The sequence below is a fragment of the Xenopus laevis genome, chromosome 4S (genome assembly GCF_017654675.1).
Source record: "Xenopus laevis strain J_2021 chromosome 4S, Xenopus_laevis_v10.1, whole genome shotgun sequence".
Lineage (NCBI taxonomy): Eukaryota > Metazoa > Chordata > Amphibia > Anura > Pipidae > Xenopus > Xenopus laevis.
In genome coordinates this window covers 92,071,213-92,143,301 of record NC_054378.1, presented here as the reverse complement: position 1 = coordinate 92,143,301, position 72,089 = coordinate 92,071,213, and positions in this window count along the sequence as shown.

Below are 72,089 nucleotides of genomic sequence, written 5' to 3'. Positions count from 1 at the left end.
CCTCCAGTTCCAGAACTTAAACAAATATTGCTATGATTAGGTTGCTAAGGATTAACCATCACATAACATAAAAGAAGTAAAGAAAGCAGGAAAGGAGAAAAAAATAGTTACATGAGGAAAGTTAGTAAGCAATAAGTAGAAGCAGATTAATCAGCAAATAACATAAGGTAATAAAAAGAATAAGGTAAAGAAAACAGCAAAGAAGAAAATTAAGAACTGAAGAAGGAAAGTTAGTAAGCAACAACTAAAAGCAAATTGATCAGCAAATGTTAACATGAATAAAAACATTGCTCATAATTTGTTTATTCTTGAGGACCTTTTTATATATTGGGATCTTTTCTTACAATGCTGCACAGTTCTGGGAAATACACCAGTATTGTTGGCATGGTCAGCTATTTCCTTCTTTTTCCTTATATTTACTTTTCAGGGCAGTAGCAGTTTTTTCTGAATATTTCAAATGTGTCAAAGAATGGCACTCATTTTTCAATAAGGGCTTCATTTTCAAATTCTGTAAATTTTTTCTTTAAACTTTGCTTTTTGGGTGAGGAGGTCCTATCAATTTCTTCACTTTCAATTTCACTTTCTTCCTCAGGAAGATATTCTTTGTCTAGTTCAATGTCTGAGGACTCTATTGGGCTTGCATCAGAAACGTAGTGAGGCCCCTTTTCATCAGTGTAAAGTAGAAGGAACAAATGCACACCCTTCACCAGATCAGCCCGATGCACAATCCCAAAGGATCCGGCAGCCTCATCCTCTTCTGTTCTATACCCTCTTCATCAGTGTCATTGTTAGACAATTGTAACTGGGAATTTGCAGGAGTTGTTTCACCTTTTTTTTTTCTCATGAACTTCTCTTCTGCCATATCTACTTTCCCCTGCACTCTTACTGATGTTCATAGGTTTAACTTTTTTTCTTTCAGAGTCAGCAATCCTTCTTCCATATTTGCGGCTTTGGAAGTTTTCCTTCCTGCTGCTTTCAAGTCTGCCTTTATTGTGTTCTGGCCTCCTACTTCTTTCCTTTTTTGCATTCTGTTCTCATGCTCATGCCTCCTACTTCTGTCACCTTTAACATGCCCAATCATTCCAAGCCTACCTTGCTGGCATTTTGATAATTTCTTTACCACCACTTCCATCAGAATCAGTACTGCCTCTCCTCTTACTTTGTGCAGCAAGGGGAGGCTGTGATTGTGCACTCGGTATCTCTGCTTCCTCCATCTTGCGATTGAGAGTGGAAATGGCGGAAGTCTTGTGACCTGCAAAATGTATCGGTTATCTGGGTAATACTGCATGATCATATAGTGTGAAATAAAATAATGCTTTTCAAAATCACATGGATAAAATTACCTCCACAAAAATCACATGCATAAAATACCACACACCGATTACTGAAAATTAATGAAAAATAAATCGCTTCTTAAGTCAGACAAGAGAACTTTTAGTGAATTGGCCATTAATTCTAAAAATATAAGAAGTGATGCCATTTTTACAGCATGCTATAAATAACACTCATTTTATTGACCTTTTGTGAATCGGCCCCTTAATCTATAACATTTAATTGTTTTTCTAAAATGCAATTGTGGAAATAAAAACAGCTCAAAGGAAAAAATCCATTGATGCAATGAGAGTTAATCTCTCATGCCTTTTTACATTGTATCACAGGATAATAAATCAACAGCCAGATACTACTGGACCCACACCATTACAGGCTCACCAAAATTCCAGCTGTACAGAGTTCCCAATACAGGTATGGGACCTGTTATACAGAATGCTCTGGACCAGGGGTTTTTCGCACAATGGATCTTTCCGTAATTTGGAAGTACATACCTTAACTCTACTAGAAAATCATGTTAACAATAAATAAACCCAATAGGCTGGTTTTGCTTCCAATAATGACTAATTCTATCTTTATTTGGATATACTGTAGTACAAGTTACTGTTTAATTATAACAGTCAAAAAGGGAATAATCATTTTTCAAAATTAAGATTATTTTATTATAATACACAAAAGACATGAATATCCTGTAAATTATATCCTTATAAACGGTGAGTTCTGATGTCATCAGTTATAAACGGTGAGTTCTGATGTCATTTCTGTCACATGACTCACCGAAACTTGTGTATTATAATAAATAAAGTACCCCCAGTTGTAAAATATGAGGATATTAGAAGTTACCTCGGAGTTTCCTGACCTGTATAAAAACACTCGGCCTTCGGCCTCGTGTTTTTATATGGTCATGAAACTCCTCGGTAACTTATAATATCCTTATATTTTACAAAAGGGGGTACTTTATTCACTATATAATAATGGGAGACAGCCTTTCCGTAATTTGGAGCATTCTGGATAATGGGTTTCCGGATAATGGATCCCATACCTATATATATATATATATATATATATATATATATATATATATATTGAAGCTGCTCCTTATTAGGGCCACTTAGCCTTTCTACATCCATAAGGCCTACTCCCTTTATATGCATGCCCTTTGTGCTGTTCTTTTTGTACTAAAACACCATAATATAATGCAGAAAAAAATTAGAAAAACCTTTCATTTTGAATTTACAATTGAACAATACATGACTAGTAATATAGTTCAGAGTACATCAAGGATCAAAGGAAATTTCGAGGATGAATAACCTTTGAGACAAATGTATCTTTTGAGAAACATATTTTTTAATTGTAAATTCTATTACAACTGACAGAAAATATAACAGTGAGAAACACCAAAAGGAAGGTAAGATGAATTCTCAAATGGCAAATTTAAAATCCATTGAACAGAACCAGTTTAATAACTGTTTATTTGCAGGAGTTAGCTTTCCTTCCCAGTAATTTGAAGAGCTGAAAACATACACAAAGTTAATTATTAATCAGTGTATAGTCAATGCGGGAGTATATCCAACAAATGGTTATTAATGACTCAATTACAGAAAGAACATTGTTTATATTATACCTCATGCAAAGACTGCATTCATTTTATTAAAGTTACAATCTAACATCAAAACACAAACAATCAGAGCAGGACCTGGATGATTTATACAATATCAATATGAATCCATAGCATTTTTGGTTTGTTGAAGTCTAAACATATACAAATATAGGTTAATGGAGGGCACTCCCAGTATTGGAAAGGGAAAAAAACTCTCTTTATTAAGAAATATGAGGTGTAAATGACCCCGGGATAACCCCACAATCAGTTACCCAAAACCATATATAAGAATAGAGAGGGGATGCACACTCAATGAAGGAAATAATACTTGGTAAACAAAGGTGGTATTCAAAAAAATTTTCTTTTATATAGTGTATAGCAAACAAATATACATCAGACAAACTGGTATATTATGTACAACAGTATTAGCATAAATATATACATACCACCAAGTTACAAAATCAAGGCAAAAAGGGACAAACCACTGGGAGCAGATACACTTGCCAATAATAAGAACACCCCAATGTTTTGGCACTATAGCCTTTGTCAAGGGGAATTCTGATCAGCTAGTAAGTTGCAGGTAAAACTTAGTCCCTTTGTAAAATGTATAATGAAGTAATATAATTCTTAATGAATCAGATGAAAATTGAGCGTAGGACTGGCCAGATATGGCATGACTGACGTAGTTGGCCAGCTTAAATATATTGCAATATATGGACAAACAATCCCTGTGTTGTTTAAAGGGTAAGGCATTTTTTAGTAGCAGTATGCACAAAATGTCTCTGTCTTAAATATATTGATAATGGGTTGAGTGCAGAGGACTCTTGTATTTGTCTATATGTATTTTGTGGTTACAGCCTCATTGCCTAATGGTTTTAAAAATTAGTGGTGAGCACAACTTTCCCTTGTTCCTTATTCTACTGTACCCATCTGGGCTTACTGGTAGCAAAGAAGTTCAGAATGACATATAAAATACGTATTTAAACTGTCTCCCAAAGATTATATTCATTCTTAATCCACAAAGGAGCTTATATCAGTTTTGAAGAACAGCACTTCAAATGGTTATTGTATTTGACCTCTAAGGATCACTCTCCTCCTTGACACATTCATTCAGTTTCAGTGTGGTTTAGTGGGTTTTGCAATTGAAGTTTCCTTTTCATTTTGTCATCTAATCTCCCTACTATGAGAATCTGTCACTAAGGGTCTTTGGAAAGTTTACCCTCATGTGGGATTTGCGTGATCCACAATATTTATCATTGTGATGGTAATAAGTTGTCAAAATTCCAAAACTGAGAACTGAAAACAAGTGAAACTAAACAAAGGAATATCAAAATAGCCTAGTACTTGCATTTCTGCAGTAAAAAAAACATTAATTTTATTCCCAAAATATTTAATTCTGTAATAATCATTATGTATTACAATACTTTGTATATGGCTATTAAAATGTCAAGCTAAATACAGCATATATTTTTATTTATATTCATACTGATGTTAATACGTGATTACTTTTCAAAAAAAATATTAAAAACAAAATTTAGTAATAGGGATTTGTGACACTCAAACTGGATTCCAGGTGGGACCACAGGTCTATTATTGGCAGAAAATACTTGTTAGGGGCTTGATGCAACCAGAACCAAAGTCACTGAACAAAATGGAATGATATCATGAATAGTGATGGGCGAATTTGTTCGGCAGGCGCAAATACACAGCGAATTCCTGCAATTCATGGCTGGCGAATAAATTTATGAAACTGCCACGAAAATTCGCCAGTGTCCAAAAAAAAATGGACGCCGGCACTGTTTTGCGAATTTTACTGGAAATTCGCAAATTTTTCAGCAAATCGAAACGGTGCTGGCATCCATTGTTTTTTGGATGCTGGCGAATTTTCGTGGCAGTTTCACAAATTTATTCACCGGCCGTGAATTGCAGGAATTCGCTGCGAATTCACGTCTGGCGAATAAATTCACCCATCCCTAATCATTAATGATGGTAAAAGTGACAGATTAAGAGGTAAGTCCATATAAATTGACCAGTGATTAAAGCAAGCAACAGGCAATAACAAGTCCATAAAACAAGCAAAAATTCAGGGCACGTAGCAGGCAATGCAAGTCTGTAATACAAGCAAGAGTTCAGGAATTGTGGCAGGCAATACATGCCTGTAAGACATTGTGGCTAGAGATGGGCGAATTTGCGGCGAAACGGCCAAAAATTTGCGAAATGGTGCCGGCGTCTAGTTTTTGACGCCGGCACCCGTTTTTGTCAGTTTTTTTCGGAAAAATGTTTTTTTGACGCCTGCGAATTTTTGCCGCATATTTTCGCGCGCGTTTTGCGAATTTATTCGCTGGCGGCGAAACGCGCAAATTCGCGCCTGGCGAATAAATTCGCCCATCACTAATTGTGGCAGGCAATTCATGTCTGTAAGACAGGCAAGCGTTTAAGGCGGTTAGTGGGATTCGAACGATCGTACATCTTACGATTTTTCGGCCGACATCTGTCAGGAAATTGATCGGCAAGGTCAAAAAATCTTTGTCGGTCCCAGTGCAATCTATCTATGTTTGCAGGGCCAAGGAGGCAGCTCCCCTTTGTTTTCTTGGCAAATTGGTCTTTTTAGTTGATGGTAAATTCGTATGATCGTACGATCGTTCTGAGAAGATCATGGTCTTACGATCAGGATCTGATCTTTTAAAAATCTTAACATCTATGGCCAGCTTAAAGACAGACTATAGGTTCAAATTGTTTCTCTTTAAAAGTCTTTAGTTGTCCCTCTGAATACTAATTTCCGTATCCCTGCAAAGTTACAAATCTGAAATGATGTGAAATACATTTCATTTTGCTCATATTGCCCCATAGGGACTCATAACACATTTGACGTACGTGATTTACTTATAATTTATTCTTCTTTTCTTTTCAGCATTGAGAAACACACTTTTTAATCCACAGGCTACAGGTGATGTGATCTCTATTGCTTTATTTACTGTTCTGGTAAATTAGGTGTACATAATAACCAGCTGTCAACCTCCAGATGTACTACTATTAAACTGAGCACCCTCTCATGATCATCAGCACTAGTTCTTCTATTCCTTTGTCTAATAATAAACATCTGTACTTGGTGCAACTAATTTCACACAGTGTTACCCAATTTCATGCAAGCTTTCCTTTTATTTATTTATTTAATTGAATAAAAAATGGTGTTTTCCCATTACATTTCAAATCTGTCACAGCTTTGTACTGTAAAAATATTTATTTTACTAAAAAGCTACTATGAAGATTTTGTTTGGATGCAAGTAATGCATTGAGTCAATATGTGCTCTCTTCTTAGGTAAGCATGGGTGGTAGGGTGATATTCTCTCAATACTGAACATGCTGTAAGTATTACTCAGACAGACATACTCATTTTGGCCACCTTTCAAATAATTGTTGGTCAAACTCCCTTGTTACCTGAGCTTTTCTACACTAAAAACTGTAAATACCATATTTGCTTTTTATGCCGCATGCAATTTGTACCTTCCATCATACTGAAATAAGGAATGTTCTAATTCTAATAAATTAAAAATTCTGACCTGTTTCTGAAATAATCAAGTTAATATTTATTATGCCCCTCTCAGCATCTGCCTCTCTTCCTTCGCTCCTCATGCAAGAGTTCAAAGTCTGATTTTAATTGACAGTTAGGTCTAATCTAGCCTTTGGGGTGTGCTTTCTTTGGCTAGAAGATGTATTAGAACTCACTCTTTTAAAATCTCCAAAAATAATCTCTCTCTAGGTGCAGGATTTGTGCCAAAGCCTGTTATATAAGTGTCAATCAAAATCTGACACCTGCCTTCAGCATGTAAAGAGATGGAAAAGAGACAAATGCTAAGAGGGGGAGAGTGAAGAGTAACTTGATCATTTCAGAAATGGTACATAAATTGCTGATGATATTTAGAAATTTTTAAATTTCTTATGAATGCAATTTAAAATATAAAAAAGAGAATGTTAACATATTAGAAAATCTGAAAAGTACGCAACAAAAAACTGTAAAAAAATAAGAATACCCCAAAATTATATTTGTAATCATTTTTAATGGGTTGACAAGCTCAAAAAAAGAAAAATCTTGATAATTTTGAATTGAATAAATAGTTCACACTTTGCCTGGGATATCACCCATTGACTTCTACATGGCCTTGGAATCTTTCAGATGCAGAAATTTAGAGTTTTTCATTTTTGTTTGCATAATAAATATTTGTACTTTTGAAATATTATTTAAATTCATTATTTTAATGAAAAAAAATACAAATATTGACAAATATCTAGTGATGGGAGAATTTGAGCCGTTTCGCCGAAAAATTTGCAAATTTCACCATAAATTTGTGAAACTGCGAATTTTCACGGCGTTTCGCAAATTTTTTTGCCGACCGTGAATTTCGCAAATTCGCGCCTGGTGAATAAATTCGCCCATCACTACAAATAACCCCTTTAATGAGAGTGTATAAGTGTATTATGTAAGAGATGCAAAGGAAAATCTGGATAGTGGGCCCCTGGAGTGAATGGAAGAGAGCAGGGTGGGCTTCCATTTCTTGCTCCATTAAGGGTTTTCAGCTGCCAAGCTAGTGGTAGATAGGTAATTACGCTGCAGGTGAGCTTTAGTTAAGAAGAGGAGTGGTAATACATCTCAGTGCTTCCCCCTTGAGACCTTCTTGTGTGAAGAAGATGAGTGGCCCATGGACACCTCCATGTGTAAGAGGGAAGTGTGTGTAGCTGGGAAAGAGACTGTAATTTCCCACTGTGTTAAAATGTTTGAGAGAGCAAGATAGAAAAACTTCCCAGGAGACAAGAGTGTCAAGAGTAAGTCTAAAAGAGGATTTTGGACCTTGTGTACCTCCATGTTTGTGAGTGCTGGAAATTTGTGTCTGTGTAAACACCAGTGAGGGTGTTAAAGCGGGACTGCTTTGTGTAAGACTCCTTTTCTGTGCTAAATGTCATGGCCTTAGCTACCTGAATGTCACAGTTATTTGGTACTAATTGTGTATGGGTAACAACCCCTTCATCCCTCAACCCACAACTGATGGTTGTGGTCTATCAACTGGGGTTGTAAATGACTCTTTCAATATCAGATTTGTTTCCGGTGAAGCATTGCACAAAGCACAATTCTGTTAAATCAACTGACCTCTCTGTTAGTGTCACATATACAGTAGCTACCAGATTATCTTATATCATATATTGTCATATCATCATTATGCCTTTTCCCTTAAACACCTTTTTGGAAAATAAGCAGTTTAGGGCTCATTTAGGACCCTAACTGCAGTTGTGCATACAATTGTCAGAGTTGTTGCATACACTAATAAAATGTATTAAAGGTACTTGCAGCCAAAGACACTCATTGTATTTTCTTATATGTGTGCTTGCTGCCAAAACATTCTGCCTCCTTCAAATCATGCCCTAATGTGCATACTGATGCAGGGGAAACCTAAAGCTAATGTCAACCTTTTTTTCTGGCAGTACATCCTGGGTTCCTTCTGAAGGCTGTGCCAATACTTGCAGCAGACTTGTTTCTAATTGACATTGACATTGCATTCGGACAAAAAAGTCACCAAGACAATATTGTTACTGAGACAAAAAAGTCGCCATGAGAAAAAATGGCCATTGACTTTTATGATTTGGAGTGAAAAAAAATTGTCACTCATACATAAAAAAAAATTTGACGCCCATTGACTTCAATTAGTTTCACAAATTTTTTCGCGAAGCAAAATGGAATAGGTTCACTCATCACTAGCCTAAAGCAATTTGCCGTGTACCTGGTCCTGATTAGACATTTCACTTGGTTTTCCAGTCATCCATAGGCTATCACAGGGGATTGCTTCCCACAACCTATAAATACATGCCTATCCTCAATCATGAACTATATCTAAAACAAACAAAAAAATCTAAATCCCTTCTATGATCGCATACACGAGTCAGAAGGGTATACTTTCCTTATGTTTTCCAAATTTAAACATCTTGCCTATAGGGGTTTGATCATACACTATTGCAGGGATATCCAGGTTACTATATATTTACAAAGGTAGAACAAGTAATGCATGGAAAATGAGGAAAGCATATACTGTACCTACTTGTTGTGAAATATTTTTTGTGTTTATTTCATGTAGTTCAGATTGACACCATACACACCGTGTATCACTTAACCTCTTGTTATACCGTTATACGTATTATATATATAGTATACCCTATCTCGGATTATCTTTCTTAACCAAAAGAAAATCACTCCTGCCTTTACCTTGATTTAGCATTTGTGGTAATCATAATAACAAAAGTATTTTTTGATATGCAACCATACTTCCAGGCAAAGCTTGCAACTCAAGATTAACCTGATATATTGGGAATAATTGAAGGTTACTGAACTGAAGTTATTGTTAAAAAACAACATTTTGTACTATGTTTCATCATTAGAACTAGTCAAACAACATTTCATTGGTACACTGCTTGAAATGTGAATCATGTATTTTTATTTGCAAGTTTTATTTTTATTTTATTTTTCAAGTTTGAAGGCAAATATGGTTGAGCCTCAATGAGCATAGGAGTAATATTAAGAATGCAGAAAGATGTAATACGAGTACCTGCAGGCATTTCTCTAGATTCAAATATAACGTGAGCCAACTAAATTGGTAGATTCTGGAACAAGTATCTATATCCAAAGGGGATAATACATGTAAGCTATTGCAGAGAATTGTTTTGGATTATGAAATTAAATACTGCTAAGGGTTAAATGAAGATGCCCATTTTAAATGCTTTCTGTGAATGTGTACTATATTACTAGCAGTTGTCATTTCCTTTCAGATAAAAAAAAGAAAGATAGAAAATCCTGTTTTATTTAAACGGAAAAAGCTTTAAGGTAATATTTTGATTTGTAACAGTTTGATTTGTACTATTTTGTTTATGGAATTTGAAATTCTAGGAATGCTCTACACTATAAGGAGTCACTTTGGACTATGTTGTAATGTACTTATTAATGGATTATATGCACTGGCTTTTTCAAAAGGAAAGGACACTATGGGGCATATTTATCAAGGGTCGAATTTCGAATTGAAAAAACTTCGAAATTCTAATTCAAAAAGAAATGAAGTCAAAGATTTTTTTTGGTCGAATAGGTCCGTATTCGGCCAAATTGGAATCATACGAATCGAAGGAATATCGCATTCGAGCAAATTCGATTCAAACTTTTTCCTCCAAAAAAACTTTGATTTTTCAAAGTTCATCAATTGACTCCAGATAGGTTCTAGGTGGTCTACCACAGGCTAAAACAGCAATTCGGCAGGTTTTAGATGGCGAATGGTTGAAGTCGAATTTTTTAAGAGACAGCACAGGATAAATTTTCGATATTCAAATTCTTTTCAAATTCAAATCGAATTTGGACAATTCCCTAGTCGAAGTACACAAAAAATAGCTTGAAATTCGATTTTTTTTCAAATCTCACCTCGACCTTTGATTATTATGCCCCTACAAGTGTGTATATGCTTTCTTCTTTTTCTATAATATACTGGTTGGAAGATGCCAGAAGTACCCATTTGTGCCCCAAGTCTGCCTTCTTGATAAGAACAAGTAATGCATAATTTAGGTATCCTGTTGTAGGGATGTGTATAATAGCCACCCCTAGTATTTTGTGCAGGCAGTCCCTCCATGTTATGGACACCTAAATGGGTCCTAAAATACAGTTGGGAGGGGTACTGTTGACTCTTTGTGTTGCCCCTAGTGACCAGCAGAGGGCTGGGCTAGAGTATAAAAAGGCTCTGAAGGCAGACTTCAGGGTCCATCTTGTGCTGGCTCTAGCCTGTGCAGGAGGCAGAGCTCGAGTTGGAACCTAGACAGGTCAGGTCTAGTAAGAATAGGTTATTCACACTTATAGATCACTCTAGGAGTGATAGTCAGTCAGTTTATGTAGCTGAGCAGTCTGAGGCTCCTACGAGGATTGTAGTGGGATTAAGATCCCAGGTTACTCATTGCCCAGAAGTAGGGACTAAGTGTACAGACCTAGGGTAGATAGATTCCCCTCAGGTTCCACTTAGGGAAAAGGCTGAAAACTGGGTGTACCTCCTCAAAGCTGCATGTATTGTTCCTATCTCTGAGGAGAATCATACTGACCAAAGGTGTTGTGAGTACTGCCTATTCAATGTACTGTATGAACCTGCATTGCTCTGATTTATGTACACTCCACTGAGGATTGTATACTGTGCTCAATAAATCTGTTATTTGGTTAAGTTATAAGAACCACTGGCGCCCAATTCTTTGCACCTTGATTACAGTTACAGTTGCACTACACCCTGCTTCCACCTCGATGCGAAGGCTCACTCCCTAAGATTTAAGGTCTCATCCGGAGCATATGTAATAGGAGTGAAGCCCATAGTAGAGTTAGGTGCACTCAATTTACTATAGCGCTACATTTTGGCGCCCAGCACGTGGGGCTCGAGAAGGGTTAAACTGTAACACCGCACTGCAGCCTAGTGTGACAGGCGCTGCAGGTGCGGACTCAATAGGAAAAAGGCCAGGAAAGAGGCGGGAGACTTCTGTGGTTCTTCTCTCCCGCTCAAATATTCTGGCCCAGTCACAGTATAATATTGAGCATAAAGAGAAAATGTCTATGATACGGCCCCATGAGATATTTGCCTGGGCTGCTGCCAAAGGCATTGACCCGAGGCCGGTTTTTGCTGTGGAATATGTGCCCAAGGATTGTAATGTGCAGGTGGTTTACGAGGAGTTGAACCGTTACCCCAAGCTGAAGGGTTTTCAGTTGATTGCCAAGGAACCTTCTGGAAAACCAGGGCATTCCACATTATTCTATCGGGTTCCAGTGAAGGTAAATTATGGCATGGCCCCCTATGCTATTTGTCCAGTGAGAGTTCACTATCATGGATGCCCAGTCATTTACTCTGATCCTTCGCTATGGTCAGGGGCCCAGGGTACCTGTAGTCATCCCGGAGCAAAGAGAGCCCGAAGTTGGGGGAAGGTGCAGACCAATTGCCCTGTAGTACCGACTGAACCTGAGAGGCCCAGCCATTTCAAATCAGTTACGACAGCCACACTAACCCCCAAGGAGGCATTCGAGTGGGCTACGAGGGAGAATGTTAACCCTCAAGATGCTGTTGTCGTTGATTGGGTACCCATAGAGTACAGTGCTGGGGGCATTAACTGCAAGTGGTTGGAGTTAGGACTTAAAGATTTTCTGCTGGTCGCTAGGAGACCCTCCAGAGAGAATGGGTATTCCAGTCTACTTTATAAGGTGTCCAAGAAACTACGGGACAATTCAGGACTTTGTAGAATTTATCCTGTGGGTCTGTCCTCAGGGGGCTGTCCTCTCATTTACCCGGGTGACCCCTGTGTTAATGCAAGCCTGCCAACTCAGTTTCCCTTAAAGGAAGAGAGTGCTGAAGTTGTGATTGCCTGTACTCCAGGATTGGAGAGTACAGGGTTAACCGAATCCACTGACCGCAAGAACTGCTTGGAAGAATACGGGGTCTCTGTTGCTGAGCTACCGTGTGAGCCTGAGAGTTCGGTAGTGTTATTAAAAGAGAGCACTCCTACAATCATAGTTCCCCTCTCCTTAGCTGACAATGGAGACCAGGGTTGTGTAGCGAACTTGCCCCAGGAAGAGTCTGGGCACAGTGCTAATGTGTCTCCATGTTTGAAAGTGGATTCAACTACTACTTTATTAACGACGGAGTTGTCTGCAGTGAATCTGGACAACTCTCCTGCCAGAGAAGTGGCCCGTGTTAATGTGATGCCCGAATGTGCCCCTGCTGAGAGTGATCCACCAGGGGGAGTTTCCGAAGAAGTTACTGATGTGGAAATTCGTACTGCGTCACATTCCCCCTCAATACCCTGCTCAGTGAGGGTTAAGTTGGAGAGCGCGCAAAAGAGACAAAGGAGGCATGTCAGACCAAACAGAGGAGGTGCCTCTAGGGTTATGGCGTGGCGTCTCAGTGCAGAAGACAGTACCGCAGCCATTTTGTATCTTGCTTCAACCATGCGAGAGTTAGCGGATGTGAAAGGGCAGATGGCGGAGCCTGTTGCTGAACCAGAGGTTCGAGTGCTTGAAGAAAAGCCAGTGCCGTGCGCTCCTACTCTTGCGGAGCATGAGCGGCAGTATGTGTATCAAGGGACTTTCTCACCCAGTGCCCGGGGAATGGTTCCAGTATGCGGCCTATGTGACCTGGAAGCACCAAACGCCCTAGAGGATCCCGGTGGAGCTTGCGTGCAATGCGGCTCTCAACTATGGATGGGACCTTTTGTTCGGGCAGATTTGCCTCCATTGGTGGGGATGACCAAGGATGAGGTGAGCGGCAACTCTATACTAAATTATGAAGAGATAGAGGAGGCCCCGGGGGTGTCAGCGGCTGCGGCTCCCGCACCGGAATCCCCTGTACCTATTCCCCATTGTGAGGTCTGCTGTAACGAGGAATGTGCATTCCCCTCCAAAGTGGCTTCGATTGAAGGTGAGGCCCTAGAGACCGCGGCTGCGGTTAGTGAGATGACCCCGTCCGGCTGGACAGATGATACGGGCGTTGCCCCTGTCCCAGAAGAGCCCGAGAGTGGGGGTGAAGTTATGGCGTCGCCAATGCTCATGCCTTCAGTGGAGACGGTGCCGATTGCACCAGGGGGAGACGCAAATGGCGAAAATGTGTCAGAGCCTACAGCAGACTTCAGGCTTGAAGCTAATGCTGTAGTTCTCGAGGTGGAAACCCTGCCGCCTGAAGTGCCTGTTGCAGTTGATGTGGATAGAGTCCCAGAGGAGAAAAACCACGAGGATGACCGGGAAGATATCTCCATGATAGGGCCCAAAGAGAGCCTTTCAACCAGTGAGTTGCGGTTGAGGAATTCGGGACCTTGGGTGGATGTAACCCTTACCACGTACACTGCTCTTAACACACCGACCTGTGCTCCCGTCTTAACTCAAGCTATTGATTGGCGAAAGTTCTCATTTGGGCGAATTGGGTCCGTGTTGCCAGTGACCCCAACATTCAGAGATCCTCCACTGTCTGAGAGTCAAGTGGAGAAAGAGCTGACTTCCCTCCAAGATGAGGATGATGACTGGAAGTCAGTGTCAGAGAATGCTGCACAAATTCGGTGCAAGTGTCAAAGATCAGTGGTTAGTGAACCAGTACAGTCTTACAACCCCAAAGTGATGGTGCATGTAACCCCTAGTGAGCCAGGGGAAAGCACTCATGTATCTGAGCTTTATCACCTTGAGTGGGGAAAGATATCGTTGGCCGGTGAAAAAGACTGGGTGGCGAATATTCCTAAACCTAAAGTGGATCCCACCATGGCGACTGCTCCAGGATGGGAGGAATATGATGAGGAAGGGCCAGAGTTGGATGATCAACCTGCTCCCAAAGAGTTTATGTCTCGCAGCTTCATTGCACCTCCCAGGATAGGCCCAGAGGAAGAGAAAGATTTTTGGGTGCTGCCAGGACGGGCAGATCCGAATGTGTTTACTTCTGTCTCCAGAGTGCAGAGAGTAATCAACTTCCATGTCCATAGAAAGTGGGGTTACTTTATGCCCTATGCTCCTCTGTGGGTGTACGAGAAGGTGGCTACATCCTATGAAAATTGGCTGATCGACGAGATCCTAAGAAAAGAAAAGATGCACCACAGTTGCCTCACAAACCCTGACAAGGTGAGGCGTGAGCAAAATTGGCAGTACCTGCGCTCTATTGAGAAAGAGTGGTGGTATGGCCGCACCATTCTGCAAAATGCCGTGAAAGGTTGTGGCAAGTACAACCCCACCAAGTACTTTAATTTGGAAGTCTATTTGGGAAATGGACAATGGGTGGACAAACCCCATCCCAAATACTACATTCCCTATGAAGACACCAAGGCCAGGTTTCTTCACATGATTTGAGTCTACTGGTGGGTGGTGGTTTGTTTTCCACTGATAATACTCCACTGGGAGTGATTTGCAGTTTGATTGAACTGTCCACACCTGTCCCTTTAAAGTGACTTGATTTTCTCAAGGGAAGGATTTTTCTTCTTTTGCTCCTCTTGGAGTTAGGTCCAGAGACTGTTTTAGTTAACACCTACACGTTTGTAGGTTCATTCCATTTCCCCTTTACCCTCCTAAGTGCATATACAAAAGGACTATGGGTTCAGGTTCTTTTATGGACTGGAATGCTAAAGTATTTGAGGAAAAACAGTATGTTTAACTTGTGCCTTTCTTTTCAGGGAGTTATTGACCCAGGGTACCTGGACAGTACTCAAGAGTGGTTATATGATAAGTTGAATGCTATGGTGTTGCCACAATGATAAGAAATGTGACACTAATAAAGGCACAGTTCAATGTTTTTCTATGCTGTTGTTCTCTTTCAGGTATGCCATTGTTACCCGGGTACACTCAGGAGAGTGACCCCGAAGAGGTTATAAGGTAATGGCTAAATGTCACTTTTTGGTAAAGTGTTTGACATGAATGTACTGAGTCTCCAGTAGTGAGAAGACTTAGTCCACTGTCCTATGATAGAGATATATTTCTCAAAATGGTTTCTAGCAAGATGTGCCTTAACTGCTTATTTTTCGTAATGGGCTCCTAGCATGATATGCCTAAACTGCTTTCTTTTCAGGTTGACCATGGTTCCCCAGTAGGCCTATGGAGAGGCTACTATGGAAATGTTAACCGTACAGTAAATGCAATACATGTGTTATTGTTGTAATGTATTCTTGCCTTGTGATTGAATATGTTCCTTGCCGGGACGTAAGGAATTCACCAGGGGGAGAATGTAGGGATGTGTATAATAGCCACCCCTAGTATTTTGTGCAGGCAGTCCCTCCATGTTATGGACACCTAAATGGGTCCTAAAATACAGTTGGGAGGGGTACTGTTGACTCTTTGTGTTGCCCCTAGTGACCAGCAGAGGGCTGGGCTAGAGTATAAAAAGGCTCTGAAGGCAGACTTCAGGGTCCATCTTGTGCTGGCTCTAGCCTGTGCAGGAGGCAGAGCTCGAGTTGGAACCTAGACAGGTCAGGTCTAGTAAGAATAGGTTATTCACACTTATAGATCACTCTAGGAGTGATAGTCAGTCAGTTTATGTAGCTGAGCAGTCTGAGGCTCCTACGAGGATTGTAGTGGGATTAAGATCCCAGGTTACTCATTGCCCAGAAGTAGGGACTAAGTGTACAGACCTAGGGTAGATAGATTCCCCTCAGGTTCCACTTAGGGAAAAGGCTGAAAACTGGGTGTACCTCCTCAAAGCTGCATGTATTGTTCCTATCTCTGAGGAGAATCATACTGACCAAAGGTGTTGTGAGTACTGCCTATTCAATGTACTGTATGAACCTGCATTGCTCTGATTTATGTACACTCCACTGAGGATTGTATACTGTGCTCAATAAATCTGTTATTTGGTTAAGTTATAAGAACCACTGGCGCCCAATTCTTTGCACCTTGATTACAGTTACAGTTGCACTACACCCTGCTTCCACCTCGATGCGAAGGCTCACTCCCTAAGATTTAAGGTCTCATCCGGAGCATATGTAATAGGAGTGAAGCCCATAGTAGAGTTAGGTGCACTCAATTTACTATAGCGCTACACTGTCAATATATTTTATTTTCATTCTAGAGAGAGTGGTTATTTAATTTTCAAAACATCAAAACTCAAATGGCGCACTGTTTTCCAATTCAATTAAAAATGCATTAACTGCATTTTATATCTTGTAATGATTTGGCTTTTATTATTAGCTAAAGCAATCCTTGCTTTTTTGTTGTTGATCTTGTCTGATTACTTCCAGTTGAATCTTATTATTCATTCAATTATCCTAATCTTCCCATTGGTATTCATGTCTCTTTGGTATTCTTCGAATTGTTTGTTATTATATATATTTGAATATATGCTTGTCACTTCAGGCACATCTATTTTTTTTTTAAAGATCACTAACAATTTTAATTATAAGTAGAATTATATAGATTACGTTGTCAATTTAATTCATGCTTCTTCTGAGAATATAATTAATGGTACTTTAGATTTCATATTAACACAACTTCAATTTCTTTTGAAACAATATTCACAGGAACACTACCATCAAAATAATTAAGCTGCCATTTGTACTCAAAATGTTTATCATTAACTTATAATAATGTATAGGGAATGAGTATTTTTTTGGGAGATTTCAAACAGTAACTTGTTTGTGTCTTTTGGGGAGTCTAAACAAATTCAGTTTTCCTGTGTAAGTATTCCTATCTTTTCCAACAACCATTTCCACCTCAATTTTCAAATGACATTTCAGGTATCTACATTGGCCAAGCTTTTAGACACTCATCACATACATCCCTCTGCAGGATTTAGATAATTTAGTCTATGGCATGCTTGTTTTTATTGCTGTCCTTACTACCTTCTACTTTTAACACAAAGCTAGTACAACATTTGCTAAAATATTATAGCCAAACACTTTAATGGCCTTAAAGGAACAGTAACACTAAAAATTATTAATTTCAAAATCCATTCTATACCCCTCTAACAATACATCTACTCTGCACAATATTTCTTATTTCAAATGCTTTATGTGAAAATGTTTTCTTCTCTTCCTGTTCTCAAAAAAGGCAATAGGGCGACTTCAGCTGTGCCAGACCCTACATGCACTTCACCTCCCAACCATCTCGATAAACCAGAAGCCAGTTTCTGTAGCTTTACAAAGGATTTTCTCCCCTTCTCCCCCCTTGTTAGCTCTCAATTTTTTCTTTAACAATCCTGCAAATTACATTCTGAGGAGAGGCATTGTTACTTCCTGACACTTTCCCTGCACTCACAGCAATAAATTAAGCTGAGTTTAAACACAAGGGGTGAAAAAATTCTTCATAAAGCTGCAGCAACAGGCTTCCGGTCTGAGCAGGTGATGTTGGGAGGTGATGTTGGGAGTTGAAGTGGAGCGCGCACGTATGGTCTGGCACAGCTGGTCACCCTACTGCCTTTTTTGAGAACAGGAGAGAACTATTTTTAAGGGTATTTTCACATAAAGCATTTGAAATAAGAAATATTGTGCAGGGTAGATGTATTGTAGAGGGGTATAGAATGGATTTTGAAATTCATAGTTTTTAGTGTTACTGTTCCTTTAAACCCCAACACATGTCCCGGTTTCTGCTTGATGTAATACCTTACTGAAACCTATTTTCGATACGGCGGAAAGTTCCATGGTATGGAAGAAAAGGCAGCATTTTGGGGCTTTGATGATCAATGCATGCTCAATTCAGGGAATGAAAAAAGTTTACTTCAGAAACAGCTACTGAAGTAACTCAGGGATCAAACACCTCCTGTGCATAAAGTCACACCTGGCTGGAAGACTGTATATGCTGATTTTCATTCTTCCTGCAAATAAATCTATTATTCTGGTTAGTAGTGACTACAGTTTTGTATGGTGCCCAAGGACAAGTTTAGTCTAGCTTGGTTTGGGTGGATACATGCCATCCTTCTCATCTGGCATATAGCAGAGGCACAGGACTTCTGTAGTGACTAATAGGGCATTGATGCAGCATTTCAATCCTGTCACAGAAGAAGGGTTCATATACAGTATTGGTGTATTTTTTATCTATAAAATACATTATAGGGTTTTTTTATCATAGAGGTTAAGGGCTGAACTCCACGGGACGAATGGGTGTGATGCATCGGCAAATGACGAAATGGATGTGAGGCACTGAATATAATGAGAGTGATAGAAACATTGCAGGTATAAACTACATGTATCAGACAGAACACGACTTTCAGATGTAAATGTAACACGCTGCGTCTTCATCTGACTGTTGTATTGTTTATAGTTTGTACCTGCGATGTTTCTATCACTATTCGGCGATTCTGACTTGTCGCATCGATATTGTCACTCAGCTACGCATTGCACCTGATCATCCAGTGGAGTTCAGCCCTAAAGGTTCAAAATGAATAATTTCATCATGGTTGTATATCATTTAAAGTTTTCAAACATTTTACCAAAATCATATTTTCCCATTGTTCATTGTCAGTTGTGGTTAATGTTCAATAGTTGAAGAGTAATTTACAATCCTGGGGGGGGGTAAAAGGGCACACTAGCATTTAATAGCTAATACTTCCTGGGGTTGGTGCTCTCTGGCAAGAGTAATGTCAGGAGACCCAGCTCAGCCATACCTTAGGCAGGTGGCTGATTGTAGTCTTTTTTGTTTGCACTTTACACACTGCATGAGGCATTGTCAATGAGGCCTTTAATCTTTCTCTGACAAAAAAGGGGCCTAGGTTTATTTATTGACCTTAGTCTCTCTGCCTGAAGTGTGAGTTATTGAAATACTGTTGTTGACTTGTGCATTTATTCCATTATACCTTATGTTTTGATGAACAGAAATATGTTGCAATCTTCAGTTTTCAGGAAGTGATGTTTGAAACAGGATATTGAACATCTAAACAATGTTAAACTTATTTCTTCAGATTTACCTATAAAATTTGGCAAATGCTGGCATCACTTTAGTAAATGAACAAAGAGCTAAATTTAGGGCAGAGACACACCCAAAGATTCGGGGAGATTTACTCACCTGGCGACAAATTGCATCTTCTTCATTTTCGGAAGTCGCCCAAAGTTTCCTCGTAAGGCAACTTCAGGCTACTTTGGAAAATGAAGTGCTCTGATTGCCATTCCACTGGCGATTTCTATTCTAGCAGTCGGGAAGGCAGTTCGGGGAGATTAGTCACCCAAAGAAGAGGCAATTTGTCACTGGGTGACTAAAATCTCCCCGAATCTTTGCATGTGTCTCTGCCCTAAGGAAAAGATGTGTGTCTTCTGTGTTGCGGTCAGCAAATTAACAAGAGCTATAATGATATGAAGTTCATCATTTTATCTGAATATAAAAAAATTACATTTCCAGCTTGAATTTAATTTATAGTTAACTGACATACTAACAACAAGATTACAATGTCAGTGATTCTAACGGAATCAAACTACATTTCATTCAGGTAAATGAATTAGTAAATTGCTATCAGGTGCTTACATTTTTACCAGACCTGTCATAGTTACTGTATAAACAGCATATTATTATGAGACAAAAAAAAACAGATGCAACAATTACAAGAAAGCTGATAATTTTGCATTCACAGAACACCATTGACTTAAAGGAGCACTTACCAGAAACATTTCATTGCTTAAATATGGCAATGAATATGCTATGTAAAATTGTATGTGCTCTCTTTCTGCAAACCATAACTGAACCTTTGGTCAGTCTATTAACTATATTTTTTTTCCATTTTAAGTTGCTTTCTATATAACACATTGGGGCAGATTTAAATGTGAGATTAGAGCTCACCCGCAAAAAAATTAATCTACTTCCTATTCATGCCTATGGGATTTTTTGAAACATAAGTGTGCCAAAAGTTTACCAATAAATACAGTTTATCAAAAATGCCATAGGGTAATGAATAGAAAGTGAGTTTTTCTATGGGGAGCTCTAATCTCACACTTTTATAAATCCATGCAAATTATCATACAATTTAACTCTCTTATTTAAAAAAACATTTTGGGACCTATTTATCATGTTGTCTAAAATAAGAGTCCATTCATTCATTATATCTTCATATGTTGTTGCGTCATACAGTTCAGCTGGAAATTCTCCACATGTCAAATATGTAGATTTAATATCCTCACATATCCTTCTGCAATTTTAAAGAATTAAATACCCTGGTTTATAAATGTTTTTCACATTTCTTTTCAGATTTAAAAATAAGATGGAATTGCCAGGCTTTGACATTTAAATGAATATCTGCATATAAATTAATTTGAAAATTACAGTTCTGGTATGCATTTACAATAAGCCTGCTGTGAAGTTTGCATTCAATTTGAGTAGCTATTACTGGCAACTGGATAGGGCTTGATTATAAATGGGACATGACCAACAAAAATGTATTACAGTAAAACATCCAACTTATTTAGATTGTAATGGGATATACATATAAATAAAGCTATCCATCTCAGGATTCCTCTATTATATATTTGAGAAATTATATAAACTGCGTAGGTTGTCAAAAAGACGTACATTGCCTTATTTATTAAAATTTGGATTTGTGTAGTTTTAAAGGTTTTTTCAACTTCAACTAAATTCACATTTTTAATAACCAAGAATGCCTACTTATTTATTAAACAATCTGAATATAAAAAAGTGAAAAACAAATAAAAATGCAGAACAAATCCAAAGAAGAATCCAACAACTTCAAAGTGAAGAAAGACGTGGAGAAGGACACCTCCCACTGACTTCTACATGACACCAGTTTTTAGATGGAACAGTTTTGTATTAGAGTTTCTCGTGGTTTTTACTCCTAATAGATACTCATTTTTCATGGTTGTCCACTATATTTTTTGAGATAAAAAAATGTTGCCCTTTCTTTAAAGCTGCATGGTATTAACTGTCATATTGATTTCTTTTGTTTATGTGAAAATCAAATAAAATATTTTAAACAGAAAAAATGTTACCCTTATGTTACTTTTTAATTATGGCATTTAAAACTGAAATAGGTACCCCTAATGTCATATTCTGAAGTCTTCAATAGTCTTAAAGCTAACATGTACATTCGGTATAACAGAATATACAGGTATTGTATTTATTTTATCCGTAATGCTTGGACCTGGTGTTCCAGAAAATGGATCTTTCTGTAACTTGGAGCTCCATACCACAATCTGCTTAAAACTATTTAAACATTGATAAACCCAATTGTTTTGCCATGAATATGGATTTATGCAGCTTAGCTACCATCAAGTATAAGGTACTGTTTTATTATTACAGGGAGATTTTTGAAATTAGAATTACTTGTCTAAAATGGACTGTATGGGTGATGACCTTAGTGTAAATCAAAGCTTTCTGGATAATGGATTCCAGATATGCCACTAATATACATATATATATATATATATATATATATATATATATATATATATATATATATATATATATATATATATATATATAAATATATACATTCACTAATATATTTATTTGTACATTAATTGCGTCACTTGGTGAGTTTTAAATATTAGGAGAGTCAGGGTTGTCATTGTAATGGGAACATGTGTAAAAGATATTTACTTTTAATTAAAACTGTGCAATTTCAATCGAAAGCTGGTTAACGGAAATAATATAAAAAAAATGTCAAGTATAAGTGGGTTTAAGAAATTGAAAAACTTATAAAGAAAAAAAATTCCATACAGTCACAAACAAGGTTCTTTTCTTTCTTCTTTTTTAATCTGTTCATAACTCCTTGGGTGTCTGTGGAACAATGGGAATTATTTTAATTGAGAAGAGATGATTCTTCCTTCGTCAATAAACAAGTAATTTACTGCTATCAGCTGAATAATGTAATGGCTATCTTTAAATTTTAGGGCCACATACAGTAGAATCTACAGCAATATCGGTAGCGCTGTAATTTCTATTTTGGCTTCCTTTTATCTAGGCTGCAATCGATTAGAAACACAGGGTTAAATACATTCAGAGGGGGCTTGTCTTCTTTTTGCTCAGCTTTATTTTTTATTCAACTTTAATTTCGTACTATTTTGTTGTATTTGGTGTTTTACTGGAAACCTGCACAATGCAGAACACTGCAAACCTATATGTGAGCAAATCATTCCATAAACAAATTATTGCTGTTGACCATTATCACTGTAATTTTATTAGCTCACTTAACTTTTTTTGTAGATTTGATGATTCAGAACCAATGCAGTGAAATCCATTGGTAGTCTGTGGAAACATATATTAAGTAGAGCATGGCAAGTTGTACATCCTGTAGGCAAAACAGAGCAATTTTGGTACAATTAGAATGGAAAGAGCATATGCGTTTGTTAGTTGTTTTCTCTATCTAGCTCTAAAACCCTTTTTGTAATATTCTGCTCATTGCTAATTACACGAGTCAGTAGTAAAACCATTATATAGTATTGTCAGTTTGCTTTGTTATATAATGGATAAAGTTTTCACTACTTTAAATATGTTTTATCTGTTACAAAGTTTCCATGGGCAGTTAAACTGCATGCCAGGGGACCCTAAAGGTGGCTATAGACGTAACAATTATGATCTTTCTTGGAAAAGATCTTTCCAAGAAAGATCGTTGGTTTCAATACAGACTGTAATAAAACTACCTGTGCGGCGGGGTCGCCCGCCGCGTGGTTCTTAGGCGCCATCTTTGTTTCCTAGGGCGCGCCTGCGTGCCTCTTAAAGGTACAGGCGCTCTGGCGTGATTGCGCCAGCAAGCATTTAGGCACTTTTTGGTGCAAACTTTGTCTGTATTTAAGGCCCATTCTGACCCCCAGCCAGTGCCCATGATAGAACTTGGTTTCTAGTGGTTCCTGAGCCTTGTGCATCTGTTCGTGTTCCTGTGTGTCTTGATTATCCGGTTTTGACTCCAGCCTGTTCCCTGACTACTCTGCATTCTGTATCCTGACCCTTGCCTGCCTACGACAACTCTTCCAGCTTAACCCCTTGATTGACAAACCGGTTTGACCCTTGCCTGCCTGACGATTCTGATATCCGCCTGCCTCGACCCAGCCTGTCTGACCATCCTTCTGCCTAATCCTTTGTACTGTGACCTTTGGCCCAAAAGACTTTGCTAACAGCTGTGCCCCTTTGCCAACCAGAACATCTTGCCTTGCACCCTTCGTTAAGTCCAGGTGACACCCAAGTAAGCTGAGGGCTCTTCCAAGCCCAACGGTGGTCACACTACTGGTGAAGCCGAGCCGAGACCAGGGTGCTTGGCACTTGTTCTGGTATTGGGTGCCGGTCGTGACACAGACATGTAGAGCTGAATCATCAGATATACAGAAAGAAACAATAGAATTCTACATGTGTCTGACAATTCAGTACTAACAATGGCCGATGTTCAAAGGCACCCAATCAAAAAATTTCCATCCAGCCCGTTCTTTTCCCACCATACATGCACTGGATATTGTACGAAAATTTGTTTTGTACGATATTATCTGTTCGTCTATGGCCACCTTAAAGCTTAAAAATCACAAATGCAATGGAAATTCCCAGCCCATTGTGTATGGCACATTAAGAACAAAACAATATGATGTATAAAGTAAAATGTATTGCTTTATGTTATTTAGTTATAAAAATCGACGGCGCTACTAATTACAGTGTCAGATAATTACGGCAAATATAAAGTAAGTGGTATAGTAAAGTAAAGTGGTTATTTTAATGTAACTGTCTTTGTTTACAGCCTTCCTTTCTGTAAGAGATGTGTTGATAAATGCAGAACAATTTACTCTCTACTATTGACTGCATTGATTCATCGTCTTAGTTTAAACACGTTTATACCCCCCTATACACAGAAAGACAGACAGATAGTTCTTTAGCAACATCACCATGTGGGTTTGGCTCATTACGGCCACCGTGTACTGTGTTAAGGTCCATTATACTTAAAAATTTTCAAGACAATCTCTCATCTAAGGGGAAGAAAATTATGTTTATGCCTTTTAGACACACTTATAGACACATAGTTACATGGTTAAATCGGGTTAAAAAAGACAAAGTCCATCAAGTTCAACCCCTCCAAATGAAAATCCAGCATCCATACACACACCCCTTCATACATTCATATATAAATTATATATACAAATATCTATACTAACTATAGAGTTTAGTATCACAATAGCCTTTGATATTATTTCTGTCCAAAAAATCATCCAAGCCATTCTTAAAAGCATAAACAATATCAGCCATCACAACAACAACACAACACCATTAACATCACATAATGAAATTGGCTACACAGAGAACATTCAATTTACGCTTTCAAGACACACATACAGTAGCATGGTGAAAATACTTACCTTAATTTTTTGTAAATTTTCCGTATTTTTGTGTTGCATCCTAGCTACTGCTGTTTTCCTTACAACAGCTATCTAGTTGTTACAGTATGTGACCCTAACAAGCAGCCTGGGTTTGTAATGGCAGACTACAATAGCATTAGAAATATATACAAACATAAACAATTTAGAAAAAAAACCCTCACACCACAAAAATGTGCGATGGTAGGATTAATCTTGTAAAATGAATTATGTTGAAATAATTATGACATATTTTTCATGAAACAGGGTGATTTGATCCTTTAAAAGCACATTCTGAAGAAGCCTAATTCTATTTTCTGTAAAAGAAGTGAAAAAATGATGGTCAGTAAATAAGTAGGGGATATGGTTTAGAGTGCAAGTTAAAAATTTGAAAAGTGGAAGTTGAAAATTTGAAAAGTCTTCAAATAAAAATTTGAGGGTGATGTTGTATTTGGACACAGGTAAATTAACATGATTGTCTTGTGTGTTGTTAGAATACAAATGGGCAAGACCGGATTTGTGAAAAGGCCACCAAGACCCTGGCCTAGGGCGGCAGGCATTTAGGGGGCGGCATGCTGCAAAACCGCACCCACAAGGGTTCAGAAACCTTATGCAGTGCTGACCTTTGTAACCAAAACTTATTTTTCACATCAAAAAATGTAAATGTTATGAACTTGATGTACAGTACTGTATGTTGTAATTAAGCAATTTTAGATGTAAGTAGAATATCACATGTTAAGTTGCGGTGTAATTTACAGAAAAAAGAACGCTAACAAAAGCTTCTACTAAAAACTGTAGTAAAACCTGGAAGCGGCAATAACTCAGTTCCGCAAAATTTTCCATTTCTCACACTGACAATATTATTGCAGAGAATTGGATTAGGTAAAATTGTGAATTTTTTTTCTGAGGTAAACACATCTTTACTTTATCGCACATTTATTGCATTGAATTGAATTGAGCCCATTGTGTGAGGGCAATGTTCATGAGAAACTGTACTGATCCTTGCCAAGAAGTGATGGGGAAAAGATATTAAGGTGATCCATTAAGCAGACCTTTATACATTTTATTTTGCCATAACTCAATTTTATACATGATATTTGGCTGTCATATGTTTTTCCCTTGGAGGAGACAGACTGCAAGAACAGTATGGCAATCCATGCTATCATCACCTTAAAATAGAATGGTTTCGGAAGAAAAAGTTGCTATGGCAACATTACATAAAAATGTATTGTACATTTAAATAAATAATGTACATGAAATGTGCAGTTAGAGCATCAAATTGAGGGAGACTGTTTCAGATCTAAAGTACCCCACAACATCGCTGTAGTATATTGGACTATGTCAGCACCTGTAGCAGAAGCACTGGACTAGCTTGTTATGTAACAGGAAGTAATATGGGGAATCTGTACATGCCTACATAGGAGAGCACATATTGCAGAAGATATGAAATTAAGATTAAGAACTAAATTCTGCTCAGTCTTGTCTCTGGTAACTCGGCGCAGCCACATTACAATCACAGAGTTTGAATCCCTCTGCTTTAATACTTTATTTGATTAGACTCTATTGAGAAACCTACTTTAAAGACTTTAATTTTTAGTACTATTTATGTATGTGTAATAGAACTTTCCAGACAAATGAAATTGCCTTCTATGAGCAGGTAAGTAGAAACCTTATCGACTTAGATTTTGCAGAATAATTTGATACAGTACCACACAAAAGGTTACTGATTAATTAAGGAATGTTGGCCTTTAACATATTTGCACTTAGATAGAGAACTGGCTGAAGGATAGATTACAAAGACTAGTAGGAACTGGAATATTTTGTAATATGGACCATTGTTGTTGGTGCAGAAGCACTGGAGTCTGTCCTTGGACCTTTTATTTTCAATTTGTATCTGGTTGACTTTGAACTGTCTCGTTGATAATAATACTAAAATGTACAAGTTACATACAGGATGTTGCCACTTTCAGCAAGATTTGACTAACTGAAAAACTGGACAGCAAATTGGCAAATAAGGTTCCATGTTGAAAATTACATGGTTAGGCACTTTGGTAGATATAAAGAAGAAATCCACGGCACACAGGCTGCTGCAAGCAAGGAACCCCTTGCACGTTTAATGCGGAAGTGAGCTCACTTCTGCATTAAACGTGCAAGGGGTTCCTTGCTTGCAGCAGCCGGTGTGCCGTGGATTTCTTCTTTATTGATTCAATTGTGAGGTGGCCGAACCTCTACCACTGAGCACCAGACTTCGCATCTTACATTGGGTGTGCGAGAGCCAGCTTTTGTTCTACTTTGGTAGGCTTTTTAGTGTCAGTGGCCACTAAATCAAAATTTTAAGGGCATTAACTTAAAGGGATTCTGTCATGATTTTTATGGTTTACTTTTATTTCTAAATTAAACTGTTTACATTGCAAATACTGCAAACTTTTAAAACTTTTATTCTTGAGTCAACAAAATGTATTTTTGTAGCTGTAAGAATGGTGTCTGGGCAGCCATTTCAATGCTTGATTCTGAACTTTGAGAAGGAGCCAGTGCTGTATAATAGAATTGCTTTGTGATAAGCTATTATTTCTCCCCTTCCTGTTGTACTTCAATATGACCCAGGTAGTCTAATAGCAAAGTTGGGTTTTCCCTGCTTGTGTGCTATTCTCATGCCTACCACTAGGGGCTAGGGAGCAAGGCAAAGCATTTCTGGCTTCATTTTGATCTTTACAATACTCAAATCTTCTCTAGCCTTCAAGAAACCTGTGTACCATTATTGGTACAGTGCATACTGTGTATATATATCTCCTTTACTATTCAAGCCAATTAAGGTTAATGGTACATGGGACACTCTTTCAATAGTGTATTTTATCTGACAGAGAAATGACTGAAGCCATCCTAAATTATTGGGAGTCAGTACAGGCAGTTTTGACCAACTAAATTCAGAACAGTAGCAGCAGTTCTAATAGCTCAAGGAGGCACTATCAGTCCAGGGAGCTAAATCGTTCAGCATAGGTGTCAGGGAGCTGCTATCTTGTAAACTTCACATTGTTCTGTTATTAAGCTGCTGATGGGCTGATAGCAACATGTAAAATTTTAAAAATAAATATAAAAGAGTTTGCTCTTTTAAAAAATGAATTTCAGTGCAAAATTCTGTTGGAGCAGCACTGTTAAAGGATACGTTTAGAGATAAAAACATGTTTTCCCGTGACAGATCTCTCTAAGTAACGAAAACATAATATTGCCTCTTTATAGGTCCCTGGTAAGGCCTCATCTTTAGTATGCAGTGCAGTTTGGGCCTCAGTGTTTAAGACCAATATTAATGAGCTGGAAACAGTGCAGAGATGTGACATTAAACTGTAACAATTAAACTATAAAGAAAGACTGTCAAGATTGGGGCTATTTTTTCTGGAGAAAAGACACTTGTGAGGGGACATGATTACTCTTTACAGTTACAGTAGAGGGCATTATAGACAAATAGCAGGGGATTGTTTTTCTTCCTTAGAAACTCCTTTATAAAAAGCCACTCTTTTAGACTTCAAGAAATGAACTTTCATTTGAAGCAACAAAAATGGTCCTTCATGGTGAGGGCAGTGAGGTTGTGGAATGCCCTGACTGCTGTTGTTTTAATGAAAGATTCAATAAATGCCTTTAAAAATGGTTTAGAACTTTAGATGACTCACTAGACAAGCATAATATCTCAGGTTGCAGAGATCTACCAATAGATGACTTAAGGTAAGTGTGCATATAGTTTTACTGTATATGTGAGTGTATTGATAGGTACAAATGTGTATGCACTAGGGATCAGTTCTAGTGATGGGCGAATTTATTTACCAGGCATGGATTCATGGCGAATTTCTGGGTTCCGTTGATGGTGAATGTTTTTGTGAAACTGCCATGAAAATTCGCTGTGGGAAAACTTTGTTGCACGTCAAAATAATTTTGACGCCCATTGACTTCAATGCGTTTCGCTATTTTTTTTTTGGCATTTTGAGAATTTTTCAGTTGGAGCAGTGTAATGTGATTAACTTGTCTTTTTTCAACCCAAATCAAATACAATGTAACTATAGAGTGCTAATGGTTCCTGTCATAAACACAGGAGCCAGTTCACCTTCCTGTATATTGTGGAAGTAATTATTAATATTGTGTATGTATGACTAATTACATGCAGTCTGAAAATATACATATTTAAACAAGGCATTTAATGGGCTTAACTATGGAGTGAATATTTTAGAAATCTATACATTTTCATCATCCTCTGCACATATTTATCTTTGCTCGAACTAGGTGCTGACAGCAGAATATAATGATGAACATCCTGTCAAAGCATACAAAATACGCCTGCATTACTGTTCCTACATTGTAGCAAAAAAAGTTTAAGATATTGGTTGACTGGCTAATAATAAACAATGCTATTGAGAGTAATAAATCATACAGGATTTACTGCAGAAGTACAGTGCACAATGCAAAATAATGAGATTTAGAGTGGAGGGTGAAATATATTAAGCAAAGGGTGACTGTGCTAGATAAATTGTTCTTTAATACTACAGTCTTTGATTAACCTCATCATCTGCAAAACATTTGGTATGAACTTGTGAATACATTTTCTAAATAGACTACTTGGTCAGCAAAACTGAAAGCAGATTGTTTACTTCATTGTTAACCTTCTGGATCAGTGTGCATGTAAATATATTAATTTCTTGCTAACATTGTGGATGGCAACACAGCTTTTCTTACTAAAAGTTAAATAGCAAAAGGTGAAAGGCAACAGAAACCCAAGCACCACATTATAAATGAACGAATAGCTTTACAACTGCTGTTTCAAGAACTTTCAAACATAATATAATAGTAGAGAACAGTAATTACCATTGCAATTCTTGCAATTAGTTCTATCACACATGAGCTCCAATGTTGGTTGGTTGTAACAAGTGTCAGTCACAAATTGTAAATCAGTTTGCCCCAATGTATGCATTTCTGGCTAATACTCCTCCTCATTGGTATATTGCATTTCTATGGAAATCAAACTTAACACATATAATGAGATTTGTAAGTAATATATCAATGTTTGCAAGTGAAATAAAACCGTGCAGCCCAATAAATTTCATCCAGGATGCATCAGGATCTTGACAAACTGTCAATTTGTGTCAGGTGAGATTCAATGTCAATAATTGTAAGTCATGCACCTTTGATATAAAGATATGCAAGCCACCGATATCCATTATGGAACTGGGCTGGGTAAATCCATAATGGAAAAGAACTTTGGAGTTCTTGTAGATAATAAACTTGGCTGTAGAAAGAAATGCCAGTCCGTAGCTGCAAGGGCAAACAAGGTCTTGAGCTGTATTAAAAAGGGTATAGATTCACAAGAGGAGGGGGTTATTCTTACACTGTACAGAGCACTGGTAAGGCCCCAACAGTTTTGGTCTCCAATGCTCAAATAGGATATTATTGAATTGGTGAGGGTCCAGAGAAGGGCAACTAAGCTGGTAAAAGGTATGGAAAATCTCAGTTATGAGGAAAAACTGACCAAGTTGGGGTTGTGCACACTGGAGAAGAGGAGGTTAAGGGGTGATATGAAAACTATGTATAAATATATATAAGGGGATCATATAATAATCTCCCTAATGCTTTATTTAGCAGTAGGTACATCAATCTGACATGAGGACCCTCATTCTGAAAATGGGCTCATCTAAAAATTTGTAATTTTTTTTTTAAAATAAGAGCCGTGAAGTTGTGGAATTCTCTTCCTGGATCACTTTTACCGGCTGATACATTAGATAGCTTCAAGAAGGGGTAGGATGGCTTTTTAGCAAATGAGGGAATACAGAATTATTGAAAATAGCTGATAGTACAAGTTGATCCAGGAACTGGTCCGATTGCCATCTTGGAGTCAGGAAGGAATTTTTTTCCCCATGAAGCTTCAAAAGGTTTTTTTCCACCTTTCTGTGGATTAACTAGCACTTAGGTAGCTTATATATGTATGTATCAAATCCACAGTTGTAAGCGGCGCACACTAGAATTTTAAAAAATATTAGTTTCTTTATTCATCAAAAGATTAAAAACATAGTCGCAAGGATCAACGTTTTGGTCTGGATCTAAGACCATTATGAAAATCTTTTGATAAATAAAGTAACATTCCGGTGTGCGCTGCTTACAACTGTGGATTTGATGTATGTGAAGCGCTGTTGCAGCACCTGGTTCTGATTGCCTGAAAGGGAGTGAAGAGACCTGCCTGGGTTTATATATATATATACATAAAGGGGGTTATTTATTGAAGTCTGAATGCTAAAAAAATTCAAGTTTTTTTTACTATCTGAATTTATAGTGGGAAAAAAACTTTTTTTTTTTTTAATTTATTATACTCCAAGGCTGTGAAAAGTCTGAATCCAAAAAATCAGTCATCTCAGACCTGCCAAGGTTGTTTATGTCAGTGGGTGAGGTCCCTATCCTATTTGTAAGTTTCTGTGGTCTATGGTGGAATAAGCAAGAAAAACCGACTGTTTTGCAATTTTCAGGCAAAAAATCCAGGATTTTAGGGAAAAAAGTGAGTGATTCGGGTTTTCAATCTGATTAAATTGTGGTTTTTATTAATAAATAAGGTCAAATAATGGATTCTAGTTTGATTTAACTTTTTATTTTAAATAATCAGATACATTTGGATTTTGATAAATAACCCCCAAATGTTGAACTGGATGGATGTCTTTTTTCAACCTAACTTATTATGGTACTATGTATTAGTACCATTTATCAGCAATTTTTGGTTGACAGTGTGCTTTACTTGGCTTGTGACCCTACAGAGATGATTAAAGAACAAAACCCTAGCACCCTCCACCCCCTGCTCCACTGCCCCCCCTCTAAACCCCCTGCCCTCAGCTCTATTTCTTTTAAAAATCTGCCTGTCTCCTGACCTGCTATAAATCTGCAGAGTTGCACAGTAAAGTGCAAAGGGACCATCTTCTGTCTGTTTCTGATCCTTTACTGTTAGAGTATTGACATGGATCTTAGAGGAGCGCTTGAATCTTTGTCCCAAATAATCTTCTACTGCCGCAAGACCTGTATTGGCAACTGACACAAGAGAATCAGAAGACAAACAGAAGATGGCCCGTTGTACTCAGTGGAGGGGGTTAAGGTTTATTTCTCCTTTAAAAGGTTGTTTGATAAAAAAAAATTGGCTTTCTCTAATACAGGAGTACCCAACCTATTTTACTCGTGAGCTACATTCAAGTGTAAAATAATGTTGGAGAGCAACATAAGCATGCAAAAAGTTCCTGGTGCTTCCAAATAAGCCTTTGTTTCAGTATATGTAGCTCCTTTGTGGACTTAAAGCCAACAGGAGGGTCTTTTTTGGCAGTACATGTGTTTTTTTTCCAAATAAAACTTGCCTTTAATCAGGAAATCAAAAATAAGCACCTGTTTTGAGGCCACTGGGAGCAACATCCAAGGGGTCGGAAAGCAACATGTTGCTCACAAGTCGCTGGTTGGGGATCACTGCTCTAATATATGCTTTTAATTTTTTTATTGGAAAAACAATTTGCACAAATAAGGATAAAAATTAGCATTTTGCAATGTAATATTCTTCCTTGAACTATAATTGGAATTCAAATTGTATTTGTGCATTTAAGAACTACTTGAAGGTGTCATAATCTTTTGGAGCAAACATAACTTTGCAGTAAGAAGTCTCATTACATACACTGCGCACTGGTACAAACTATGAAACTTGCAATCTTTCTTTCCAAACAGTTTCCGGGTTCGCAAAAGCTATATTAGATTCGCACAAAGGAAAATGTGTTTGCGTTAAGGCAAACTAAACTGAACACTGAAAATATGCATATCCAAAATAAGTCATATTAAATGTACAGGAATACTAAACCTTGAAATAGATTGACATGTTTAGACTGATTTATAACATGACCTCCTGCATCCTTACCTGCCAAAGTCTCTTTAGGGTAGAATGCTACAGAGACCAAGCATAAAGGTCAAATTTACTCAATAAGATACAAAAAGTCTTGCCCTTTTGTTGTAAGGGCATAGTGCCCCCAAAAAAACTGAAACACACAGTTCTGCAAAAAACTTATATCTTTTACCTATGCAACAAGGCCACCTACCCCCATTAAAATAAATCATGTATGATAAAACTAGGCAGCTACTTGACAGGAAATATAGGAAACTTGGAGTGGCTTGAAGGAATGGGGGGGGGGGAGGGTGTTACTCATTTCCTCCATTAACTCCAGGTATCTGTTATGCCAGGGGGAAAAATTATATATATATTTTTTTTTTCCTAATAACTGAAGTAAAATTTCCTTGCATCTAAAATACATAGGACAAAATCTGGGAGACACATAAAAACGTATACACAACAATATATTTCAATAGATTCCCATCTCTTTTTAATACTTTAGCATTTCTATATATAGTTCCTGAGATCCCTTTTTTATGTGAAGAATTCTAATTATTCTTTCAGTCAGAGCTTTTCAGTGCTTCCCAAGAGGCCCGACAGAAAAGTAATTTGGGTGTACGCTCTGATAAGCTTCAGACAGTAAACTCAAGGTCATCAAGTTTTATGTTGCATAGGAAACAGATTGCAATTCTTTCAGTGTCCTGCTTTTTATTGTTTTAATGTTCTTAAAATATTCTTAAATATTTCCCTAGTGATTGGTAGCATATTTGTATTACTATTTTTTAAATCTTTTCCTTTTACCATTATATTATTTGAATGTGATCCTATATCCAGGAAAATGTGTTTAATATAATGCATTAATCCAGCTGTTAGATACTTTGTATGATTCAAATAAAACATTTAGACAATTAAGATGGAAATATTTACACATGAGGAGTGCTATGTTATGTTATCTCGCAGAATAATATAGTGTTAATATTGTGGCTGCTTAACAAAACAGAAGGCAGTACTACTATTTATATCTTTCATGCTGTATGTACAAAGCTAAAGAGAAGAGTTATTTATATATATATATATATATATATATATATATATATATATATATATATATATATATATATATATATATATATATATATATATATACACACATTTGTATTGGGTCTTAATATGAAACAATAGTAGATTAAAGGCTAAGAGGACTATAGAATGACATTTCCTTAAGTGCACAAAGCACTTTATTTAGTAGTCTTTTTTTTCTTATACAGAAGCTATTTTTATAATTGCTCCATGTTTGCTCCGCAGGGTAAGGGTTTGTTCTTGTTCTTCTTCTTCCTAATTTATTTTCCTTGTGTTGTTTCCTGAGCCTTAACAATTATATTGCATTCATGTATTCAATGATACTCATCCTTGTATGTGATATTATGTGGGATAGACTCAATTTAGAATAATACAAATGCAACCAAGGGCACTGGCATTATGAATACCTATTCTGTCTCAATAAGTTGAAAATAGCAAAGTCATTCTCTTGGCCCACCATCCTTATAAGCCCGTAAGTGGTGGGATAAGAGATACAAACAGGAATGCTAGCATACTGAAATAAAATAATTAGTCCCTGACCTGTACCACATGCTCAATAAGGTGTGCATATGTGTGTGTGTGTGGGGGGGGGAGTAAATACTAAACTTAACTTTTTTAGCAGATAGAGGACAAGGCCAGTAGTCTACATAATGCTACATAATTCTATGGGATGGGATGCAAGTGCTCTGAAATTTTATTTTCTATTTTAAGCTCTTCCTGCCAAATAAAGCCATTGATCTTCATAAGAAAAGAGCATAATACAAATATTTTTACCTATGCAGGATCCTTGCAAATAGCAATCTCTCCTTAATATAATTTAATCTCATGTCATTTTGCTGCACACATAATTTGAAAGATATGACCTGTTCAATGAGCCAAACATGACCTCAGTTTTATGTGATCCAATCATTCAGAACTTGCTCATTCTGTCTGATCACTTCATACTGTATATCAGCAAATTCAACCTTTTTTATTTGGTATTCCAATGTTTTTGTTCACATACATTCCACGGAATAGCTAAACAAGTCTAACCATGAAAATCATTACAGCTGGAATTAAAGTTTCCATTTATATGCGCTTGCAACTAAACCATGTATTCATTCTATGATGCCTCTTCAGCAAAATTTCCCATGTATGCCTTTCCTTAATTTACTGTATAATTTAAAAAAAATGTTGATTCATGTGTAGCAGTATTTAAACGATTTTATGAACAGTGTTACATAGTTAAATAGTTAAATTGGTTGAAAAAAGACAAAGCCCATCAAGTTCAACCCCTCCAAATGAAAACCCAGCATCCATACACACACCCCTCCCTACTTATACATAAATTCTATATACCCATACCTATACTAACTATAGTTTTGCATCACAATAGCCTTTGATATTATGTCTGTCCAAGGAATCATTCAAGCTATTTTTAAAGTCATTAACTGAATCAGCCATTAGTGCATTCCACAACCTCACTGTCCTGACTGTGAAGAACACCCTATGTTACTTCAAATGAAAGTTATTTTCTTCTAATCTAAAGGGGTGGCCTCTGGTACGGTGGTCCACTTTATGGGTAAAAAGGTCCCCTGCTATTTGTCTATAATGTCCTCTAATGTACTTGTAAAGTGTAATCATGTCCCCTCGCAAGTGCTTTTTTTCCAGAGAAAACAACCCCAACCTTGACAGTCTACCCTCATAATTTAAGTCTTCCATCCCCCTAACCAATTTAGTTGCATATCTCTGCACTCTCTCCAGCTCATTTATATCCCTCTTAAGCACTGGAGTCCAAAACTGCACTGCATACTCCAGATGAGGCCTCACCAGGGACCTATAAAGAGACATAATTATGTTTTCATCCCTTGAGTTAATGCCCTTTTTTATGCAAGACAGAACTTTATTTGCTTTAGTAACCACAGAATGACACTGCCCAGAATTAGACAACTTGTTATCTACAAAAACCCCTAGATCCTTCTCATTTAAGGAAACTCCCAACACACTGCCATTTAGTGTATAACTTGCATCTATATTATTTTTGCCAAAGTGCATAACCGTGGATTTATCAACATTGAACCTCATTTTCCAGTTTGCTGCCCAGTTTCCAACTTAGACAAATCACTCTACAAAGTGGCAGCATCCTGCATGGAACCTATAGTCCTGCACAATTTAGTATCATCTGCAAAAATAGAAACAGTACTTTCAATGCCCACCTCCAGGTCATTAATAAACAAGTTGAAAAGCAAGGGGCCTAGTACAGAGCCCTGCGGTACTCCACTAACAACACTGGTCCAATTAGAAAATGTTCCAATTACCACCTCTCTTTGTAGTCTATCTTTTATCTAGTTCTCTATCCAGGTACAAATACTATGTTCCAGGCCAACATTCCTTAATTTAACCAGTAACTTTCTGTGTAGCACTGGATCAAATACTTTAGCAAAGTCTAAGTAAATCACATCCACTGCCATCCCAGAATTGAGGTCTCTACTTACCTTCTCATAAAAAGAAATTAAGTTAGTCTGGCAAGATCTATTATGCATAAAACCATGCTGGCACAAACTCATAGTATTATGATTTGCTATGAAGTCCAGTATCTTATCCTTTATTAACCCTTCAAAAAGCTTTCCTACCACTGACATCAGACTAAGTGTCCTATAGTTTTGAGGCTGAGAATGGGATCCTTTTTTGAATAGAGGCACCACATTAGCAATTCGCCAGTCTCTCAGCACTATGCCAGATCTCAATGAATCCTGAAAAATTAAGTAAAGAGGTTTGGCAATCACAAAGCTAAGCTCGCTAAGTACCCTGGGATGAATACCATCTGGCCCCGGATCTTTGTTAACCTTGACATTTTCTAGTCTCTTTTGAATTTCCTCATGTGTGAACCATGCATCATTAGTTGTATTACTAGAATTGGGACTATTAAGAACAAATCCTTCACATACTGGTTCTTCATTTGTGTAGACAGATGAAAAATATGAGTTCAGAATCTGCGCTTTTATTTTGTTTTCATCAACCAGCTGACCCCCCTCTGATAGTAAGGGTCCCACCCCTTCCTGCTTCATTTTTTTACTGTTAACATTTTAAAAAAAATGATTTTGGATTTTTTTTTTTGCTGTTCAATATTTTACCTTGCAGCATTAACCAAATAAAAAGATGGAGAAAAATCTTTCCGTTTGTTTTTTGCATTCTTTAAGAAGATGAACCTTACATTAAATTAACAATGTTCTGCGCTTTGGAGAACATTTTGATACTTGCTAACAGGTACATTTTATTTCTGAAATTCACCTAAAATTAAATCTCCGCAGAAAATGGCCTTGAATTGAAGATAGTAGAAGCATAAGGGAAATAATATGACATACTACAAAATGTAATTCATGAGATGAAAATGTATAAATCTGAAAACTAATACAGTATTTGTAACACTGATTTACCTTTATAACGAAGCAATATTTTGAGCTTGATTGACATGGGCAAGGACAACCAGTAATTGAGTTGTTACTTGCTGATACATGCCAATAACCAGAAATATGCGGTTTATACTTGGATTGAATTCAGTGTGTGAAATATATATATATTTCAAATCTCCTGTCACAAGTACCATTAGTGTCACACTAATGGGCACAACATCAAAACACACACAGGTGATTTGAGTGTAACCTGAATTCAGCTGATGCCTTGCACCCTACACAAGCTGCACAATGCAGCCATGATTATATTATGGTATGGTTTTATTTCTAAATTATGTTGTGTACATTGCACAGTACAGGGGTGCTTTGCCAGAGCTGCTGACAGTAGAAATCCAAATTACAAAAACATGGCTTATTTCTGATTTTGACACTTTGCACCCTGCCTCGACATTAGTAAATAAGCCGTTAGATCTGTGTGTTATTGAAAGGATTTTTGCAGGTATCAATGGCACTTAAAAGCAATCTAAGTAGAATAAAAAGTATCGAAAGCTGAAAATAATTCCAAAAAATTTGACAAACTGTTTGATCTCTGTAGCTAATGGCAAATGGACCTTCAATAATCAACACACTTGAAGTCATTGAGGTATTTAAAAAATATTCTGCAGTGCTGTCAATTAAATGTGTTTATTACGGTTGCACAGAATTCAGTATTTGGTTTGGTATTTGGCCAGCATTCAGCATTTTCCAGCAGGATTCAGATTCGATACAATTCTTGTGGCAAATTCACTAACAGATGATTTTTCACCAGCGACCGCTTCGCCATACCTCACACAACTTTGCCAGGCACAAATGCACTATAGATAGGCCAATTCACTAACAATCACAAGTATGTTTCCGCGAATGGTTGCTTGCATATGACGCTAGCATAATTTCACAATTTTGGCGCATAAAATTTATGTTTTTGCTCTGTTTTGGCAGGAAGATTCACTAGCGTAGTTGTGATAGATTCCAATGAAAAGTTATTAAAGGATATATAAGGAGCAGCTGGAGAGTTTCCTTTTTGGGATGGTGCTCAACTTGCTGAAATACGTGTGCCTGTTTCCAGGTTTCCAAATGTCCAAGGAAGCAAACTCCTCCTGCTGGTCCTGCTGTAAGGGTTACAAGATCTTCTTCTTTAACTAATAATGTAACCTTAAAGAGTTGTTCTTCTTCAACTGTTAAAGGGATACTGTCATTGGAAAACATGTTTTTTTCAAAACGCATCAGTTAATAGTGCTACTCCAGCAGAATTCTGCACTGAAATCCATTTCTCAAAAGAGCAAACAGATTTTTTTTATAATCAATTTTGAAATCTGACATGGGGCTAGACATTTTGTCAATTTCCCAGCTGCCCCTGGTCATGTGACTTGTGCCTGCACTTTAGGAGAGAAATGCTTTCTGGCAGGCTGCTGTTTTTCCTTCTCAATGTAACTGAATGTGTTATCTTGTGTTAGGGAGCTGCTATCTGGTTACCTTCCCATTGTTCTTTTGTTTGGCTGCTGGGGGGGAAAGGGAGGGGGTGATATCACTCCAACTTGCAGTACAGCAGTAAAGAGTGATTGAAGTTTATCAGAGCACAAGTCACATCACTTGGGGCAGCTGGGAAAATGACAATATGTCTAGCCCCATGTCAGATTTCAAAATTGAATATAAAAAAATCTGTTTGCTCTTTTGAGAAATGGATTTCAGTGCAGAATTCTGCTGGAGCAGCACCATTAACTGATTCATATTGAAAAAAAAAATTCTCATGACAGTATCCCTTTAATGATACTTCTGACCCTGGTGAGGGTCCAAGTTCAGCAGCATCTCCTCCTCCAGTACCCTTTACAGATAATGTAGCATGTTGTGAAAAGGGCCATAGGGCTGTTTCCTTTTCTTTTGCAGAAAACACTGCATTAGTACATTATGTAGTTAGTCACTGGCCCAAATTGTTTGTGTACCTCCATGGCTCACAAAAGAGTGGTTGGTCTATTACACACTTTTTACCCAAATCTTTCAAAGGCATTGTCCCTGTTCTTCTCTGTTTTTTGTTGAATTATTATAAAGCCCTTGATTTTGAATGGTCACATATTTCTACAAATGTTTGTCATTTATCATATTGTCACAGCTTCTGAAAAGCAGTATTTTGTTGCTATGGTACATGTACTCTAGCAACTTCATTAAAACCCCCGCTTTTGCAAATGTTTATAATGCAGTTGCTATAGTACATGTGCCATAGCAACCAAAGCCTGCTTTTGCAAATGTTTATAATGTAGTTGCTATAGAACATGTGCCATAGCAACTACATGAAAAATATTTTGTAAGTATCTAATCTTTCACTATGTGGTTACATATATTTTGCATTTAAATGTTAATTATGAAAATGGGTTACTATCTGATAACTACACTAATCTAATTACTAGATCTAATGACTAATTATATTATTACCACACTAATCTAATTATCTAATTACTAGATGTCATTACTAATGATGTAATCACTATACTAATGCATTACTATTTAGTTAATTAAGTTAAACATTCAAAAATGTGTGTCGTATTTACTAAACGAATGCAAAAATCATGAAAAATCTGTGATATTTTAAAAGTCTGATTTTATAAAAAAAATCACGATTTCTTCAGAATTTATTTAAACCTGATGATGGAAAAGTCAGAATTTGAAAATCCAGCATCTCAGACCTGTCGAGGGTTGCATGTAAGTCAATGGGAGAAGTCCCAATGATTTTTTGATGTGTGCTGAGTTTCGTGCAATACCCCAAAGTTTTTGGAGTTTTTAGGGTGAAAATTCTGAAAAAAACATGAAGATCTTGAAAATCGGATGGAAAAAACCTGGAAAAAAATGTGAAAATCAGATTTTATTCCCGCAAAGAAATTTTTCCTGAGTGGATTTGATCAGAGTTTGTATCAGAAAACATTGAGATAAATTCAGACTTTGATAAATAACCCCAAATGTTTTAATGTCAGTGTAATGTTTTTAAATGTAATTAGAAATGTGTTTCCGTGGTGGCATATGAATGGTGTGATGTTAAAAAAATGTTATCACCATTTCAGCATCTCATACAATTTCAGTGTTACATATATTAATATACCCACAAACTTGTTTTGCTGTTTTTCCAGACAAGTGAAAAAGTATATGAAGGGTACTGGAGAAGAACCACCTACAGATTTTGACCTAAGGGATTATGAAGAGGTAATTTTCAAAATACTTGGTCAAGACACAATAACTGGCATGGCAGGAAATTTTGACACAGATGCAACAGGTAAAATCAATATGTAAATTGTAATCTTACCTCATTTATGTCTCCGACTTTGATGAATGTGATATTTACGGAGTTATTTACTAAACTCAGAATGCAAAAATCATGAAAAATTTTTGATTTTTTTTTTTAGAAAATCAGACTTTTAAAAAATCACAGATTTTTCAGAATTTATTAAACCTCGAGGATGGAAAAGTCCGAATCTGAAAATCCAGCATCTCAGACCTGCGAGGTTGCATGTAAGTCAATGGGAGAAGACCCAATGATTTTTTGATGTTAGCTTGGTTTGTGCAGAACATATTAAAATCAATTCGGACTTTGATAGAAAAAAACCCCTTAAAGCTAAACACCCAAGAATTCATCGAGTTGTTGATAGATTCTAAGCGTTTGGATCAAATGGTCAACTCCCTTTTTCAGGCACTTTTAAAGACGCTTCTTAAAATGCCATAGGAAAGATTAGAATGTTTTTTTTTTTAAACCCTGCTCCTAATGTGTGTCATATGGCATGCATTTCTACATGCTGGTGTCTAAAAAATATCTTTCATGTTTGTTGCAGACTTAGGCCAAGCAGCACACAGGAGTCTGACTAACCAACAGCATAGTGAAGAAATGCCTTTGGAGGACAAAGAGGAACATGAATGCCACCAAACACTACCAAGTAAATGTTGCAATTAAATAATGTTTTTATTCAGCTGCAAAAAAATTTCCATGGTAGAAAAGGTCATTTAGAACCTTCAAAGGCATCTTTGGATTAATTTCCTGTAATACAACAAGAAAAGCATAATGATTGATCATAACAAAATATAATATTCTGCATAAAGGCTCACATAATTGGCAGGTGCATGCTGTATGCAGGATAGGATAAGCCTTTAGTTTTTTGTAATAGTAACAATTCTTTTATCTTGTTTTTTTTGCAATAATAGAGGATGCTCAGGTTACATTGATTCTGGATCCCATACCAACAGAAGTAGCTGAGCCACAGGAAACCCAAGATTGATCAAGAGCAGGAGGAAACAATCAACCATAATGAAACTGATTCCTTGAATAATCATTTCACCACCTGACTTCAACACTCTCATCAAGAACTGCAGATAACAAAAAAGCACTCAACAAATTGAACAAGCCTTGATTCTAATCCATAAGGACTTTCTTGTACTAAATGAAAACTTACAGTACATGACAAAGCACAAGTCTTGTTTAGCTTGAAAAGGCAACAAATTGATATTATCCTCACTCAAAATCTTCTTCTTAAATAGCACAATCAGCTCATTATGGTTTAAAACCAGCTACTGAAGCAGCAGCAACTTAAGCAAGCCAAACATCATTCTTTATTGAGGTTAACAATCACAAATGGGGACTCAAGTGAAGGGTAACCTGTCAATCTTTCTAAACAAAATTATTTTTCCATGTTAAATGCTTGTGGCTCAGCTACTTTCAAAAAAGGGTTGCCCTAGAGCTAATGGGAAAGCTTCATCAGGGGCCCAAAAAATATTCCTGCTTGATTTGTGACTGGTGACATGCATTTCTTCACAAATTACATTTTTGAATGTAAAAATTGAATGTTTTGATTATTTAAATTGCTTGATTGTAAATGTTTTTTTGTTAAGATCAAAACCACCAGATGCTACATTCTAATAGAAAAACACATTGATCAAGTATTGGGGGGTCATTTAAGTCAAAGTTGACCTAAATAGTATTATATTATCACCTATCAACTATTTAGGACTATTTAACTACCACATGTTTTCCTTAGCATATGTTTTTCCAAAAAAGCAGAAAAATAAGAATTGATTTTATATGGAAGAAATTAGAATTTAAACTCCTAACAAAAAAGAGGTTTTGGCATTAATGAAAATCAATTTATACAGTGATTGTCTGAAGTGAAGTTAGTTAAATGTAGTGAGTTACTAGTGAAAAGTGAGCCAATTAGTTGTACTCTCACATGCCTTCCAGCCTTAGTAGAATCCCCCTCTGTGGTTATTTGGCTTGGAAATCCTGGCATCAGATTGTCTGCAACATCCATTGGCATTCAATGTTCCAGTGGAATGTTGTGCAAGATGCAAACTTGTCCAGGAACCGGAATCTGGACTTCAGGATGGCAAATGTGCTTTCAATCACACAGCAGAAAGGATGAGCGAATTTGACCCGTTTAGTTTTGTCCAAAATTCGCCGCCACAGAAATGCCACGGACGCCCATTAAAGTCTAAGGGCGTCAAAAAAAATTTGTCGTGTGGCGAAATTGTTTGACGCGCGCGTTTTTTGGTTTTTTTGACGCACAACGCCAAACAAGTCTATGGGCGTCATTTTAGCGGTGAAGCAAGTCAAAAAAATTCACCCATCCCTACACAGCAGCATGTTTTTTTGTGGGAAATGTTACAAATGCTACAAATGCTCAAAAAGGGTGGAGGTCCTGGCACAAAAAAGTTACATTTTGTTTATCTTTCTCTCTCTCTCTCTCTCTCTCTCTCTCTCTCTCTCTCTCTCTCTCTCTCTCTCTCTCTCTCTCTCTCTCTCTCTCTCGTTTCTAGTCGTTTCTAGTTATGACTGCATTCATGTATGGGCACATCTTTAACATATATAACTGACTCTTTAGTTCAATACAATAATGAAGAGGTTAATATATATATATTATATATATATATATATATATATATATATATATATATATATATATATATATATTACACATTTGAGCATTTCTATACCTATATGTTTGTGGGAGGAGTGTAAACATCAGCATGTGCAAAATGCTGAATCATTATCAATGGTGTAGGACGGTTATTACATGGAGAACATTTATAATATCTTTAAATACTGTATGTATAACTTGTAAAAATACAATTATGTACATTTCAAAACTTGCATGCGTTTTTGCCTACAGGATATGACGAAGTTGGACTAGAGGATATGATGTCAGGGACAGAATAGTGTGCAACATGTAGCTTCATCTTATCAGTTCACCTGGTCTAAGGTGGCAAAAAAAAAACTCTGGCGAAAAAAGGTGAAGTTCGGTTAATTTTCACTTAACTGATTTTGCGGACTAACAACCATTCGTTACAGCGAAAAGTCACCTGGATTCACTAGCAAATTGTCCTCTATGTCTGTTAGAGAATTGGCGATGTCCCTGCAGATGGGATTTCTGGCGAACTGACGCTAGAATTGGCCAGTTCGCCTTTAGTGAATCTGCCCCCTTGTGTCTGGTTGAGCCAAATCCTTAAGGAAGCAAAAAAACCTTAACCAATTGCGCAGTGCGCTGTTCTCTTCTTCCTTTCCCAACATATGCAAATTAGGATTCAGATTTGGTATTCAGCTGAATCTTTCATGAAGAATTTGGGGGTTTGGCCGAATCCCAAAAAACGGATTCAGTGCATCCCTAGTGTTTATACAGAGAACATACAGAATTACATACATAGCAAGTAGCAACCAGTAACCAAAACAAAAGTTTAAGAGTACCCTGCCTAAAAGAGCTCTAAAAATAGCTCCAAACACTTTCTTTAAGGGCAATAAGAAAATACTAAAATGCCCTGCATGGTAACCCTTTGGGTATAGCAGTGCATACATCAGACAAATAAATAACCCTAAATAGATCCTGAATTCATTTCATGAGCTGCAGCAAATAACTTAATTTTTAATTTGTTTAGGGTTCCTTTGTAGTAGCAACTATTACTTCCTCAGAGTATTCTTCTTATTAGCTAAAAGTCCTCTCTTTTTTAGAATTCAATAAGCAGACATATAGATATCATTGTTTTTGATTTCCCTGCCATTACAGAAATCCAATGTTTCTGACAGATTTCTTCCTGCTTAGTCTGACTTTCAAAGCTGACCTTTTCTTTCTCATTTCTCATCATATAACCATCATTTACTGACCTCTTTGGCCTTTTCTCACATCTTTCTCATTTTCTTTGACTGACACTACTACTACTCACACACTCTTGCATGCTTAACTTCTTCGATGTCCTTCCTGGTTCCCATAAACTAAACAGTTATTAGCCTTAACTATGCATTCCCATTCAAACAGTATTCTCTTTTGCTGAGGTTTGATTCTGAACTGGCCCTGTTAATTTATTTTAGATGTTCCTTTCAAAATGGATTAATTACATCTGACACCATTGCATACATTTATGGTAAATACTATGCATATTGATTTATAAAATTATTTGGGTGAAAACCTTTTCGAACAATGTTTTTCACAAAACAAATTTTGCCATAAAGTATTTACTTTCAAATTCTACTTTTTTTAACAAATCAAAGGTTTCTCTAATGTGTTTTTATTAAATTTCTGTAAAACTCTAGAAGAGTTGAAATTTATTTAGTGTAAAAACCGCGAAAAGCTCTAACACAAAACTTTAGCAATTAAAAGCAGTTGACAGTTGAGGTCCTGTAGAAGTCAGCGGGAGCTGCAATGCCTCTTGGACTGTTTTCTTTTAGCTATTTAGACTTTTAGAGGTTTTACATATTTTTTAGCCCATCGTTCAGCATTTTTGCCTGCATGCTTTTTATATTCAGATCTTGTGATAAATTACAGTATATGGCGTTCATGGTTTTAGAGAAATGAGTGAATTCATGGTTTCTAAAAACATTAAAACAAGAATGTTGATAAATGGGCCTCCCAAACAAAGAGTTTCTTATTTACACATAAAAAGCGTATGTTCCCAGGGGAACTCTGGTTTCCAAACCAAAATTTGATTAAGAGGCCCACATAAAACAGAACCCCCTAATATACCCATCCCGGTTATTGGTTTCTTCAAAAAGTATGAATAATTACCATTTTATATACTGAAATCCAGCTGTTTAACAATTCTTCTCTTTCTGCATCATTTGAAATCCTGGCAGGGAAGGGGGGACTTCACACTGATTTTACAAATTGTAACAACTTCTCCACAGCTTACAGACAACATGTAGGAACTCCCACAATACATTGTACTGTGACGTTCTGTTCCTTATTGAAATCACGTGTGCAGGAAATTGTGGGGTTTGGAGGATGCAGGCTAAGGAAAGATAACTGCTGATACAAAGTAACAGTAGTCAGCCAGACCAGCAAAGTAGTCAGACAGATCAGCAGGAGAGCAAGGGCTAGGCTTAGGGAACTGTCCAAACCATTAAAAATCTTGAACAGTCTGCATATTTTTTAATTGATGTATATTGTAAAGTTGCTTGAATTTACTTTTTAAAAAACTTAAGTTATGTTTGTGTGGAGTTCCCCTTTAACTTCCTAAGTCTCTGCATCAATCTCCTCACTCCATGCTTTCCTTGTCCCATTCACCTTCCCTTATTAACTAGCAGATCAGATTCCACCAATTCTTTCTTAAACAATCAATAGCCTAATTTTAAATTTTGCTAGCACACCCTATTACCCTTTGCTTGCCTGAAAATCCATATGCATTTCACCATAGAAGAGGAAATTCTCTTAGACAGACCCATTTTCCAACTACATGGTATGCTCCTGAAGTATCTGTGAACAAAAGTACCAGTACACTTAGGAGAGCAACTCAGCAACATAAAAACAGAGATCTGCCCCCTGAAAATAATTGTCTGAGTATTTTAATTTCTAGATATGTTAGTACACAAATTAAAAGGAACCCTAATGGTCATACACACCTTACTGTATGTCCTGCATTTAATCCTTTTGCCCTCTACAGCACTGTGAAAGACACTGACTTTATTTATATAATATACCCCTCTTCTAGAGATCAGGTAGGTACATAATTAATACACAATTTTATCTTATTATTGAGACATCTTCATTAAATGTGTATATTGTGGAGAGTGTTAACATTACAAGTTCTACCATGCTGCAAAACTGGATATCCCCAGGATATAGCTGGACAAAAACATGAAGGAATTTCTGAAATTACTTGTGATTTCCAATTGTCCACAATTGATTGCTTATGTTTATTTCCAAATCTGATCCATAGACCTAATGTTAAGAAAAATATTCTATATCTTGGACAGCCAAAAACCACAAAGTGTTCGGATTTTTGTACGAAACCCAGCACAGATCATGAAATCTTCCAATTGTAGAAAGAACATCTGCCATTGACTTCTATATAACCTCGGCAGGTTTGAAATGGAGTACTTTTTTATTTGGACTTTTAGCAGCCTTAGGGTTTAATAAATCACAAAAATTTTTAGTTTTTTTCCTCCAGAAAAAATGGTGTATTCCCCTTTAAAGTTCTGACCAGAAAAAAATGAACTTTAATAAATAACCCACCTAAAGTTAGTAAGTAAGAAGAGCTTAGAGAGGACAGATAAGAAAGAAAACAAAAGAAAAAGTATGACGTTGCTCAGATGTTCCCTGATAATAGCGCTGTGAATATTCTTACCACAAGACAATGAATCAACAAAATTCCCTTTGACTCTCAATGTATTTTGTGAAAAAAAGGTACCATGAAAAAAAATACCCATTAACATAATTTTTAACAAAAAAAAAGTTTCACAAATGTTCCAGTGGTTTCACAAAAAGCTATGTATAATCTCTCTCTATATAATATTTAGTTTCTGGTCTGTTTTTTTCTTTTGTTTTCTTTGTTTTTGTTTCTTGATTATTAATGGTTATCTTGATGCTATAAGGCTTAAACAGTTGCCTTAAACTGTAATAAATACTATATAAGTTACACAGAAACATTAGTAAAACCTGCTTGAATATCTATCTTTCATGGTGATTTCAGGAAGGATCATTGAAAGTTACACATTTATTCTAGTTCTGCCAACAATCATGTTATTCATGTTATTTTTGCTTCAATATAAGGATAGAAGTAAAATGAATAATTCTTGGTGCTTTCATCAGATTTTATATCCTTTTGTTTTATATTTCCAATTAAAGCATGCTAAAAAGGGATCTAAAATGACACCAAGCTAAATTGGAAAAGGATTGAAAACTATCATGGCTGGAAGATTCTTTAAAAAGCCTCCCCAGTGTTCTGAAAATAACATGCAATATTGTCTTATTCAGTTAACTATTAAATGCATAAACCCAAGCCCTTGTGAGCTTGCTTTGATTACTTTACCAAGATTTATTGTTTGTCTTAAGGTGAACAATCATCTCTTGGGTTTAATATCCTGATGTTATTTTTACATCACAGCAGTTTTTACTGAATCATGTTTCCTCTCTTGCTTAAATAATGAGCCAGCTGATTTCTCTCACAATAATATTTATGCTTTAATTTGAAACTTAAAAATATAGGTTTCCTGGAGAGACATCCCATGCTTTGCCTTGTTAATAATTGACCAACCTTTACTAAAGTATGTTTTCTTCTTTTTTCTATATGCAGTATTGTCTGTACAACTCAAAACTCCTTATGGAAGCAACACACAAGCCAGGATTTTTTTGTGGGCCCAAGCAAACTGCAATATTCAAATGATTTATACAAAGGTGTCACGTACGGATCCCTAAATTCAGAACAAGTGCTAAGCTCCCTGGTCACAGCTCAATCTTTCACCTGTAGCAGCTGCCTTTGGCCTCAGGAGGAGCCCTTAGCTACTCAGATGCCACCAGGTCTTACCTTGAGAGGAGCAAAGGGGCACGTGCATTTCCAAGGTTTTGGATGGAAGGCAACAGTTCAGAAAATAGACAAAAAGCATAGTCAGGCAGGCCAGGGTCGGTACAGGCAGAGTTCAAGCAGGGTCAGACAGGCAGTGGTCAGTACAGGCAGTGGTCAGTACAGGCAGAGTTCAAGCAAGGTCAAACAGGCCAAGGTCGGTACAGGCAGCATTCAAGGAATTGTCAGGCAGGCAAGGGTTAATACAGGTAGATTTCAGAATAGTCAGGCAGGAAAGTTAGACCCAACAATGGGCAATGTGTTTAGGCTCAAAACCCCTTTAAATATTCAATTTCATGCCACCAGGTATGACGTTGTCCCATGCACGGTACACAAACCCGGACGTGTACGCCACGTGCACCATAGGAGAACCAGCGCTAAGAAGAAGAGGAAGCCTTTGACGGGAATTCCTCGCTGAGAGCGCGTCCATCGCCCCCCTTCAGCCCTCTGGACCACCTGGGTAAGATGTTACAAAAGGTTTATGTGTATTATGGTTAACTGAAGGGCATTAATCAGCAAGTCCGTTATTCTCTTACTGATATTTATACTGTTAAACAGCCAAGCCAGGAAATACTTGTCATTCAATTCCCAGCTTTATGTGTACAGATTTTAGTCTTTAAGGTCCTTGTGTAAAGACCACTTGGCAACCCCCTGGTTGCCAAGGTTGTACCTGCTTACCAACTTGAGTCCTGAGTCCCCTTTGCAAGGTGAAAGGGTAGTGGGAATTCTCTTCTCTGGCAGTGCCTCCACCTAATGGGATCCGGGAATACACCTGCGGGTGGCCCCATTAGGAAAAACATTCAACACACACTTTGCTTTATAAAAATATCAACTTTATACAAAGAAAGTGTAAATTAAGGGTAAGTAAAACTGTATATTTGCACCCATACAAATGACCCACTACCCTGGGAACCTGTGGCAGTCCCATCCGTGCACCTCCCTGCCAGGCAAAGTCCAGCACTACTCCCTTTGGCAGAATCAGAGAGTCTCAGTCCCTTTCCCCCAAAAGAGTACCAATGTCCCAGGTAGCACTACCTGCCAAAATACCTTTCCCACTGGAAAGTACTTGCTCTCACGTGGCAGGCACATAAACAGCCTGTTTCCCAAACAGGAGATCGCTGGATCCTTATTCTTTTTCTACCCTCCCTCAGGCAACACTTACCCAGGGGATTCACACAGACGGGTAGGCTCCTCCAGAGCTGGAACAGGCATCCACAGCGATGAAGTCTTTAGAAACTCCAGGCTTTCCTAGCCGAGCATACAACAAAGTTTTAAATCCTTCAGGGTATTGCTCCCAATGCTGTCCATAACGCGAGCATGATTACCCCCTTGACTCCTCACATACAGCTCCCAACACTGTCTATAGTGCAAAAGAAATCCAGATTTGGAGCTTCAGACCCTCCTGGCCTAGCTCCCAGACTTGGGACCGCCTACCCCAGCCTTAGAGGCCGCCTGCCTCTATATCTTGGCAGCCTGAAACACTATCTCCTCCATGAAATAGTATCCAGCAGTCAGATGGCTGTAACAATAAATCTGTAAACTGTAACAATGTGTGAGCACATGGTTCTCCTTTTTATAGTCAAGTGGTGTAGCAGCGACACCTTGTGTCATCCTCCGGTCTCTGCCATGCTGCACCATCACAAGGTCTCTTGCCACTGCCAGAACCATAGGAAACCCCATAGCTCAGCCCAAACAGGGGATTTCCAGACATGTGGTTCACTCTGTAGGCAATTAACCCTACGGGTCCCTACACTTGTATATGAGGAAAAGTTTTTTTCTCACATAGCAACACTGATTTTTCTGCTATGGTATCTTAAGAAGATAGGGTTTGCACTTTAATGATAATGGAGCAGGTATACTGTATAAAGGAACTGTAGTGGCTAATACACATATTGGATCTTTTTGTCACGCAAAATACAGAAAGCCCAAATTCACCCTTTTCTGCACTTTATATGAGGAAAAGTTTTTTTCTCACATAGCAACACTGATTTTTCTGCTATGGTATCTTAAGAAGATAGGGTTTGCACTTTAATGATAATGGAGCAGGTATACTGTATAAAGGAACTGTAGTGGCTAATACACATATTGGATCTTTTTGTCACGCAAAATACAGAAAGCCCAAATTCACCCTTTTCTGCACTTTGCATGCTGCGTTTGGCTGTTACTAATGGGCAGAGGATCCAAAACGGAGCTCTGCAACCTACAGCACAGCCTTTGGTTTCATTGCTGAATGGGAATGCTTTTGCACTCCTTAGTGATGTTGCACTTGTGTCCCCTAGGGTAAACAATTACCTGTTCTAGGGAACAGGATCCTTCTAATCCCAGAAGTATCTATTTAATTATAAACTATTGATGTATGATACAAATATTCAAGATATGTACAGATGCAGTGCTATATACTAAGATATACATAAATAATACTTTATAAAACTTTAAAACGTGGTATTATTTAAGCCAGATTTTTAAATTCGGGCACTGGGCTTACTATAAGGTGGTACAGAGGTTAGAGATGTTCTAAATTAGGTTAAACTGGTCAAATGCAATTTACAGCATCTCAGAGCAATGGCGTAACTACCGGGGGAGCAGGGGGTGCAATTGGGCCAGGGCCCACAACCCCTCAGGGCCCCCAGCAGTTCGTGAGCCGCTTATTCCGGCCAGTTCCGGGCATAGGGAGGGGGGCAGGGGAACCGGCTGCACTTCCTGCACCAGGGCCCGCCCCCCTCTAGTTACGTTGCTGTCTCAGAGCAAAGAAAAGTTTATTTTTATATATTAGCAAGTCTCAAGTAATGGAAGCACCTATCAGTAGGTGTGTTTTTGTAACCTCACAGAGCACTACTTATTACATGTTGATGTACTGTAAATTTACAAAACACAAATGAACATCGCATCTCTAAAGCATTGCATTTTAGGGGAAATTATTTTGCCATACTACAAAATAGCTATGTCAGTACAGGTATGGGACACATTATCTGTAAACCCGTTATACAGAAAACTCCAAATTACAGAAAGACAGTCACCAATAGACTCCATTTTATCCAAATAATCCACAATGATATAAAACAGTGCCTTGTACTCCAAATTAAGATATAATTAATGCTTATTGGAAGCAGAACCAGCCGGTTGGGTTTATTTATCATTTACGTGATTTTCTAGTAGACTTAAAGGAACAGTAACGTCAAAAAATAAAAGTGTTTTAAAGTAATGAAAATATAATGCAATGTTGCCATGCACTGGTAAAACTGCTGTGTTTGCTTAAGAAACACTACTATTGTTTATATAAATAAGCTGCTGTGTAGCAATAGGGGCAGCCATTCAAAGGAGAAAAGGCTCAGGTTACACATCAGATAGCAAATAAGCTCTGTCTGTCTAATGGTGTTATCTTTTATGCATTAGTTATCCTTTAGCCATTTAGCCGTTTTTCAATTTCCGCCATTGCTCCCCAGCAGCTTGTTTATATGAACTATAGTAGTGTTTCTGAAGCAAACAGAACAGTTTTACCAGTGCAGGGCAACACTACGGGGCCGATTCACTAACTTCGAGTGAAGGATTCGAAGTAAAAAAACTTCGAATTTTTGTGCTCCTCGACTATCGAATTGGCGTAAATTCACCTGAGTAGAATGATTCGAATAGATCGAGCGCAAAAACGCTGCGACTATTCGCCATTCGATAGTCGAAGTACTGGATCGAGCGCAAAAAACGCTGCGACTATTCGCCCATTCGATAGTCGAAGTACTGTCTCTTTTAAAAATACTTCGACTGCCTACTTCGCCACCTAAAACCTACCGAATTGCTTTAAAAGCCTATGGGAAAGTCCCATAGGCTTGTTTTCCAAGTTTTTGATCGAATAAAAAGGCATTCGATTGAATGAAAATCCTTCGAGCGAATATTCGATTGAGCGCCTATTCGCCTGGCGAATATTCGCCAATTCGACTATTCGCCAGCGCGTAAATTCGCCCGAATTGTCTATTCGATTCTATTCGATTCTATTCCCCAGGTGAATTTCAAGGGATTTAACCCCTCGAAATTTGACCCTTGATGAATTTGCCCCTACATGATATTTTCATTACTTTAAAACACTTACATTTTTTGGTGTTACTGTTCCTTTAAGGTATGAAGATCCAAATTACAGAAGGGTCCATTATCCAGAAAACCCAAGGCCCAGAGCATTCTGGATAATAGGTCCAATACCTGTATATCTGTTAAATATATGATTTAGTATTACCAAAGGCATGGTTCAACAATGTGATCAGCAAATGGTATGTACTTTGTTCTTGGTGTCAAATGTGTAAAGAATATTCCTCCTCCTTTAATGTACACATAGATATTAATTGAAGCTTTTAATATACTTTGTCCTCTTAGTGAGGTCTTTCTTGTTAATCAGCTGAAAGACCTTTGCTATAAACTGTTGCTGCTTTCAGGATCAAGCATGTCATGTCAAATGCATTCAAGAAGCCTAACAATGGGAATCACCTTTTACATGAGACTTCTTTGTACCAAGAAACAAAGAACTGCAGAGCTCTAACTCTATCTATATGTATATAGTGTAGTATATTATGTCTATTGTTGTCAACATACAAAAGAAGTGCAAAATAATACAGGTGTGGGACCTGTAATCTACAATGCTTGGGACCTGGGTTTTCTGGATAAGGTATATTTCCGTAATTTGGATCATAATACCTCGACTAAAAAATTATTTCAACATTAAATAAACCCAATAGGATTTCTGGCCACCAATGAGGACTAATTGTATCTCAGTTTGGCTCAAGCTCTGCAGACTGTAAGCTCTATGGGGCAGGGATCACCTTCCCACTGTCTCTTACCGCATAGCACTTAAGCTCTTTGTCCTGATATGAGTTGCAATTTGACTTCCCTGTGTATACTTTTATATATATTGTACATGTATGCATTGTACAGTGCTGTGGCTCCTTAACAGTGCTTTACAAATAAACTTATACATACATACTTACATACAAGTACAAGGTACTTTTTTATTGTTAAAAAGAAAAAGGAAATATTTTTTTTACATTATTTAATTAAAATGGAGTCTATGGGAGACTGCCTTTCCTGCAATTAGGACCTTTTAAGATAATGATTCCCATCCCTGTACATTTGAAAAGTCTTAATAAGTAAGTTCCTTTACAAATCTCCATTTGTAGTTCTTTTTTAGGACAGCGTTACCACGTTTTGACATTTATGTGGCCCAACTAATGTTAAAGGACAGCGATTAAAAGTTGAAAGAAACATAATTTGTTACCATATTCCTTCATATTGCATTTAATATTATATTGTCGTTAGGGATGTAGCGAACCGCCGATAATGTGTTCGCGAACGCCGTTCGTGAACACCGGCAAAAAATGCGAACAGTTCGCGAACAGTTCGCGAACTTCGAACATCCGAAAATCGTTCGATTCGAACGATCGAAGGATTTTAATCGTTCGATCGAACGATTTTCGTTCGAATCGAACGAAAATCGTTCGATTTTAGCGACCGAATGGTCGAATGGTCGAACGATTTTGACGCGAACGCCTATTGGCGAACGTCGCGCGACGTTCGCGAACTTGCGGCGGACGCGAACAGCCGATGTTCGCGCGAACAAGTTCGCCGCAGAACAGTCCGCGACATCCCTAATTGTCGTGAATGTAAATCTATATCTTTATCAGTTTAACATTGAGTCGTCACAGAATCTATATTTATATGAGCTCCACAATCTCTGTGCATCAAAAACACATTAATCGATGGCTAAATTGTGTTTTTTAAATTGGTACGGACAAAGTCATGGTTTAAATACAGTCTGTATGACCACAGTGCATAGCCTTTGTATAAAGTAGTGAAAAAAGCAAAGCTACTCTCTGAGATCTATTTACATCAAGGCATTGTGTTTCTTGTAGGAGTTCTAAAGCAAATCCATGCACTGTGCCTCGTGTGGAGCTATTGAAGTGACCAGCAAAACAAACTATATTGATTCTACTCAACTTTGAATGTTGGAAAAACAACAGGTAATTTTGACATTATCTTGACATTCAACTTTCTAAAAGTGCACTGTGCTTTATGGAGCCATGTGAAAAGGTCATTTCAATAATGTTGTTGCTATAGCACATCAGTTTTATGCAACGACTACAGAATGTTCCCTGAATGCTGTCTATCTGCAAATAAAGGAAGGGTGAATTATTTAATTGTAAGTTGTGCTAATTGTTCTGTTAACAGTATACAACCAAGCATGTTCCACCCCCTGTATTACTATTATTTAATGAATCATATATGTTCTGAAAGCTTGCTATGATTATATTAGTTAGCCAACTTTTGTTATTTTTTTTATTTCAAAAGGGTTGCCCTGTAACATTTTTACTGGCTAACACAGTACAGCAACTTTACCAATAATTTCAATGAAATACATCTAGCTGTAACAAATGAATAACAACATTCACATAAAGAATCAAGGAACTGTAGTGCTATTAAGGGAAATAATTATGTTCTTCCACAAACCCGTCATTTTAAAAAAAGGTTTTTAGGGAACAGAATAAATTTCTGTATTAATTAAGTATTAATAATGAACAAAAACCTCCTTTTCATGAAATTTAAAGGGGAAATTATATATATATATATATATATATATATATATATATATATATATATATATATATATATATATATATATATTAAATAAATATATAGAATTATATTATATTTTTATTATTAAGATCAAACTATTTTTGTTGTCAATTTTTTAGTCTTAAAAACTTTTTCTTCATTATAAACAATCCCAGCTTGACTAGTTTATCTTCATAGTTATATAGCAGATGTGTTTGTGAGAAGTGAAACATGCCAAACTTAAATCTGATCCAGAGGAATGCAACTCCCCTAAAGACACACCAGCACACGCTAATTTGACTCAGAGAGGGGAAATATCCTTTCTGACTTAAGAAGGGCTATAGGACATATTTAGAAAAAAGTAATACCTATTCCCATAAAAATTCCAAGGAATTGAACTGATAGCAGTGTGGCGAACTATAACAATCTCTATTCCACATTCTGAGAAATATGTCCCATAGAGTTAGTTTTAGTAAACTTCTAATCTTTTCTTAGAATATGTTATGTATCCAGTTGCGACTACATTGTAAAGATAATTCAACATATTTTATAGCTTTCACTCTTTTCTTTAAAGGGCGAAGTATGATCTTGGATCTAAACTTGGACAACACATCTAAAGACTCTTTTTATACCCTTTCTCATATTAGTTGTCTCTCTCTGTATTATTTAAATAATTTTTTTAGTACTGGACACTAAGGGGCTGATTCACTATGGGTCGAATATCGAGGGTTAATTAACCCTCGATATTCGACTAGGAATTGAAATCCTTCGACTTCGAATATCAAAGTCGAAGGATTTAGCGCAAATTCTGCGATCGTACGATCGAAGGATTATTCCTTCGATCGAACGATAAAATCCTTCGAATCGAACGATTCGAAGGATTTTAATCCAACGATCAAAGGAATATCCTTCGATCAAAAAAAGTTAGGCAAGCCTATGGGGACCTTCCCCATAGGCTAACATTGATTTCGGTAGCTTTTATCTGCCGAACTAGGGGGTCGAAGTTTTTTTTAAAGAGACAGTACTTCGACTATCGAATGGTCGAATAGTCGAACGATTTTTAGTTCGAATCCTTCGATTCGAAGTCGTAGTCGTAGTCGAAGGTCAAAGTAGCCCATTCGATGGTCGAAGTAGCCCAAAAAATACTTCGAAATTCGAAGTTTTTTTACTTCGAATCCTTCACTCGAATTTAGTGAATCGGCCCCTAAAATATAGAATAATATCCTGCTAGCCATTACTGCTGATATTAATTCTTGCCACATTTAAGGTGGTGATTTATCAATGTTTGAATTGAAATTTTTGCCACAATTCAATTTTTTTTTGCACAAAAACACACAAATAGGAGTTATATTTTCAAAAACTTGAATGTCTGGCACAAAAAACTAAAAAAAAAGCTAATGTAAAACTTCAGCATTGCAAGTTTATGTAGAAGTCAATCAGAGTCATCCTAGCCAAAATTCAAGCCATTTCTTTAATTCAAGCTTTTTTAATTTTTTTTAACTTTTAAACTCCCAAAGTCCAGTTTTTTGCACTTATGGGGCAAATTTATTAACCGGAGAATTTTCTGCATCGACCGCTTCGCACCCATCGCAACACCTAGGGGCACATTTACTTAGTTCGAGTGAAGGAATCGAAAAAATTTTTTTTAATGATTTTGTGTTACTTCGGCAATGCAAGCAATTCAAAGTGAAGATGCGCTAGCATTCGTTTCTGCCTAGCGCAAATTTGCTAGAGGTCTTGCGTTCAGGTTAATTTTATACGGCGGGAAATTTAAAGTTGAATGGACGTCTTTATGTTATATGTTGCAGCAAATACACTACATTTCCACTGTTAAGTACACATGTCCAGGGAACCTTTATAAAGAGAACAGTGTTGTTATAATGCCCTACATATGAGCACATTGTATGGTTAATGTTCCATATGTTAGAAAATGTATGGGGGAAACCGGTTACACAAAAAAAAATTTAAGACTTTTGCAGGCTATCACTCTGAAAAAAGGAAAAGACGGCAGCATTTTTGGACTTTGAAGCATTTTGCGCTCACAGAATATAATTTAAGTGACAGAAGATTGAGGAAGATCTAACTACTTTAATGCACTTCGCCTGGTCTGAGGTGGTGAAGCTAACTCTGGTGAAAAGGTAACGTTCAGTAAAATCTGCATTTTAGTGAATTTGCGGAGTAGCTTCCGCCGGAGCAAAAAGTCGCCTGGCGATAGAGTGCGGATGACCGCTAGCGCTAGTCTCTTTTGCTAGCGAAATGGCACCTGCGCCCATTAGTAAAGTGGCGATGTCCCTGCGGGTAGCAACGCTGGCGAGTAGTCGCTATCGTTAGCCACTTCGCCCTTTAGTAAATCTGCCCCTTAAACACACAAATTCAAGGTGATCAAGTTTTTTCGACAATTATATTCAATTGAGTTTTTACATTCAGATTTTTTAATAAATGAGCATACATTCAAGTTTTTAGAAAATGAGAATTTATTTAAAGTAGAAAAAACTCTGAAATCTTACAAATGTAAATTTTGATAAATAAGCCCATAAGTGTATCTGGGTCTTCCTGCTTGAATATTTTTAATAAATAACCTGCATATTTCCCTAATGCATAACCTAATCTTGTAAAGTTGTAATAATGCCACTGCAAGGATGACACTTGGGGGCCGATTCATCAATAGTCGAATATCGAGGGTTAATTAACCCTCGATATTCGACTGGGAACTAAAATCGTTCGACTTCGAATATCGAAGTCGAACGATTTAGCGCTAATCCTACGTTCGATCGATCGAAGGATTTTTCGTTCGATCGAACGATTAAATCGTTCGAATCGAACGATTCGAACGATTTTAATCCAACGATCGAAGGAAAATCCTTCGATCAAAAAAAGGTTAGCAAGCCTATGGGGACCTTCCCCATAGGCTAACATTGACTTCGGTAGCTTTTAGCTGCCGAAGTAGGGGGTCGAAGTTTTTTTTAAAGGGCAAGTACTTCGACTATCGAATGGTCGAATAGTCGAACGATTTTTCGTTCGATTCATTCGATTTCGTTCGAATTCGAACGAATTTAACCAATTCGATGGTCGAAGTACCAAAAAAATACTTCGAAATTCGAAGTATTTTTCATTCGAATCCTTCACTCGAGCTTAGTGAATCGGCCCCATACTGGATGAATTCTTTTTTTTCGGCATAGTTTTGGGTCCATTCCAATCCCAACCACCATTTGTTAAATATTATAAGGTATAGACTAAAGAAAATGTGTGACACATGACTAATACAGGCTCCATTGGGGCAGATTTATCAAGGGTCAAAACTCTCAAATTCGACTAGGTTATCCAAATTCAATTCGAGTTTTTTTTAAAAAAATTCTAATTAAATTTCTGAGATTTATTATATTCTGTCCCTTTAAGAATTCAAATTCGACTATTCACTACCTCAAACCTGCCAAATTATTGTTTAAGTCAATGGAAGAGGTCTACTTCGATCTACTTCGACTTTCGATCTCCCAAACTCCACCAATTGCCTCCATACAGGTTCTAGGAGGTTCCCCATAGGCTTAAACAGCACTTCGGCAGCTTTTAGGTGGCAAATGGTCGACGTTGAAGTTTTAAAGAGACAGTACTTCAAAAAAATTCGACCTTCGAATTTTGAATTTTTTTCAACTTCGAATCGAAGTTGGACTATTTGATGGTCGAAGTACCCAAAAATTACTTTGAAATTCAAAGTTTTTAACTTTGAACCTTCACTTCGACTTTTGATAAATCTGCCCCAAGACTACCAGTGAAGGTGGTAAACAGGACAGGGGAAAGAACTTGGTCCTCCCATATGTAGCTGGGGTGTCGGATTTTTAATAAACACCAAGTACAGATTCTAGACCGGGAGAGCGACTGGTTCAAAAGAGGTGTTAAAGAAGCCATATATGTAAAAACGGAGAAACTTTTTTGAGGTGCGGAGGAGTGCGACATCTAGGCGCAGATTTATCAGGGTCGAATTTTGAATATAAAAAACGTCGAAATTTTAATTAAAAAAAAAACAAACGAAATTTGTTTAAAAAAAATCTGGTTTTTTTTGGCTAAATAGATAAGTTTTCAATCAAATAAGTCTGTTTATCGATCGAATTAGTATTGTACAAATTTAAGTAATAGCGCATTCGATCTAATTCTAATCAACGTTTTTTCCCCAAAAAAACTTTGATTTCTCAAAGTCCACCAATTGACTCCAAATAGGTTCTAGGATGTCCCCCATAGGCTAAAACAGCAATTCAGCAGGTTTTAGATGGTTAATGGTCGAAGTTGAATTTTTAAAGAGACAATACATGATACATTTCAAAATTCAAATTTTCAAATTCTAATTGAGTACACAAAAATTAGTTTGAAATTCGAATTTTCACGTCAACCCTTGATAAATCTGCCCCCTATTGTCTGCTAAAAAGTAGTGTAGGACCACGCACACCCTATAGAAGTTGAGAGACGCCTGGTGCACAATGGTAGAGGCTCGGCAACCTCACAGCAGGATACAAGTCAGCGACATCCAATGGCACACAGGTCTACAGGAATCCTTCCAAAAATTCTTTATTTACGGATTGCAAATGCAACGTTTCGGGGAACAAAAATCCCCTTTGTTCAGCATGACAAAGGGGATTTTTGTTCCCCGAAACGTTGCATTTGCAATCTGTAAATAAAGAATTTTTGGAAGAATTCCTGTAGACCTGTGTGCCATTGGATGTCGCTGACTTGTACCCTATTGTCTGCCACATACAATGCTGTTGTGGCACCTCTCCCTGGAAGGTTGAATAACACATCAAAGCTCCAATCTTGCTAATACAATCAACACCTGATTTAATGACATCATTGTGGATTATGATAAACAGACTATGCTGATTGGAGCAACATTCCAGAGGATAAATACCAAAGAAAGATCCTATGTACAAGTTATTCTGAATTGAGAAAGCCAGTTGTATGACTGGTGAAACGTTTTAAAGGAAAAAACACAGCAAGTCCAGTTGATTTGACTTATTTCTGCAGATATACCATGACCTGTATGAATGAGAATCTTCACAAACAATTTATAGAGCTATTATGTATCCTGATTTCAACGGATTTGGAAAGCTTCAAGTATCTCAAACATGCCAATACATAATGCTATATGCTAGCTATATATATATATATATATATATATATATATATATATATATATATATAGTCAAATACAAGAGTCCTCTGCACTCAAGCCATTATCAATATATTTAAGACAGCAACATTTTGTGCATTCTGCTACTAAAAAATGCCTTACTCTTTAAACAAAACAGGGATTGTTTGTCCATATATTGCAATATATTTAAGCTGGCCAACTACGTCAAAGTCATCCCATATCTGGCCAGTCCTATGCTCAATTTTATCTGATTCATTAAGAATTCTATTGCTTAATTATACATTTTACAAAGGGACTAGGTTTTACCTGCAACTTACTTGCTGCTTTCAAAGTAAAACTCCCAAACTTGGCTGCCCTTTTATTAGACACCAGTGGGATCACCTGACTATAGCTGGGAAGGGGGGGAGCTACAACATGGAGCTGGTCACTGCTCCTGTATAAACTATAACAAACAAGGGAAAGTTGTGCTCACCACTATTTTTTAAAACCATTAGGCAGGGGTGCAATGAGGCTGTGACCACAAAATACATATAGACAAATACAAAAGTCCTCTGCACTCAACCCATTATCAATATATTTAAGACAGAGACATTTTGTGCATACTGCTACTAAAAAATGCCTTACCCTTTAAACAACACAGGGATTGTTTGTCCATATATTGCAATATATTTAAGCTGGCCAACTACGTCAAAGTCATCCCATATCTGGCCAGTCCTATGCTCAATTTTATTTGATTCATTAAGAATTCTATTGCTTCATTATACATTTTACTAGGTTTTACCTGCAACTTACTTGCTGCTTTCAAAGTAAACCTCCATACTTGGCTGCCCTTTTATATATAATAGAAGAGATGCCAGCACTCACGTAAAAAACTGTTAGGATGCCTGGGTGCACGATCAATCGTAGTGTATATATATATATATATATATATATATATATATATATATATATATATATATATATATATATATAAACATTTTTTCATGTCTTCCTAAATAGTAGTTAAAATAGTAGTTAAAATTAAGGAGATCAAAAGTGAAACAAGAAGTCAAATTTTTGGTTTAAATTGGCTAATTCACATAAAAATCACATATTTGTCATTATTGAATTGTGCTATTTTTTCAATATGACACTAGAATCATATGACTCTCTTGAGTTGTTGAAGTGACAACTCAAATTTATTGGATTATTGAATGAAAACCAGCGCATATAGCCCAAAAATAATGAGAATACTGAAGGTAAAAAACATATCCCAATTGTTAAAAAGACCATCTGCCATTGACTTCCACATGATTTTGATTTAGCTGGAGGTTTTAAATAAGAAAAACAGCACTGTGGCACAGTCATTAATAGTGACTTGCTTGTGAAGACACAATCAATATAAGGTATGGATAACTCACACATCTACTTAATTGATTTTTTAAAAGATCCTTGTAACTTACAAGACTTGGCACCTGAAAGAAGTTGAAGTTCAATCTAAGGGATACTGTAAATGTCAAAACAATGTAGCCTCTTGTTAAACTCTATACAGGATAATGTTAAAGATATTAAAAAACTTGTTATATAAAAAAAGAGCACACAGCTCTATACAAAGTCATTGGATACTGGTAAAACTTGACATTAAAACATTTAAATGTGATGATGCTTTAGAGGGTTTTTTTTTCTTCCCCTGGAAGAACTAGATTTTTTTAGAAAGAAAGTTGATGAAAACTTGATCTTTTATGAACTTGATTTACTAGTACGGTACCTCCTGTTTGAAAATGTAAACACAATATTTGGTCGGTTCTAACAACTGCAGGGCATTGTCATTCTTATCTAATGTTTAATGATAAACTAGTGGCAGTACATAAATAATAGATAGGTCTAAAGTACAGTATAAGAAGCCTGCAATCTCTTCCTCAGGAGGTTTGGACAAGAGGCTTAAGTTTAGTATCATAGAATATTTTCATGATTGTTCAGATATGACAGATACATTTTCACTGAAGGCAAAGATTATTTAAGGTTTTATTTACTCTTTAAAATTTAAACCTCAGGAGGACTCTCCTAAATATAATTTTTGTTGCCATTTTGTTATTCTTTAAAGGGATCCTGTCATCGGAAAACACGTTTTTTTCAAAATGCATCAGTTAATATGACATGTGGGGGCAGCTGGGAAATTGACAATATGTCTAGCCCCATGTCAGATTTCAAAATTGAATATAAAAAAATCTGTTGAGAAATGGATTTCAGTGCAGAATTCTGCTGGAGCAGCGCTATTAACTGATACATTTTGAAAAACATTTTTTTCCCATGACAGTATCCCTTTAATGTATAATAGTGACTGATGCTGATATATTATCATTGAACACAGATATATTATTAAATTGGATGCAGGCGTAAATTTTCCATTTTTCGCGGTTTTCACGTTTTTTCGTGAAACTGTCTGATTTTCACAATTTTATTTGTGAAAATGTCCGAATTTCACAATTTTTCAATGAAACGTTTAGATTTCACAATTTTCCCGTGAATTTTTTGCCGTTTCGCAAATTTTTCAGGAAATCCGTGAATTTTTCCGCCAAGCAAAACGGGTGAAATTCGCCCATCACTAGACACCAGTACAGTAAAGATTATGTTATCCTATCCAAATTTATTGGGAACAAATAATGTGTTTACCCTATTTCCAAAAAGCAATGGTTATATATCGGCTAACTAAAGTGCACCCTATATATTGAAAATTCTGCAAATACTGCAATTCAAACCTAGAGTATATTTACATTATATACCAACATAAATCAAGGGGCTTTGTTAAACACCCGTAATTAACAACAACATGTTTAATCATTTAAGACATCCTGGCATCACTTCAGAACTAAAATTTGGATCCTAAACTCAACACAGTAGTGAGATTAAATGTACCTTCTATTTAGCATTTACAGTAGATGATATGGCGATTTTCTTCCCTGTCAGCTCTTTTACTGTGCAGTTTTATGTGCATTAAGTTTCTTTCATATCTGCATAAGAAAGAACAGAGTGGAAGATCGCAAATATTTTCATACATTTTAGACATTGTGATTTGATATAACAATGTGTAATAACAAGCAGTACTAGAATTTTTATGGTCAACATATAGGGTTAGGCATGTCTATAAAAAGAAAAATGTCAGTAATTGTATTATCTTAAAGCTATTTACTTTGCTTCACTTCAAATAAGAATTTGATTTGATGTTTCTTTTGAATATCTAGGTATAAATAGGGTTTGCTTAGGTTTAAAGAGAGTCATAAAATAAAGTTTATGTTTATCTTTATTTTGAATAATAGTTACCAAACATGTAAAGCTAGAAAATATGAATACATTGGAGAGTTCATGCTAGGACAAATTACATTACAGCACTTATTTTGTACTTTGTAGAAAAATAGGGCTACTTAGCTAGGTATAGTGCAGAAATTTCTACTCACCTTGAAAAATCACTTACACTGCTTCAAATGAAAGTTGTGTTCCTCAAATCTAATGCAGTGATCTCTGGTATGTTGATCTCTTGTATGGGAAGCAAAGGTCCCCTGCTATATGTCTAAAATGTCATACATGTATATTGTATATTGTATAACAAATGCCTTTTTTTTTGTGAAAAGACAACCCCAACATTGACAGTCTTTCATCATAATGTTAGAAGATGTTCAAAGTTATCAAGAAGTTCCTTTGGCCAACCAGAAACTAGTAGTAGACCTCAGGATCAGCCAGGGGAAGAAACTGTTTCAAAACGGAGTACTAAGCAAATATGTCACTATAAAATATCCAATAATGACCATACATCTTTGTATGAATGCTCTTTCATTATTCATCTTTGCAGGTAACTGTAGCACCCTGGCTTGAGTAACACACAGAGCATTTAATTGCCATATTATAATATCTGACTTTGAGAAAACTCTGACAGAGCAGGAGAGAGCTGTTTCATTGTCCTGAGTGTGCATTTAGCCCGAGAGCATGTGTCTTTTGGCATTTGGAGAGCAATGTGGAACTATGCAGACTAACAATACTTAGTCCTGGAAGAAAGAGACTGTTAAGAAAAGCAAGCAGAATTATGTCTCAGAATTGGATGTAAAACACTTGGAAAGGCTTGTATGGGTAGTGGAGAAAAAACAGGGGGATGCGTGGAAAGCCAGCCAGCCCTACCAATTTTGTCAATAAAGGGAAGAGACTTGGAGGATTATTTTCTAAAGTCCAAATTTTTCTGGTTGGACTTTTAAAGGGGGAAACACAATTTCTTTTTGTAAAAAAAAACTTTCGAGATTTATTATACCCAGAGGATGCTAAAAGTTAGAATCCGAAAATATTCCATTTCAAACCTGCGGAGGTCATGTAGAAGTCAATGGCAGATGTCCCTTTTAAAATTGATAGATATCACGATCTGTGCTGGGTTTCATATGATAATCCAAAATATTTGTGGTTTTTGGGTGATAGTCCAAATTCCAAAAAAGTTTGAATTTTTTCACAATTTTATCGAAATTTTATAGTGTTTTTCCTGCACCAAAGTTATTTTCATAAAATAATGAGAAAAATGTAGGTTTTAATATATAATAACCCTCATAATTCCCATTAAGAGAAGTATTGTGTTGATACATGCACAATGACCCCTAGCCAGTGGCTACTACAGTTTAAAGCCAATGGTTTATAAAAACAATAATTTTGAATATCCACTGGGGGGGGGGGTCAATGACTCTATTTGATACTTTACAGTTAAATAGAAATAAGCTTTTCTCTGGCTCATGGATCATATATAAAGAAATGGAAACCATTCTGTCAACCCTTCAATCAAAATATGCTTGTAGATTGTGATTATTATTATCCTTTATTTATATAGCGCCAACATATTACACTTTTATAAAGATTATACATGATTCACATCAGTCCCTGCCCCAGTGGAGCATACAATCTAATTCAGATCACATTTAAACACACTAGGGCCTTTTTATCAGGAAACAGATACAGTGCCTGTGAAAATAACAGAGTACCTGTATGAAACCCATGGGGAGAGCATACAAACTCATTTCAAGAAAGTTCCCTAGCAGGACTTAAACCCAGGACCCCCGTGCTGCAATCAGACACTTGGGTGACAGACACTTGGTAGCTGTTCTCAATTAGTATTTAAATGGCTGTCGTAGACATACATTTAAGTTACATTTCTTTAAGAAAATACACAATACATTTAACATGGTTATTGAAGTACATTAATGAGTTTGAATGTATTCAAATGAATTCAAAGTTTATCATTTTGTTTTTGTATATTCTCTGTTATGATCTAGTTACTAGATTACATTACATGTAGGAATTGTTATCATAATATGTGTTATTTTCCATACTCCATACTGCTATTAGAGGAAATAGCTTTTAGAGCATTTTTACAAGCAGACTCTTTGGGGCATATTTAAATGCATTTAAACTATGTGCTGTACTGCCATATCAGGTTTGCTCTGCCTTCTGCTTTTCTATTTTGAGTACAGTTATGGGATTCACTATCCAGAAACCCGTTATCCAGAAAGCTCGAAATTACAGAAAGTCTGCCTACCATATACTCCATTATATATATATATATATATATATATATATATATATATATTTTATATATATATATATTATATATATATATATATATATATATATATATATATATATATATATATATATATATATATATATATATATATATATATATTTTTAGGATATGACCAGATACATTAACGTGAAAAACAAGCTCACCAGAAAAACAAAGCACAATTCTAGTCTTCCCATCTGAAAATATATATGTCATGAAAAAAAGTGCATATGTGCCATATAATTTCATAGAAGAAATTTTTTTCATCATTGATATTTTTATTATTAAAGTACACTACTGCAACTCAATTCATAAATATACTCAATGTATTAAATATATATATAAAAATGTTTTAGTGAGTTAATAATTAATTTAATTTTTAATTTAATTATTACTTTAATGTTTAAATTTTAGTTTTAAAACCAACATTTTAGTTCCACAGTGATGTAAGAAACGGTTTCAATTCAAAGTGACTATTCATTCCTTCAGGTATAATTGTTCCCAATCTAAAAATCCAGTTTGATTCTAATCTTAATAGTTTTGTGGTTAGGTTACCTCCACTTTTTTTCATTTATACTGTCGATACCAAACATCTTAAACTCCTGGAGTGATCCCCCGTGTATGGCCTCAAAATGTCTTTATATTGGGTTGTGTTTATCTTTATTATTAACACCTCTCAAATGCTCTCCCAATCTGACCCGCAACTGTCTAATCGTGCGGCCTACATATAGGGCACCACACTGCTACTGTATAGCATAAACAACATATTTCGAAAGGCAGGTTATAGTTTTTTTTATTTCAAATTCCTGACTGCTATCTTTATTACAAAATGTATTCACTTTTTTGCAGTTATTACTTTTGCATACTACAACTTTTACAAGGGAAAAATCCTTTTAGCTCCAACCATGTATTTTTCTTTTTAAGATCTTTCTTTAGCCTATTGGGGGCTACTTGACTTTCTATAGACTTAGCCTTTCTGCTAATGACCAGCGGAGTTAAATTTAGCTCCCGTATATCCAGATCAGTAGTTAAATGTTCCAATTTTTTGTTATGCTGTTCCTAACTGCTTTATATTGTAGTCCATATCGAATCGAATTCGATTCAAAGTTTTTCCCAAATAAACTTACATTTTTCAAAGTCCACCAATTGACTCCAAATAGGTTCTAGGACGTCCCCCCCATAGGCTAAAACAGCAATTTGTCAGGTTTTAGATGGCGAATGGTTGAAGTCAAACTTTTAAAGAGACAGTACATGATAAATTTAGATATTCGAATTTTCGAATTGTTTACAAATTCAAATCAAATTTGGACTATTCCCTAGTCGAAGTACACAAAAAATAGCTTGAAATTCGAATTTTTTTTCATTCGAAAAATTCACCTCGACCTTTGATAAATCTACCCCTTAACGTATGAAGATCCAAATTACATAAAGAACTGCTATCGAGAAACGCCAAGGTCCCAACCATTCTAGAAAAACAGATCCAGTACCTGTATCAACATTTGTTTTGTGAATCATCTTTCCTGGGATGGATAATGAGATGCAAAAGTGGCTCCTCTGTATTTTAAACTGCAGTTAACCAGCCTGAACCTTTAAGCTGGCTATAGACGCAAAGATAATGATTTTCAGACCGTGTGTGGATCGTCTCGGCATTTTGGTTATTTCTAGTGATGTGAGAATAAATTTGCCAGTTGCAAACTTAAGCATTGAAGAGAACTGATGATTCATAAACATCAACATTTTAAATGCTAGAAGAAAGCATGCAAAGTACAATTTTTTAGTAAAATATAACATTTGTATGAACAATTAAGCAGCAAAGTAAATGACAATAAATTTCATATGCACAATAAACTGGTGGAGCGATTTTCAAAAAAACAAGCAAACAAAAATGCTACAGAGTCTGTAACAGCTTGTGGAGAACCTAAGACTTTCTTAATATTATTTTTCTATGATATTGAAGCGTCTCCTTGATGGAAAAATAAACTTTGTCAAAATGACAGCTTAATGGCGCATGACTGCCTTAGCTCTATATATCCACTGACTTTGCTATTGAAATAATTCTTTGATACTCTTAAACAGAAAAGCCATTTAAGGTTATGGATGTAAATGTTTTCATTTCCTGTTAGCACTGGTAGTCAGTTAATGCAAAGGAACAGTTACTTTCTAAAATAAATAGATGCAAAAAAAAGATGGTAGAACACTTTGAACATTTTCTTTGAGTGAAAAATGTATTATGATTAAGGACAGTGGATGAAAAGGACAGCCACATTAACAAAAGAATAGAAATGTAATATATATTTTTGTAAGGTCATTAACATATGGCTAATAGTGATGGGCGAATCTGTCCCATTTTGCTTCGCCAAATAATTTGCAAAACGGCAGAAAAAGCTGCGAAAATGGGAAAGTCAATTGGTGTCAAAATAATTTTTGGCGCATGCAACAATTTTTATATACGCGACTATTTTGTCCAAATGCGTCAATGACCATCTGAATAATTTTGACACGTGTCAATATTGAAGTGCGACAATTTTTTTGACTCAGGGGATTTTTTGCAGGTGAATTTTCAACACAGTTTTGTAAAAATATTTGCGGTTGCCGAAAAGGGGAAATTCCCCCGCAAATCCATGCCTGGATTATTCACCATCACTAATGGCTAACCCTTCCAACAGAAGTGCAGCAGTCTTTTTTGGTAATGCATACATTTTTGGTTTCTTCAAGATAAGAAAATACCTATGAACACTAGGGATGGGCGAATTTTTTCACCTTGTTTTGCCACGGAAATGATGCCCATAGACTTGTATGGTGTTGTGTGACAAAAAAAAAAACGCGCGTCAAAAAAAATTCGCCGGACAACAACATTTTTTTGTCTCCCTTAGACTTTAATGGCCGTCAGTGTCATTTCAGCCATTGGCGAATTTTTGGCTGAAATGAAAAGGGTCAAATTCGCCCATCCCTAATGAATACAACAGATCAAACTGAATTTGAACAATAAAGGTATCCAATTATTTAATACCAGATTTCCCCTTGGATGTCACCTAAATGATTTATGCATTTATATTAAATAACGTTATATTAAATAAAGTGATGGAAGTATTTTACAGTACATTATACAGCACCTGCACTCAAGAGGACCTCAGAACTGCTAATTTTATATTCAAACCCTCAGGTGCTCACTACAGTTGATAAAGAAGAAACTCAGTTTTATCTACACTACCTGTAGATTATTATTAAATGGAATTTTTACATGTTTTTTCTAGTGCTAAATGCATTGGTGTCTGTAATGGTGACTCAGGGTAATACTTTAATAGAAATGTCTTGTATAAGGCAGCTTTTTAGAAAAGAACTATTGAACCCAATATTTTACATAAGATAGCTTTGTTACCCAACATCTTCGGGGTTATTTATCAAAGTCTGAATTTATCTCAATATTTTCTGCTACAAACTTCAATCAAATTCGCTCAGGTTTTTTACGCTTATTTATTATTACATTTTTCAGAAAAAAAATCTCATTTTGACAATTTTTTCAGATTTTTTTTTATCCGATTTTCACAATATTTTTTGGAATTTTCACCTGAAAACTCCAAAAACTTTGCAGTATTGCACAAAACCCAACACACATCAAAAAATCATTGGGACTCCCATTCTGACTTTTTCCATCCTCTGTGTTTAAAGGAGAAGGAAAGCTACGGAGGCATTTTATTGCCAATAGATTAGCTGCAATAGTGCAAGCTAGAATGCTATATTTATTCTGTAGAATGTTTTACCATACCTGAGTAAAAAGCTCTAGAAACTCTCTGTTTGTTTAGAATAGGAGCTGCAGTATCAATGTGGTGTGACATTACTTCCTGCCTGAGTCTCTCCCTGCTCTGGGCTCAGATTACAGTAGAGAAGGGAGGGGTGGGGGGAGAGGAGCAAACTGAGCATGCTCTTGCCCAGGGCAATGAGGTTTAAACTGAAGGCAGGAAGTCTGATACAGAAGCCCATGTGTACACAATAGAAGGAAAGAAATGCAGTGTTTTTTTTGACAGGGGACTCAGAGCAACATTACTTGGAGGGTTTACTGGTACATTTAGATGGACCTTTCTGATAAGGCTTACTTAGTTTTAACCTTTCCTTCTCCTTTAATAAATTCTGAAAAATTTGTGAATTTTTAAGAGTCTTATTTTATTAAAAAAAAAATCATGAATGTTTTGTGATTTTTGCATTCGGAGTTCAGTAATTAACCCCTCTTATGTAAGGCAGCTTTATAGAAAAGAACTTTTGAACCCAATATCTTGTGAAAGATAGATTTGTAACCTAAAAATTTTGTATAAGGAAAAAACTATTCAACTCAATTAGTCAATGAGCTAATGTGTTTATGACTTTTATTTGTTCCTAACATGTTTATGACTTCTGGAAATCCCCATGAGAGCTTTCTTTATTATAGCTAGGGGCAGAATATGTACTCGAATACTACTAACTGATAAGATCCTCTAGTTTGGATGATTGTTAGGAGCCTGGCCGGATCGTGATGAGCGCATGGGAAGCAAGATCTGTTGTTGACCAAGCACATTAATAACGATATGATCTCATTGTTTACTAGAGCATATAAAACTTTGAGTCTCCATTTTGTTGGCTGAGATCTCTCCTATGGAGTAAATGCACATACTGCCCAGGACAATTGTGCACTGTTTGAGGCTTCTCTGTGGCCTGAATCGGGATCTTCCATTCTTGGTTGTAGAAGAAGATGCTCGCTTCATTTGCTCAAATGGTGATATATAACTTTTTCTCTTACTTTCTCAATATGCAATAAATTCTGCTTTTGCATACTTTTGTGGTGTGTAAATTATTTCCAAGAGACTCATAGAACCATAAGCAAAACAGCGTCAAAGGGCGTTTTTCCTCACAGCAAAACAAAATATATTTTAGAACAGATCCATAAACAAATTTAGCTACTGGCAAAAACATGAATTTTGCACATATCTACATCAGATGTAAAAATTTGCTCATCTCTAATTCTAAGATACAGCCCATATTCACATTAGCATTTGGAATTTCTCATTTAAGAATAAAGTGCGATGCAGGACCTGGGACTGTCAATGGTAATTTGTCAGTTAAAATATGAAAATGAAAAAAAAAATGCTCAAATAGTTTTGTAAAACATTGATCAACATATTTAAATTAAAAGTTCACCAGACAAGACACAGCATATTACTTGAAAACAGTCAGAAACTTTTCAATGCTCCCATCAATGATAAACAGCAGCACATTAGCCAGCAGGAATCTTGTTTCCATACAATAAGGAACTGACAGGCAAGTGAAAATTACTGACATCCATATGAATAACCCTAAAATTTATGATGACCCATGCTGTTAGACTGAATACCAAGCACATATTTAGAGTGCCGTGGCTGTATGAGAGAAAACGCCATCATGTCCTTGCTCAGAACTCTAATTGAAATGAATAATGCAATGTGAAGAATTCAAATTGGACACTTATGTTATTTTCTGTTTTCTCAGACAACTGAAAAGTCCAACCACTTATTAATACTTCAGTTCTCTAAAGGATGTATGCATGGTTTAGTGTTTTCTTTGTTGTCATTTTTTATGTTCACGTCTGTCTGTATTTTCAGTCAGTAATGTTTCAGTTTAAACTCCAAGTTAATTTAAACTAAAACAAGCATCAGCTTCAGGTAGAAAAAAGGTTAAATACTGTATAGCAACACACAAACACAAAGTTCACAGTAAGGGAACCACAAAGCAGCATACTGTATTTCCCACAATTCCAGCATAATTGCATCTGTGCAGGCTGTTGCACCCACCATCAATGTGCCTGATGCCTCAAAATGAACAAAATGTTGCACGTGTTTTACTCCTAAATGACCCTAGTTATTGTTTAATTTCCTTTCTTTAATTTTATTTAAAAACAAATATATCTATATTTCTAAATTCCTATAAAACTAGGGTAGAATGAAAAACGACGCCAAAAGCTGATCATAAATTGCCTATAATGTATAATAAAGGGTATATTTTACAGTATAGGCAATTGATGATCAGCTTTAGAAGAAAACCCTTAACTGGATCTTTCAGTGCCTTGGCAAGAGCTCTAGAGCATGCATGCCCTTTTACCAAATTGGCTTCATATATTGCCAACCCCAAAATATTTGGAGAACCTTTCTATTGCACAGAAAATATGTTTTTACATTTTGTGAGGATTATAGTTAGAATCTCACAATTTAATTCTTGAATATCACAGCATATCACATTGAGTTACCCTTCAAGTGTTTTAGCTCCAAAAGTATGGATGTTTGAGCCAATGTATTCTGTGCAACCTTTGCTATATCACTTATTTTTTATTTTGCTCCATTTATTGTTGAAGTACCTACATGCTGTTTACACTGGTGCCCAGCTATTTTACGCAGTATCAGTTTTTGAAAGCAGTATCTAACCTTTCCTCCACTTAATTGTTAGGGTTTATTAATTATCAATTATTGAAAGTTTTCTGATTTCTACTATTGGTATTTATTGTTTATCATTTAGAAGGATTTCTAAAGGATATCTTTTTCTGCAAAATGCAAACCGCATACCAGGGGTGAAGTATTATTTATCATCTACTAAATGCAGTTATTAATATCAATACAATGAAATGATTTCCTTAAAGATAATGAATTAGCTAGAATTGCGTAGCAGCTAAACATAAGAAAGATTTGTGTGGTTAATATTTATATTAACCACACAAATATTTTCTTAGCCTCTTAGGGATTTGTAACATAGTAACAAAGTAAGTAAGGTTGAAAATAGACACACATCCATCAAGTTCAACCTTCTAAGTCTATATATAACCTACCTAATTGCTAGTTGATCCAAATGAAGGCAAATAAAAAACCCATTTGAGGCCTCAGGCAAAAAATTCCTTACTGACTCCAAAATGGAGTCAG